Below are 72,089 nucleotides of genomic sequence, written 5' to 3' on the forward strand. Positions count from 1 at the left end.
AAGGGATCTTCCGAAGACCTTCTCGAAAGGTTGGTAATTCTTGAGTCCATTAGAATTGAATGGATTCACTTCCTTTAAATGTTCCAAGTTGTACAACTAACGATGAGGACCATAACATTTTCAGAGGTATGGCGAAACCAAGAGTCGAGATGAGGTTGTATCGGGGCCAATGGAGCAGGTCGGGATGACAAATCAAGCAACAAGGCGGCGACGGTGCAAAAGCAGACGATGTTTGAGGTTGACGCCGAGGTGGAGCTGGTTTTAGAAGACTATCCCTATGCAAAAGATGGAATTGAGATATGGACCGCCATTGAAACATGGGTGACAGAATACTGCAGTGTTTTCTACCATAACAACAATGATGTGAAGGAAGATGAGGAAATCCAAGAATGTTGGAATGAAGTCAAAACGAGAGGACATAAAGATCGAAATGAGGGATGGTACGACATTAATACATTCGAAAGCCTCGTAAAAGCTCTGGCAACTCTCATATGGATCACTTCAGGCTTGCATGCAGCAGTGAACTTCGGACAGTATGGATACGGGGGTTGGCCCCCAAATCGTCCCAAAATTCCTCCCAAAAGAGGAAGAAGTCTATAAAGAAGTGAATATCATGAAGTTCGTGGAGGAGATGTTGCCTGATAAGTTCCAAATGAAGTTGGCACTTGCGGTAATGGATCTTCTGTCACGACACACATCAGATGAGATTTATTTGGGTCAAACATCACCCCAAAAAGAGTGGCCATTGATTGAGGGTCACGATTCTATAATTCAGAAAAAGTTCAAAGAATTCGGGGAAAACCTTGAAGCAATAGAGCGAAATATAAAGGAGAGGAATAAAGAATATCTTCTAATGAATAGGTGGGGATATGCAAAGATACCATACAAGCTCTTGTACCCTGATACATCAAAATCCATGCGTCCAACATCTAAGGAGAAAGGGAAACATCATCCTGAGAAGGCGGATATTAATGAAAGGGGAATCCCTAACAGTATTTCCGTTTAATTTTCTCGGCTATTTTTCCTATATGATAAAAAAATTAATATTTACAAAAATAATTTTAATTCAAAAATATTCATCCAAATGACCTAAATTAATAGTTAATTTGAGTTATTGGAATCCAATAACAGACATTCCCTTGATATTTAATTCAATAATTGCCTGGTAATTATGTCAAGTTTTAAAATATTAATTTTTTTATTTTGAGATTTCAATGGTCGATATCCGAGTATCGACACCGTATCATACTAGTATACGTTTATACCAATATTTGAAAAAATTAGGTTTTGGATATAATATGTTTTATAATCTTAATCCAAAACAAAAATCTTGGGTTTTATAATCTGTTTCAATTAATAAAAAATATATTACAATTTGTTCATTTGTAAATATAATTTAGGCTTAAAGTTGTAAAAAATCTTGGATTTTTTCAAAAAAGTAATTAAGTCTCCTTTTTTTTTTACACTCAATTGATATTTGAACTTTCAAAATGCATAAAAAAATCTCAAATTTTTTCAAAAAAAGCAATTAAGCCCTACTTTTTTTTACACTGAATTGGGTACTTAAACTGTCAAAATTAATAAAAAATGCCCTCAAACTTTTTAAAAAAAAGTCATTAAGCCCCTTTTTTTCACTCAATTAGATACTTAAATTGCTAAAATGCATCAAAAAGGCCAAGGGTGGATCTAGGGGGCTGGTAGGGGTTCAGCCCCCTAAAATGAAAAATTTTTCATTTAAGCTTTTTATAATTTATAAAATTTTAAATTAGTAATGGTAAAATTATACTTTGACCCCCCAAAAATAATAAAAATTTGATTTTATCCTCTAAAAATTATAAAGATATAGCGATTAGAATGGTGAAATTGCATTTTTATTATCATAAAAATATATAATTTAATTCCGACCCCTGAAATTTTTTTTTTGACTTCGATCCTACCCCGTAAGTCATATTTTTGGATCCAACATTAAAAAAGGCCCTTTGACTGTTAAAGTTATAGAAAAATTATAAAATACTTCTTTTGGTACGATAATTTTTGTAATTTTTTAAGAATTTTATATTTTTACATTTTTATAATTTTCTTACAACTTTATATAATTTTCTAAATTTTTTTATATTTCTATATATTTTATAATATTTTATGATATTTGTAAAATTTTACACTTTTTTACGATTTTTATATTTTATATTTTTTTCTAATTTTTAATAAGTTTTAAATACTTTATATATTTTGTTATTAAAATTTAATAAATTTTACAACTTTTATTGATTTTTTATTTTTATTTTTTTGCCACTTGTCAAGTCGTAATTGTGACATGTGGTGATTTTAACTGAAAAAATTAGGGATGGCTAACTTTAACAGCCAAAGGGCATTTTTCAGTGGCAGATCTAGAAATACGACTTAGGGGCAGGGGCAAAGTCAGAATTTTTTTTTTGGGGGGGCGAAATTAAATTATATATTTTTATGATAAAAAAATGCAATTTCGTCATTTTAATAACCTATATCTTTATAATTTTTAGAGGATTAAATTAAATTTTTATCATTTGGAGGCAAAGTGAATTTTTACCATTACTAATTTAAAATTTTATAAATTATAAATGACCTAAACGGAAAAAAGTTTATTTTAGAGGGGTTGGGGCCCCTGCCAGCCCCTAGATCCACCCTTTAGCCTTTCTTTTATGCATTTTGCCTTTTTTTTTAAAGTTTGAAAGTTTTTTTTATGCATTTTAGCAGTTTAAGTAACCAATTGTGTGCAAAAAGAGTTTAAGTTCTTGTTTTGAAAAAGTTTGAGAGCTTTTTACACCATTAAACCTATAATATATAGCTGAAAGCGAAATGTATTGTCTCATTGAGGAAATGCTAGGTAAGTATACTGTCAATAAAGGTTTTAGATTCTTCAAATAAAATTAAGTGATTATAAATGTATATTGTATATTATAATATTAAAATAAATATATATAAAAAATGAGACGCAGAAAGTTTTTGAACTGTGTTTGTGGTGTTAAAGAAATATATTCCTAGTATATTAAATATTAACTCATAAATAAATCATACACCAGTAACTTTCTCTTTTATAAAATATGCTTGAATAACTTAAGGGGTGTTTGGTTTGTCGAATTTTATATTATGGCTCTTAATATTATACTCGAATAAGATTATGGTATTGAGATTCCTAACATTTCGACCATCCCATAATTTTATATTCATTTCAAGATGTTATAATAAAGAGTATAAGCTCGTTGAATTTAAAATTTTAGTCAAAAATACCTCTTATTTTCATACTATTGATGTAAGTATCTTTTTTTTAAAAAATGTTTATTGAATGTTTTAGGAAAATAATTTATTTTTATTAAATTTTGAAATTTGATATTGTGCTAAGTCACGAACTTGAATTTATTTGATTAATTTTTTATGAAAAATATTTGATTAATATTAATTATTATTTTTTATATGGTTTTATTTTTTGAAAAGAAATATTCCATTTTTTATTTTAAATAAAATTATAATAACTTACATTACTTAAAAAAACCAAATCGACACAAACATTAATAATTTATAATAACTTATATTCCTACAAAGGTTAATAGCGAAAAATGTTAAAAATACAATTAGGATTATTTTGACAAAACATGCAAATGTTAGTGATTAAATTTGCCATTAAGCCTTTAAAAAAAGACTCAAACTATTAAAAAAATCCAGTTTTCTTAACGTGAAGTCGTATTAAGTAGAACATAAAACTTGAAGATTTATATTATAAAATTTAGTTTTTCTTTTCTTTTCATATTAAAAGCAAACCAAATTCTCTAAAATAAATAATTATAAATTTTACAAATAAACTATTATAATTAAGTTGTAAATTGAGTTTTTGTTCAATTGGCATGAGTTATTACCAATATAAGAGGACGTGAGTTCGAGTGTGCTTAAACGTATTATCATCTTATTTATGAGTTAGAGATGGACTATGCATAATTCTAAGACTTGTATTACTATAATTTTACTCCAGTTTAATTGAATCTCTCCAAAATAGAATTTTTTAAGTTATTATGATTTTATGAAAAAATAAGACTACAAGATGTTTAAGTCATAGAAGACAAAAAAATTCTATAACAATGTTTATTTAATAAATTTTGCTTTTAGGTAATTGTTAAAAAATAATAGTCTCAAAATCCAAACTAATAAGGAAAGGAGAAAGAGGAAGAATTTGGTTGTGGATTTCGACAATCAATATCGCCTGAAATGATGGCAGTAACGCAACTATCGTTCGGATTTGAGAGAAAATGGTGATGATGATGCTGAAAGGAAGAGACGAGAGAAGAATCAGAAGAAACGAAAAAACAATGGAGAGAATTGTTCAAAATTTAAGAAAAAACGTGTTTAAATTATAGTCACATCAGCATTTAATGGATCATATGTGATTTAATAAATATGTTAATAGGTCGGGTCGGGTCAGATTTAGATCAGATCTAAGTATAATATTAACGTATTTTATATTTGTTTAAGTTCGATAAAACTCAAAATATAAGTTTAAATTTTTATCCAAATTCTCCCGTATTTACTAAAAAAAAAACTAAGCCCACCCATATTATTTTTAATTTTGTTTTAAAAATATTTACATTATTTTAATATTTAATAATTTTATATATTTTTATTAATTAAATTTTTTATATAGTCATCTTAACATTATTTTATTATTTACATTAGAGTAGTATTATATATTTAATATAAAATTTTATTTTTTAATGTGTAATAAATTACATAATATATAAAAATAATATAATATAAAGTATACTAAACTTAAAATGGGTCTTGTCGGGCCCAGACATTAAATGTTTAAGCCTAAGTCCTAATTTTTTATCGAAGCCCAATTTTAGGCCTAATTTTATCTAAACTCTTCCAAATTTCAGATAAATCTTCAAGCCTAGATAAATAACTCGGCCCTTAAACAGGTTTACGTTTCAGTGACCCAAATATTATAAATTGATAATATTAAAAATTAAATTGTAATAAATTAAAGTTTAATAATCAAAATATAAATTTTACCAAACATAAGTGACTATTTTAGAATTAACCCCAAACACATCGAAATGGATAATTCTAAAATATAAGGAAACACGACATAAGAACACGTGGTGCATTGATGTGACGTTAGTTGACATGCATGGACATGCAGAGCCTTGATAGACTCAAACCTTTCAAACAACATTCCAAACTAGAATCCAATCATTTTCTAACACATTTCAACCAAATTCCCATCCTCCACTTATTATGTTCGACAAGTTTCCTAAGGTATCATATAATATGATTATTTATTTCCGTACGCCCTTGAGTTCAAGCATATATTTCTTTTCCCCTTACCTTTTTGTGTTTAATTCATTTAGATCCTTTACTCCAATGATAATTCATACGTTCGTCTTGTGTGCCATGTCAAAAACATTTTATATTTTTATAAAATTTTAATATGGTGATAATTTATATATATGGATCAAATTAAATATATATAAGCTATTAATGGACGTTAAAACCACCAAATATAAATTCTTACGATAAATATAACAATAAATTGAAAATATATAGGAGTAAAGTTCAATCCACATGGACTGGTTATCTAATTTCACCTTTTCTTGTGACTAGATTCGCTGTTGCGATCCTAGTCGTGCCCACGACCTGTACGTAACAATGCTAAAAAAAATAAAATAGGGGGTTTAAATTGATAAAGATAATAAAATAAGAAAATACGAAGTGTAATAAAATAAAATAAAAACAAAATCAAAATTTCAAAAATAAATTTAAGCAAATAAAGTAAATTGGTAAATAAAATATTTTTAAGCTTAGCCTTTATCTCGGTGTACTCTAATATTTATCTAGCCACTTTTTTAGATCTTCAACCCTTTAATTTTTATCTAGCTAACTTTAAATTTTCAATCTTTCCATCAAGCCCTGCTCTTTACTTTTTGTTCCAATTTAGCCCTCCTTTTTTTTGTAAGAGTTTAAATTTAACACACCAACTTCATTCCTGATAAGAAAAACTCAAATTTAATAGCATTTTATCCGATAATTAGCTAAAATAAATATATTAAAAATACGAATTTATCTTGCTACCAGCCATAAATCTTTTTTACGATAAACTATGTTTTATGTTTTATTAATCTTCGCATTTTATTATTTTAAAATATATATATGTATTTTTTTATTAATCTCAAACTTTAAAACTGTGATGGTTAAATAATATTATTGGCATAATGATTTTTTTACCCTCCAACTTTATAAAAAATATTTTAATCATTCATTTATTTTTCATCTTTTTAGTCGTTAAATTTGCACTTTCTTGTCAAATCACTTTACAATGGATGAAAAATAACATTTTTCACTTTGATGACTGATATACACATGGAATACCACATTAATGACATATCAACATTTAATTATTTTTAATTTTAAAAATTTATAAAATCATTTTTTAAAATTCAAAATCATTAAAAAGTATAAAAATATTTTTTAAAAATTAATTAAATGTTGACATATCTTTCGGTGGCAATCCATGTATATGTCACGTTAGCAAAGTTAATAAACTTTAGAAAATTAGTTTTGAAAGGAAGTGAGGTGAAAATTAAAATAATTTAATTAAAGTGAATAAGTTTAATAATGTGTAATTAAAGGAAATTAGAGATGCATAAAGGGTAAGAGTATGCAAATTAATAAAATATCCATTTTTAAAATAATTTCTTAATTATTATACCCAATAAATTTCATTTAAGAAAAAATAATATTGCTTTTTGTCAAACCAGAATGATTATTTATGAGACAAAAGAAAATAAATTGGGAAGATAGTAGAAATGTGTAACGGTTGAAGGACTCCATTGCAAATATCACAAAATGACTTTGACTTCATCGTGACCGTCCAATTTAAACTACACTATCAGCACACTCTAAAGTTCCCAAACTACATGTTAACATACAAAAACCAAATCCATCACCTCCTTTGGTTTCGTTTTCGCCACCCTTCCATTACTCAAACCTCCCCGGCAGGCCACCACCTATCTCCGGCGCCGGCTTTAAATAGTGAAGAAAACATCGATCCACGGCAATGACGTCGATCACTCCCTTTCTTTCTCTCGCAGTCCCCACCGGGAAGCAGCTCTCAATCTGTTCGAAACAAGTAACGCCGTGTTGTTATTCGAGAATTGGTTCGATTCCGTGTGGGAGGAACGGTTGTGTCGACGTCGGCAGCAAAGGTAATGGACGAAGGTTGTTGGTATTCGCCTGTTCGACGACGCCGTACGTACGAGGAATTGGGTCGCAAAGGGTCTCGATTGGGAATAAGACAGATGGTGGGGCAACGAAAGGTGATTTGTCTCAGGCTTTGTCGGCGATGCTTCCTTTCGTCGTCGCTGCTACTGCTGTTGCTTCTCTTGTTCAACCCTCCACTTTCACTTGGTAAGCTTCTTTCCGTTTTTTTTTTCTTTTTTGGCTTTTTAATCAGTTTTTCAATGATTGTTTTCTTTAAACTTTCTGGGTTTTCGATTTTTTTTTTGTCTGTGTAAATTCCATTGTTTTGCTTTACTCTGTACTCTGAATCTGAATCCGTTGTTGGGAAACCTCTCTTATTTTTATATAATTGAGTCCTTTTGAAGAACTACAGTTTCAATACATGAAAGCATATTATTTTGGGATAAAGCAGCATTTAGCACATGAACTTGCCAATGTTTTACACTTTAATCCTTTAGTTTGGTAGATTTTCATAATTTAGTCCCTAAATTTGGATTCTGCAGACACTCTTAGGACTTGAAAAATTTTTAATTTTTTTTTATAATTTCCTTATATTTTTTTGTATTTTGTAGACTTTTAAAATTCTATATAAATTTAGTATCACCCATCACACCTTTAATGCAATTCAAATTTTGGGATTAAAGTGAAAAAGTTGTCAAGTTGTGAAACTGATGTGGATAAAAAATTTGTAAGGATAGAGTTAAAGAATTATCAAGTTTAAAACTAAATGGTACTTTATCTCTATTATTTGGGTCAATTCAACTTAATGTCAAGTAGGAAAGACTCAAAAATCAAAAACCAACTCGAATCGAAATGTTTTAACAGTCAATAGAATGTAAATTTAAAAACAGAATGAAGTCCATTTTTATTTAATATATAATTAATTTTAATTTTATGATATAAAAATAAGCATTTTACAGTGAAATAATTTAAAAACGGTTGAAAATTGATTTTTTAAAAGTATTTATAAAAAGGATTTTGAATTTTTATTAAATAATATTCAAAAACTATAAAATAAAGCAAAGCTCATTTTGTTAAAATAAATCTAAAATTTCAAAATAAAAATAAATACAAAAAGTTGAGAACTAAATTATGAACTGTTCAAAAATTTAAAACCCGATTGAATTAAACCGATATCACTTCTAATCCAAGTTAAATGTGAAATAATTATCAAGTTCAATAATTATAAAGGACTCAAAAAAAAATTTAAAGTCGAGAATAATTGCCTAATTCAAGTGTTCAAGATAGTTTATATATATATACATTGGTTATTCATTACTATTTTTGCCCCACTTTTTGCGTTTTAAATATTAGTTATTTTGACAGGTTTTTTTATATTATATTTTTGTCAAGTTCTCATGTTCTTTTCTTTCAAAGTTGGCTTTCGCTTTGGAACCAGAAATGCTCAATAGTTTATTAGACAATGGACAATGATTCTGGAATTAATAAATAAAACTATTATGCAGGGTATCTAAGGAATTATATGCTCCTGCTCTTGGTGGAATTATGTTGTCAATTGGAATTAAGCTTTCCTTGGATGATTTTGCACTTGCAGTGAAAAGGTATAACTGTATGTATATATATATGTATTATATATAGTTTCTAATTATGCTGCTACCAGTTCATTTTAGACGTTTTTCTCAAGTTTTTTATGTTTTTGTTTCATTACAGACCATTACCACTATCTGTTGGACTTATCGTACAGTATATGCTCAAACCGGGTCTCGGGGTTCTAATTGCAAAGGCGTTCGGCATGTCTCCAATGTTTTATGCCGGTTTTATACTCACATCGTGTGTTGCAGGGGCTCAATTGTCTAGTTATGCTAGCTTTTTAAGCAAAGGAGATGTTGCAGTGAGTATTCTTCTCACTAGCTTTACCACCATTGCATCGGTGCTCCTCACACCCCTTTTAACTTGCCTCCTCATTGGATCCGTTGTTCCAGTTGATGCAGTAATGATGTCAAAGTCAATTTTACAGGTAATGTATAGATTAAACCGATGTGCATTCTCGAGTTAGCATTTTTGTTTTATGGTGCAAAAATGTAAAATGTTAGCTCGGTTGTTCGTGTTAGGTGGTTCTTGTTCCGGTCGCTCTTGGAGTTGTGCTTAATACGTATGCAAAACCAGTAGTTACTATCCTCCAACCTGTGATGCCTTTTGTTGCTATGATCTGTACATCCTTGTGCATCGGTAGCCCTCTTGCACTGAATCAGAGTCAAATTCTATCAAAAGATGGTCTCCAATTGGTTCTTCCGATTTTGGCGTTTCACGCTGTGGCATTCGCTATCGGATATTGGATATTGAAGATTCCTTCTTTCAGGTAATTCAAACCTCCTATATTACATCCTATGTATTTAGAAGCTCCTCGAAAATTGCTTTAACCACGTCCAATGCATAACCGGTTTCCGATATGGGGATACCATATTGTTATGCGCAGGCAAAGAGAAGAAGTTTGCCGAACAGTATCGTTATGCAGTGGAATGCAAAGCTCGACAATGGCAGGGCTTCTGGCAATCCAGTTCCTAGGAGGTAGCAGTCAAGCAGTTCCAGCGGCATGCTCTGTCATAGTAATGGCTATTATGGGTCTTTCACTTGCCTCTTTATGGGGCAGTGGTTACCGTCTTAGAGACTTACCGTCTTTACTTGGCCCACAAACTGGCCCTGCTGTTCAGGAGGCTCAATGAATCGAAGACTCGAAACATGTTCCTGGAACTCAGAGCTGAATCAAGCTAAAGTTCCGACACAAGACGGTCTGAAATAGGAAAAGGAATGTTGTACAATTCATAGAAGGTAAAAGGACAACTGTTCCTAGAACATATAACAGTTAGAAAAGCAGTACTTGTAACTTGAAAGTTGCTAATCTTTGTATGTATGCATGTATAGGTAAGGTATATAAATCACAAAATCTAGGTTCTCACTCTGAATGTGCATTCTTTTGTTCTCTCTCTTCCTTTCTTCTAAATTTTCACCTTGTGCGCTAGGGGTATAAATGAGTTGAGCCAAGTTTGAATGCCACTAAACTCGAGCTCAAATTAAAATTTTGACTAAAATATCTCTATTTTTTAAGTAAGTTATATTATTTTGACGATAATTTTATGTTTTTATTTTTATAAAAATATAAACAATATAATAAAATTTAAACCTACTTTACTATTTCAATTAAAGTCTTATTTAACTTTTATAAATATATTTGCTTAGTAAATATATTTTATAAATATCTATTCCATATTAAACATTTTAAATGGTTGTTATAAATTAACTCAATTAAATAATTATTAAAATATTATTATTTTACAAAAATAAATTATATTATTTTAAATATATTTTTCTAACATTTTCCATCTTTCAAATTAAAAAATATAGTAAACATGATATTTTACATATAAAACTTAAGGTATGGAAGTAGAAGGTAATCTATTTTTTTGTTAAAGTTCGCAACAAGTCCTTGTACTATATCATAAAGTTCATTTTAATCTCTCTATTATTGAAAAGAACATTGTAGTCCTTGTATGTTTGAAAAGCTGACATTTTAATCATTGCATGTTAACTTTGTTGTTAATAGAATAGCATAACTAATATGACATTAAATTAAATTAAAAAGTTAAATAATAATTTTGAAGAATGAGTAAAGGTAAAAAATTGATTTTGCTATTACCTAAAATTGTTTTCGATTTTTTTGTGCACAACCGTTAAATTGTGTCATTCAATTAATGACAAACTTAACATATAAAGATTGAAATGTCAACTTTTCAGGTGGTAACTTTAACCCTAATTTTTTAGAGACATAAATAAACTATTTGTCAAATTTATTTTATTTACAGGTATTGGATTTTATCATAATAATAACATAAACAAAGAAGAAAAGAAGGAACTCGAACCCACGACCACATGGTTAAAAGCCATGCTCTCTACCGGCTGAGCTAAGACGCCATACATTTAAAAGTTGAAAGTTCTATTTTAAAATGGTATCGACCTTAGCACTTATCAATGCGATCCCAAAGTAGAGTAAAATTGCCAAACCAAACTCAACTTTTGCCCTCTCTTTGGAGGGAATTACGACGTTAGGGTCAAATACTCCCCAGTTGAAGCTGTAACTGTGTTTCATCACCTCTGGCTTCTACGGGATACATTATGTTATAGCATTCATACTTTTATATTAAGATATTATTTTTGGATTATCATTCTATACACCCGTCGGTGGAATACAAAAATTCCACAAGTAGGTTTAGATTGATGTAATCTATTTTCAATGTATAATAAGATAATAATTAAATAATTAAAAACAGATATTTAACATCATCTTATATCCGCTTGTGGAGTATAAAATAATTATCTGTGATTTTTATATGAAATTTTATCATTTGTCACCAATACAACAAAAATATATATACTGATTTCTTAAATTTTTGAATATCTTTTTTTCATTTCCGGGTTCTTATTTTACCATCGCCCATTTGTATTTGTTATGTTAGTGTTAAAATAATTTGTTATTTTTATAATATTCAATTTATAATAATAAATAATTAAATAATAGAATAATAACTTTTTTATATGTATACTATAGCGGATTGCGGAGCACATATATAAGAGCTTTAACTGGGTTGTCGAAACTAATCCATTAAATTTAAAATTTGTGATTTTATGAATCATTATTTCTCTGAATTACTATATTTCCTTCCCTTGTTTTCAACCCTATAGAGAAAACGTTTTTTTCGAATTTAGTGGATATACAAATAATATATCAATTTGAAGTGATCTAAAAAAATCCTATGTTTGTATAAGAAAATGTACGAAAATAAATCAAGACATATTTTTAGAATTCGAAATTCAAAATACTTTTTTGAAGTATGCTACAATTATGACAAGAATCGAAACGCTTTTTATATAACATAACATGTACAACTCAATATCTAATTGGTTTAATAAATCCTTAAAACAAATACAAAGCGCTAACAATTAATACAATGCTTGTTACATAATTTTGAGATAGAACTCGCATTGATTTTAAATCTTTAATTGATACATAATTCGAGTTTAAACCTTAAACAAACTACTATCTTATTTTTTTATGTTAAATTCTATTATTAATTCATGTACTTTAGAAAATTGTAAATTTAGTCCATATTTTTAATTTGATCAATGTTATTGTTCTTATACTTTTCAATTTGATCAATTTTAGTCTTGTATTTTTAAATTTTAAAATTTTAGTCCTGGCCCAATAATTAAATACTATTGATTAAATCTAATTATTTGATTAAATCCAATTACTAATCATGTACTATGTGCATAGTTGAAAATTAATCCATATTCTCCAATTGGATAATTACACATAAATATGGAAATAACAAACTGATAAGGCATTACACATGATAATATGCCTACCAATTAGATTAGAAATACAAAAACTTGAACTTAATAAATTTTTAGTAGTACATGGACTAAATCCATAACTTTTGCAAACTATAGGGATTAATAGCAAATTTAAATTTAAAGTGTAACAAGTTCAATTCGAACTATCACAAACAGACTATCCAAGCAATCACTAACTAGAATCAAATTATTACAGTATAAACAGACTAAAAATTGGTATAATCTAAACTAAAGCCAACAAATTGAAACTAAGTGAACTAAAACTCGCATACATAACGAGACTTAATCATCTACATATACCATATTCATACTAAAAAAACAGCTAAAAACTTTATTCATACTAAAAAACAATTGAATACCATTAATTCAACCAAATAAAAATATATAAAAACTATTTCTAGTTTATTGTCACCAAACTTTTAAATGAAAAAACAAAAACACCAAATTAATTCATCTAAGCAGCTCCCGCACCCTTGCCCTTCTTCTTATGCATTTTCTTCATATAGAACTCCAATTCTTTACCTTCCAATATGTACCTAAACATATAAATTATATTAAATTAAATATAATATTTTGTAATAAAATTTCATGTAAAATGGCATGCAAGCATCTTTTTACACATGCATGCTGATCAATATATATATATATATATATATATTAATTTTTGATGTATTTGAAAGTCCTTTGATGGAGGATAGCTTAAGAAAAACTGGAAGAATCCATAATCATCTAAAAGACACTTAAAATATATGTCAAACACAGATATTTCAAACAAATAAAAATGTTGAAATAACATAAAGATTAGTAATAACTTGTGTTGCTCTATCTATTCACTTCCTTTAAATATGACCCTCCAAATACAAAACTTGAACATGTCATATGCATAATTATACACGACTCTCGCATGCAAATCCCAATAAGAAACAGATTAGAAACCAAAACTTACCCATCAGCTCTGCCACATTGACCAGGCCTGGAAGATATGCATGCCAACAATCTACCACCACCAAATTGTTCTTCAACGTGAGGATCAAGTTTGCGATCTTTTTGGCGCTTCTCAAGCTTCCTTGCTACATGCTTACTCCTCTTGGTTTCCTCGGCAGCCCCTTCTGGTTCCTGTCAGTTTTTTTATGCAGAAACAATAAATATCAACTCAAAGCTAAACCCAATCATCAAAACCTACGTTACTTTAACTCGAGTATGAGTATCTTATATATGTATGTATCTAATATGAGCATGTTCAATTTCATTTCTTAAGCTTTTTTATTATGTAGCAACATAGTTTGAAAGTGACCTTCAATTTTCAGTAAGGGAAAGCTAATTTATAAACTTTCTACCTCAGTAGCTTCCTTCTTAGAGGCCATCTTCTTCTTCCTCCCAATGTCAATGCCGTAGTGCTGAAGGTACCATTGCTTAAACGGAGCCGCATCAACTTGAATAATGGCACTCTTTACCAGAGTCTGTGTGCGAACAAGCTCATTGTTCGAGGCGTTATATACGACATCGAGAATACGAGTCTTACGGGTTACGGATTCACTACCCCATGAATAGTTGCCTGTATCCAATCTCAACGCTCTCCACTTCACGTTGCCTCCTCTAACACGGATTCTCCTGACGGTTTTGTTGCTTGATAGCTTTGTATTTCCTGGCTGGCGGCCGAGTTCATACCTGTCGCCGAGAAAAACTGAAATCATCAATAAAGAAAACCGGGAATTCAGTGGATCTATATTCCCAAAAGTACTCATCCATAAAGTACTGACCAAGTACCTCAAATAACAGGCATCTTGGCCCTCGAATCTTATGTTATTTGGACTCGAAATAAGTGTCAGATGCGAGTTTTTCCATGGATTTGGAAGGTCATATCCTTATTTCCGTGTCCAGGTGTAACATTAGACACCGATATCACACAGACATAACTCAAGAAACATAAAGCATCGGAGAAATAAAACTTGAATCATCTAAGCATAAGATTTCAAACATAAAACCATACGTGAAGACCACAGCAACATCCAAAATAAACATATCAATCTTCCATGAATATATATACATGATTGAATTAAGATCCATGCATATACATATATAAGTATGTATATTATACATATATGCGTGTCATGTAGGTATTACATGATTTGAATCTTCCATAATCCATACATATAAACGTATTGACTCAAGAATGGTTAATTTGTCAGATTTAATCATAAATCATAAAATCAAATGTTATGCTTCAAAAAGAGGCACCTTTGCTAAATCCCACTCTATTTCTACCATCAATGATAATTGATAAACAATTTTTTTAACAGATCCATTGTTTAAGGAAAAGGAATCCCAACGCATTATTCATCAGCAGATTTACCAAAACAAAAACAAAAACGTAGAAAAATGGGCACAAAATGGAAAATTACTTTCGTTTCTTCCTCCAAGCCTTCTGCTTGCCACCGGTGGAACGTCTCTTGTGCATAGAATCCCTGGAAATACCTGAGAAAAGAAAAACAGCATAAAGAGTGTTTGGAGGGTGAGAAAATGGAGGTATCAAGAAAATTACCCATGATGACAGAACGGCTTAAGGGACGGGTTCTGCTTCACTCTTTGGTTTCACTCTCCCAGGCGCTACCAAACCTCTACCTTTGTTTTTATATTGAGAGGCTAGCTGCTAATCGCCTACCAATTCGGTATATTTTGAACAATTTTTTTTTTCTAAATTTGATTTAAATTACTATTTAATTATAAAATCTATTTTAATTTAAATTTAATTTTTTAAATATCTATTTATTTTATTTGTTTAAATTTATTATTAATATGGATATTTAAATTATAAAATAAAAATTTAATATTTTAACCTTTTAAATATTTAGTGAATTTTCAAATTAAAAATATAAAAAATAATTGAATTTCAAATTATGTTAAAAAGGTTTTATCTTAACACTTAAATTTAAAATAAAAAGGTTTCATTAAAAAATTATCTTAAAATAAAAAATAATTTAAAAGTAAATTTTTATTTATCTAATTAACATAAAATAAGAACATTTTTATTTATTTATTCATTTAAAATTAATTTTTTAAAAGAAATTACCTTTAACATTTTAAAATTTTACTTTAAAAATTATATCTACTTCATCTTTAAATATTTAGTAAAATTTCAAATTAAAAATAAAAATTCAAATTAAATTTAAAAAGTAAAATATATATATTGAGATAATCTGTAATCATTATCTCTATGATTATATGTATTATATTATATAAATAATTTATATTCATTAGCTTTATTGTAACTCTTCCTTTGTCTTGTTTTTTCGACTAAAATACCAATAAATATCTTTTTTAATTACGAAAATACCAATAAATATTGTTTCTATCGATAGAAAGATTTTTTAAAGATTTTTTTATATTAGTTAAAAGATTTTTTCTCTTTAATTTTATGTTGTTAGTTAAAAAAAAAGTAACTTCACATTATTTAATAACAAGCTAATATATATCACATTGCTTAAGAAAACAAAAGACTTTGAGGTCTATAACCTATTGTAATAAAAGCACTTCTAATTAAAAGCATTTTGCTTAAATCAGTCAACTCCCACAAATATTTAAAAATTCGACCTATTTTCATAATTAAAAAAAACGGCATTTATTAGCATTTTAGTTTGTTTTTTTCAATTAGTTCTTTTCACTATTACTTTTACTACTTTATTTTTTTTTGTTAACATTTGGTGTTTTACTTTTTTTAATTAATATTAAGTTTTTTATAAATTTAAGGTATTCTCAAATCTTATGTATTGGCCTAATGATTAGGATATTTACTGTCCTAGATGTGACTTGGATTCGAGCCGCACTAGTCGCATTGTTGTTAAGGCTCTAACCTCCTCTTGAAATTCACCAAAAAAAAAATTTTAAAGTACTCTTTCCTAGATCTGTCCATGAGTCGAGCCACCTAGTCCAGCCCAAAGGCCCGTTCGAAAAGTGAGAGGGTTTGGGTAAAAATATAGGTCTGAAAAAATGGGCTTGGATAAAAAAATAAGGTCCATTTAAAAAACGAGTCTAGCCTCGAGTAAGGCTTTATTGGCCCAGCCCAAAAATGAAAACAAAAAAAAATTTGCTGCTTTTTTTATTTTTTTGCTATTTTTTATTATTTTCTTGCTGTTTTTTCTCTATTTTGCTACCATTTCACAATTATGTTGTTACTATTTTGTTGTTATTATTTGGATATTGTATAACTCTTGTTTTATTGTTAATTTTGTTACTATTTTTCACATTTTCTTATTAAATTACATTTATCTTAGTGTTATTTAAGTATACATATTTTTAATTTATTTTCAATTTGTTGGGAAATATTTATTTTAATGTTTTTTGTATTTTTGATATATTATATATATATTTTAAATTATATAAAAATAATATAAAAATTAATATGAGCAGGCTGGGTCAGGCTTGGGTTTTTAATATTTTATTCGGGTTAGGCTTGGGCAAAAATTTAGGCCCATTTTTTGAGTTCAAGCCTAGCAAACGCGCCTAAAATTTTTCCCAAACCCGGCCCGACCCATGGACACCTCTACTCTCTCCATTTTCTCTTCAAAAATTCATTGTGATTTTTATGTGTCACTTTATGAAGTAATCGAAATTGAATTGTTGTCATATATATTTACCTTGTAATAATATATATAGTATGGTTTTTACACACATTTTGCATTGGGTTAATTATTTATTTCTTAACTAATTATGGTGTAAAAACTTAAAGGCTACAATTTGCTCAAAGTTTTTTACTTTTCAGATATTTAGAATTTAATCTCCATACTTTTATTTTCAAAATTTTTGTCTCTCTATTTTTGAATTTAAAATTTAGGTTAATTTGTTAACACTATTAGAATTCTTTTGTTTTAGTGTGACATTTTGAAAAATAAAATAAAATAAACTTTATATTCATGTAACAAAAAATAACATTGTAATGAACCTGAAATTAGTAAAGAATTTTAATGGTGCTAATATTTCTTAAAAATTCACATAATCATTTTAATTTGAATAAAGTATTTAGATGACTAATGGTATTACAAAAGTTAAGGTATCGTTTATGTCAAATTCAAAATATATAAATTAAATTTCTAATTTAAGTGAAATATAGGAATCAAATTGAAATTTAATCATTCTTATAATCTAAAAGTTGGAATTGAAATTTACCCATAAAATTCTCCTTGGAAAAAAAGAAGAACGAAAAAGAATTGGACAGGTGTCCATTGTGAATGTAGTTTTATAGATATACATATGTAGGTATATATGATATGATGTCCCTGCAAAATATATATGATATGATGATCTATGAACAAAAGCGAGGATCGATATTAGTGATCTATGAACAAAATATATAAACTATAAATAACTCTGTTTTATGCATTGTTGCAGGCTAACAGAAATATGAACAAAGGCAAAAGAATGACAATATAAAGCTCTGGAAAAGGAAATAAAAAAAATCAAGTTATAACTTACAGTGTTCCAGATGTAGTATTGTTTGGAATGTTCTGCAAAAACACGGACCGAGTTAATGGATCTGTCAAAAATTGACCGAGTATAGCTATGGTGGTCGTGTTACTGCCCAACTTCTCAATCTCTCTAGAGATCATACATGATACATGTATGGTTAGCCTCCATAACCACCATGATATCTCCACCTAAGATTGGTGAAAGTGTGATAATACTCTAGAACAACATATTTTATGTGCTAATTGCATATTTATTTTGAGTATGATCCTACTAATTTGGGTTATTTTATGATCTTTTATCTTTTAAGGACTTAATTGAAGGCAGAAGTAAATTTAAGGGAAAAAAACATGAATTTGGAGATGAAGTTGGCCAACATGCCAAGTAAGAGAAAAGTGGTGCCAAAAAATGCAAGCATGGACGACATAAGGGCTACAATGCAAAAGAAGATATTTTATAGCACAAGACTCTATTTTAATTTCAATTATATTAGGATAATTATTAAGGATTTTTATTTAGATTTAATTTTAGGATTTATTTTCATTTATTTTCATTTATCTTTATTTATCTTTATTTATTTGTATTTATCTTTTAGTATTTAATTAGGAATAGGTTTTCTAGTACTATAAATAGGGGATGGAGTGGCACATATTCAACACTTTTTTTTTCTGAAAACACTCCCTCTCCCAAAAACTCTGTCTTTTGTTCTCTCCATTTTTTCTTCAATAAAAATCTCATTTCTATTATATTTATTTCTTTTCCAAAAATCATGAGCCACTAAACTAATCTAGCCGAAGGTTGTCGAAATTCCCTAAAAAGGTTCATGAGGCTTAGAATTCGCGCTTAGCTTTCTCCACAGGATATTCATCGCTTCTCCGTATTACGAGGCTGACGCTTTCGTCCTTGTCCCTTAATAGGTGATCTTTTCAACTTGTGCAAAGAACGGCCGCTTTGTACGTTTTGGGAAAGTTGCACAGTCGGTTCGTTGGCTTTATGCGTCAGAGTTTGGCAAATCCAAGAGACAAAAAGGCGTGGTATTCGCCGTTGGAAAGTTATGATCTAGCAGAAGATAGTCTCACAGAAGCGATTATTGGCTAGAGTTAGGTTCCTCCAAATCTTAAGTCTAATTCTTGGAGCTGGTGGTCGTAGGCGTCCTCTTCCATTATAACTGGCTTATCCTGCTTTAGAAGGGTTACTTAAAAGCCAATGATTGAACCCAAGTCGGATCAAGACAACCGAAGGCTGGAATCTCGCCACATAAGAAAGTCTCTCTTTTTCCAAAATCTATTTATTTTTATATTCTCCATTTTAATTTTCGCAATTTATTTAATTTTGCAATTTCAATTTGACTCTAAATTTTGTTTTTACTTTATTTCGAAATTCTTAATTCTGTTTTTTATTTTTATTTTTCAAGAACGCTGGTTTTCTTGGCCAAGAAATTGTCTAGGATTTCAAGAAACGAGCATTTGTACAATCCGGTCCCTAAGGATTCGACCCTACTTCCCATTTACTGTTATTTTTACTATTTTACAGGGAGTAGGATATTAAGCTCTCAACGATCGCATCAAATTTTGGCGCCTTTGTGGGACCCAGTAACTAGAGTGATCATGGTTTGGCGGCCACTACCAAGGCCCAGGAAAATGGGAGGTTTGGGTAAAAATATAGGCCGAAAAATGGGCTTGGGCAAAAAATGAGGCCTGTTTAAAAAAGCAGGCAGGGCCTCAGTAAGAGTTTTTGGCCAGCCCGGCCCTACCAATTATATATTAATATATATTTTTATTTTATTTTTAATTATTTTAAATTTTAATATAACTATTTTTATTATATTGTTAATTTGTGTATTGTTTTAAGAATTGTTTTAGTATTATTTTTATTTGTTTTAATATTTATTTTTATGTTTTAAATATATTTGATTTATTATATTTTAAATTTTTTATTTAATGAAATAAGAAAAAAATTTAATATGGGTCGGGTAGGCCAGCCTCAAGCTTAGTAATTTTATTTCGGGCGGGCTTGGGCAAAATTTTAGGCCCATATTTGGGCGGGCAGGCCGGGCTGGGCCTAGTATCTGAGCCTAAAATTTTATTTGGGCGGCCGAACCCGCCCGGCCGCCCATGATCACCTCTACCTAGAACGCATACTAATATTGTTTTTTATTTCTTATGACCAGATCTGCTCCAGGTACTCTTGCGTTTGACTCAGAGATTGAAAAGACTGCGAGAGCTAATTGCAAGAAAACAAAGTTAAGGAAAAAGCAGTCAGCGGTAGTTGGGACTCAAAGTAATCCACCGCAAAAAATCAGAATCGACGACGAAGCAGAGTCTAGGGTTAATGAAAACCTTACTCAAACTTTTGAAGGTAAAAAAGTAGAAGTCGATTCCCTAGAAGAAGTACTTAACGCTAGGTTTGACGAAATGTAATACCCCATACCCGTACTTGAGACCGGGATAGGATACGAGGCATTACCGAAATTTTCAGAATAACTTCAATTAATTTATATTATTTAGTATTCATTTTCATGTTTCATATAACATCCTTTTCATATATTCAATTCAAAATATCATATAAAATATGATACAATACTTAAATTTTCATATTTACATGCTCATTCAGGGTATCCGAACCTACCTGACTAAATTGCAGAAATACCAAGATTTAGGGGCATATTGGTAATTTACAATTTTCCCAAATTTCACCCAATCTTAAATTGATAATTTCATTCAATTTATTAATTTAGATAATAAAACAATTTATTCCCTTCAATTTAGTCATTTTTGACATTTTTACAAAATTGCCCCCTAAAGTTTTACTTTTATTCAATTTAGTCCATGAGCTTAAAACATGCAAATTAGCTATGCTAACTGAATATTCATATATATTTTTCCTCCTCCTTCTCTCCATTCCACATCTTTAATGTATATAACATTCTTTTAAGTATGATTTCACAATTTACTTATTAATGCTCACATCAATCTGTTCACACGAGTCATAGTCACTCAATTATTTATAATTCGATCTACAGAGCTCAAAATTAAGATCCGTAAATTTTCCCTAAAACTAGACTCACATATCATTCCACCATAAAATTTTAAGAATTTTTGGTTTATCCAATTAGTACATTTTATTCATTTAAGTTTCCCCTGTTTCACTATCCAACAGTTCTGACCTCTCTTCACTAAAAATTGATTATATCATAGTACAAAACTCGGATAATGTTCCCATTGATTTATATTGAAAATAGACTCATTAAGGATTCTAAGCATATAAATTTGAGACTCTAATTAATTTTATCCAATTTTTGGTGATTTTCCAAAGTCAAAACAGGGGAACCTGAATTCATTCTAACATTATCTCGCAAAATTTATTATATCTCATAATTTACAAATCCATTGCTTACACCGTTTCTTCTATGAAAAACTAGACTCAATAAGCTTTAATTTCATATTTTATTCATATTCTAATTCGATTTATACAATTTATGGTGATTTTTCAAAGTTAGTCTACTTCTGCTGTCCAATATTGTTTTAGTTCAAGATGTTTATTACCATTTTTCCTCTAAATTTCAAAGGTCATACAATTCAGTCCTTGCTCAATTAGCCCATCTATTAAGCTAATTTTTCTCAATTAACATTTTATTCCATCATTCTAAACTATTACACAATCTTTAAAAATCAGAATTTTAACACTAAACCTTAATTCACAACTTTTTCACAATTAGGTCCTAAAATCAATTTCTATTGAAATTACTTGATAAAATCATCAAAAAACAAAATCAAAACTTCAAATTCATTTTATTTCATCATAAACAGCTAACACTTATCAATGATAGCTTTTAATTTTGTTCATAAAATCAAAAGCTAATGAATTAAACACTTGGACCTAATTGTAAAAGTCACAAAAACATAAAAATCTCAAAGAAAAGGGTAAGAATTGAACTCACATATGTCAAAGTATGAAAAACTAGCAGCTTTCAGACCTCCCATGGCGTTTTTGCTGAAGAAAAATGATGATATCTCTAGATTTTTCAAATTTGTCTTGTTTTATATGTTTAATTTGCAAAATTTCCCATTTTGCCCTTGTTTCTTCTTGTCTTTTTTGCTGATTTTCTTGCCCAACCGTCCAGCCCATACAATTTGGGTCCAATTGCCTTTTAAATTCCTCCTTTTTAATCACTTAAACTATTTATCACAATTTAATAAATTTCGCACTATTTTTAATTTAGTCCTTTTTAATTAATTGACTAACCAAACGTTAAAATTTTCTAAAGAAACTTTAATACTAACTTAATAACACTCCATAAATATTTATAAAAATATTTATGGCTCGGTTTATAAATCCGAGGTCTCAATACCTCGTTTTCAACCAAATTTACCTGATTAAATTTTTTTAAAATCGCAAAATTCACTAATTAAAAATAATTCTTTTAAGTTCGCGCTTGGCCTATAATTATTATTTGTTAAAATTTCTAAACTTACTCGTCGGATTTAGTGATCTCGAGTCACTGTTTCCGACACCACTGAAAAATTTGGCTGTTACAACTAGATATTTTACAATTATTATAACATTCATAGTATAATTGAAGAATTATGTCCCTATAATGGACTTTCGAAGCCCAACACAAGTATTAAAGTGGAATGAAATGGGACTTGTTCGAGTATTCAGGGAAATATATATATATTTTTTTACAAAAATTTCGACAACATTTCTTCTTAATTTTTACATGAAACCCCCTGCAAATTCAAACCAAAAACCACATAATCCAAAACCAATGGCACAATCAAAAACAATTTAAACCTAAATATATCTAAATCATAACCAATTCATTAACATAGTCATTTAATAACTAAACATTCATAATATTAATCCAAATTAACTAATAACTTCATTCATTTTTTTCATTCCAACTTATACCAAATTATATAATATAATATTTACCATTTTATCAAACTAATAACAAAATATGGTATACCATTCTTATAACTAACTTTACAAGTAAATCTATATAACTTATAAATCACCTAGTACATGCCACTTTCAATTAAGAAAGAAAACATCACCCAAAATTTGCTGGAGTCGGGATCGTTCAGATCTTTGGACCGGTACCGACTCTATTAACTGCGCACGGAAACAACCCTTATTTGAGTATTCCGTACTCAGTGGTATTACCATAATTCAAATTATAATAGCAATAAAGAATTTTAATTACCAAACATGTAACTATCTAATTTCACAAATATCAATTCATTCTTAAACTTTCATTAATTAATAATAACGATACAATTTTTATCTATTCTTCAGTTTCCATCACATATTACATGTAACAATTTCAATCACTACATGAACATTAAGTTCATGCCTTTCATTTTCAATCTCAATTTCAATCCACTATTCAACTTTTTCGTTTCTTTCAATATTTCAATAATATAATCAATCAATTTATTTTAAATTTCTCATCTTAGATATTCACCCTATTAACAAATCCGGACTTTGACGGATACAGATTCCAACCCAACACACCATTACGGCACATTGTGCCTAAAGCGGTACATAGTACTGATCGATATCGACACATAAAGTGCCTAAAACGACACACGAGGTGCACGATACGACACACGAGGTGCCTGAAATACGACACATAAAGTGCCCGATCAAGAAAGGCAAATTCCGTACACTTCCAGATCCTATGGCATGCCAATTATATCCGACTTAGCTCGACTAGTTAATAGGTATTTTAATTCTCAATTCACTTTCATTTCCATTCCAAGATTACTTTTCAATTAAAATTTTCACATTCAAATCAATTTACAATTCAATTATACATATACATTCACCATCCAATTCAATTCTCATTCAACTCAAATATCAATACTTACCTTATAAATCACTTATTAAATATAGAATTGATATAAAACATTTAATAAAAAGTAATTTGAATTATAGTAATACAAACCGTGAATTTCTCGTTTTAATCCTCGATAGCTTTCTCCTTTCCTTTGTGCTGCCGATGTCTTGGGTTCTTTGTTAACTACGAAAATAATAATAATTTATAATCATCAATATAACACAATTCAATTTAATCCATGAGCCTAAACATGCAAATTTAACCATTTTAATGTATATATATAATTTCACCATTAAGTTTGTCTACTTGAGTCATTGTTACTAAATTATTTATATCTTAAGCTACGAAACTCCAAATTAATATCCATAAGTTGTCTGATATATCCGGTAATACCTCGTAGCCCTGTTCCGGTGACGGTTTGGGGTTAGGGGGTGTTACACGAAAACCTTGACCTAGCACCTCATTCTATGGCTCAAACAATTCGGCAACTGGCTGAGGCTCCAATAGAACAGCCGCCACTATGCATTGCATATCCTACTATGGATATCGATTTTGAATTAAAATCAGGCTTAATCTAACTACTGCAAACTTTTCGTGGGTTGCAAAACGAAAATCCCCACAAGCACTTGAAAGAATTTCATATGGTTTGCCTTAGTATGAAACCTCAGGGGGTAATTGAGGATCAAATTAAATTGAGCGCTTTCCCTTTTTCACTAACAGATTCAGCTAGGGAATGGCTATTTTAGTTACCTCTTGGATCTATTACAACTTGGGCTGATCTTTCTCGTTTATTTCTCAACAGGTTTTTTCCAACATCACGAGCAGTTGAGTTACGAAGAGAGATCGTTGGAATAAGGCAAAAAGAAGCAGAGTCTCTTTATGATTATTGGAAACGATTTAAGAAGTTGTGTGTAAGTTGCCCACAACATGGTATAATAGAGCAATCTCTCCTCCAATACTTTTACGAAGGCCTGAAACCCATGGAGATGAATATGGTAGACGCCGCTAGTGGAGGAGCGTTGGTCAACATGACTCCACAACAAGCAAGAGACTTAATCTCCACGATGGCTGCAAATTCTCAGCAATTTCGAGCCAATCCTAAACCCCCTAAAAGTGTTCCCCAGCTAAGTAATTCAACCTTAGAGGATAAAGTTGATTGACTTACTAATATGATGAATTCTCTTATTGCAGAAAAAGCAAAAACAGCCCGGTTATGCGGAATATATGCTATCTCTAAACATACAACAGATGCATGCCCTAGTCTATATGATGATACTATGGCTCATTTGGATGCTGTGGGAAACTTCCCTGGACCACCACAAAGGCGATATGACCCCTACGCTAATACCTACAATCCAGGATGGAGGGACCATCCTAACTTGAGTTTGGGACCATCCTAACTTGAGTTTAGGGCCAACCCATGGTATAATCAACCATACCAAAATCAGTTTTCACAACAGCCACGAGATTCAGGTACTTCTCTAGAAACTATTGTCAATAAATTAGCAGCTAATGTCCTTGATTTCTAACAGCAAACTCTTAATTTCCAAAAAGAAACAAAGACATCTATAAGAGAGTTGACCATATCAATTGAGAAATTGAACTCTCAAGGGAAGTTGCCGTCACAAACAGAACCTAATCCAAGACAACACGCAAATGCAGTGACGTTGCAAAGTGGAAAGGTACTGGAATCAATTACTGACAAAAATCTTGGCCAAGATTCTGCCCAAGAAAAGCCCGAGAATGATGAACAGGTCCAAGCGAAACCCCCATTACCGAAAATTCAACCTCCATTCCCAGGACGATTAAATCAGTACCAAAAGGGTAAAAAAGACAAGGAGATCCTCGAAACATTCAGAAATGTCGAGATCAATTTACCACTGTTGGATGCCATCAGACAAGTTCTGCGGTATGCCAAGTTCCTTAAAGAACTCTGTACTAACAAACGAAAATTAATAGGTAATGAAAAGGTAAGTGTTGGTGAGAATGTATCTGCAGTTTTACAGCGGAAAATGCCAGCGAAATGTAAAGATAAGGGCATGTTTGCAATACCATGCAAAATAGGCCATTTAGGAATTAAGAAGGCTATGTGTGATTTAGAGGCCTTCATAAATGTCATGTCTTTTTCTATTTATGAATCACTTAGCGCGGGTTTTTTGACAAAAATAGTTGTTATCATTCAGTTGGCAGACAGGTCCATTGTGCATCCCGAAGGAGTCTTCGAAGACGTATTAGTGAAAATCAATGGACTTATCTTCTATGCAGATTTTTATGTGATAAAAATGGAGGAGGATAACGCTCCTGGGTCTTTAGATATCTTGTTGGGGAGACCTTTCCTTAGTACTGCAAATACTAAGATTGACGTAGGAAACGGAACCCTCACGATGGAGTTTAACGAGGAAATCGTGAAGTTTAACGTTTATGGCACTATTAGTCACCCAAGTGAAGTCTTGGACGTAAAACGCGTCGATATAATTGACTCATCAATAGAAAAAACTTTTGAGTCATCTTATGGAAATAAATCCAAAATGATGTTTGATGATTTTTTTATTAATAAATTATTGGCTCCTATGGATACTAAACTTCTACCTTCTGTTGTACAGGCACCAGATCTGGAATTAAAACCACTTTTTGAGCATCTCAAATACACATTTCTGGAAAATGATGGGACCATACACGACTTAAAAGGGATTAACCCCTTGATGGGCACACATAAGATTTTTTTAGAGAAAAAAACAAAACCAAAGAAAGAGGCACAAGGACGATTGAACCCAAATATGGTGGATGTAGCAGAAAAGGAGAATTCCCAAGCTCGTACAAATGAAAAAATTCAGTTGGAACAGCTCCAATATTAGTTACGGCGTCAAGCTAGCGACGTTAAACAAGCACTTGTTGGGAGGCAACCCAACCTTTATTTTTTTTACTTTTCTTAATTTTATTGTTTATTATTTTATTTCATTTTATTTTATTAGTATTTTTTATTTTATTTTACTTTATTTTATTATTTATTATTTTATTTTTGGATATTAATAAATTTCTCTTCTTTTATCTAGGTACATCAGCGTGAAAATAGGGAGAAAAAGTAGAAAACTAAAAAAATTGGCATGAAACAACCCTTATCCTATCCCTATTCTAACTAGGAATAGCGCATTCTTGCCCCTAACTACCCACAACCTGCAACCAAACATCAACCCTTCAGCCAAACACTTCACCTATACACCCCAAAACCCTAAAAACTTATCTCATTTTTCACCCAAACCCCCACCAGCCGCCACACCTTCCTTCTACCCCCTCCACCGCCGATTTCCCCAACACCATGGTGAGAACCCGAAGTCGAGCTGCCGCCGAACCATCATTCACCATGAATAGCCGCCGGCGTCAATTTCTGGCGACCCAACACGTCAATTTAGCCGACGAACGCGTTCCTCTCATTCCTCTCCTCCACGCGACACCAAACCTTCTCCTACTTGGATCTTTGCATAAACGATAGTGATGACATTGGGGAGTGTTCTAAACTCTTTCTTTTCATCATATTTATTAATATTATTTTTCACATCGAGGATAATGTGTTTTAAGTAGGGGGAGGCGTTCCTCATTATTTCTGTCATTTTATCTGCTATGTACTATTGCTGCTGCCTTATGCTCGTTTTTGTCCATATTTATTTTTTTAAGAATATTTTACCTCTTTTCATGCCCAAGAATTTGACTATGACTTGACCACTGTTTGACCTCCATGCATGATTCTTATCTACTGAGTTAATTATGATTTTGCTTGACAGATTTCATCTCCACTGTTTTATTTCTTTTAGTTAAAATAATTATGATTAATAGAGTTAATCCTAATTTGCTTTCAGTAAGTTTGATTAAGTCTAAATGAAAAAAGGGCACTTAATACAATTGCATGCTTAAAATATGTTCATGACTATTAAGGTGGTTGCTGAAACTTATTTTTAACACTTGATTGTTGATTCTAAGTCCTCCAAAAATTAAAATTTCGTTTAATAATAATAATGTTTCTGTGGTTATGAGTGCAGCTTAAGATGTGAGTAGCTGAGTAACCGGGGTAGGGTGCTTGGGTTGTCATCCTATTTCGCGTCAAAAGGTTGTGTGACGTGTTAGGTAAAACTGTAACAGCCTAATTTTCAGTGGTGTCGGAACAGTGATTCGAGATCACTAAATCCGACAAATGAGTAGGAAATATTATTAATTTAGAGAGTATAAATTAAATTTGAAGTTAGGAAAAATTTTGAAATAGTGAATAGTGTACTAAAAATAAATATTAAAATAATTAAAATCGAAAACGAGGTATCGAGACCTCAGGTTTATGGAGTGTTAATATGTTAGTATTAAAGTTTCGTCAAGAAATTTTAAAGTTCTGATAGTTAATTGAACAAAAAGGACTAAATTGTATCAAATGCAAAATTGTGGGAAATGATTAAATAGCTTAATTGATAAAAGAAAGAGGGTTTAAAAGGAAAATAGACCCAAAATATATTTGGGCTGGACGGCAAGGGCATGAAATCAGCAAGAAAATAAGGAGAATTAAGGAAAAAATTGGAAAATTGCAAAATTTACTTAATAAAGCTAGGACTAAAGTGGAATTATCTAGATTTCTCTTTATTTTTCTGCATTCTAATCAGAAAAATGCCATGGAGGAGTTCAATTAAGCTGTTTTTTCATATTTTTACTCCAATTAAGTTCAATTCTTTATTATTTCTTGAAATTTTTGTATTTTTGTGACTTTTACAACTAGGTCCACTTGTTGAATTCCTTAGTTTTTGATTCTATGAAAGAAATTGAAAGTTTCTATACATATGTGCTGGAAGTATATGATTATTTGGCATGGAATTAGAGCTTTAAATTGTTTATATGTTGATTTTATTGTAAGAATTGAATAGAAAGTGAATGTTTGGGACCTAATTGTAAAAGAGTTTGAAGTTAGAGTTTTATGTGGAAATTCTGAATTTCAATAGTTATGAAATAACTTATAATGTTTAGGAAAAGTATTAATTGAGAAAATTATCTTAATTGAGGGGTTAATTGAGCAAGGACTGAATTGTATGAATTGTGAAATTTAGGGCAAAATTGAAATCAACATTTTGCACTAAAACTATTTTGGACAGCAGCAGTAGTCTAACTTTGAAAAAACACCAAAAAATTTATAAATGGAATTAGAGGATGAATAAAATATGAAGTTAAAGCTTATTGAGTCTAGTTTCTTATAGAAGAAATAATGTAAGCAATGGAATTGTAAATCATGAGATATGATAAATTTTGTGAGACAAGATCAGAATGATTTCGGGTTCCCCTGTTCTGACTTTGTAAAATCATAAAAAATTGGATAAAAATAATTAGGGTCTTAAATTTATATGTTTAGAATCCTGAATGAGTCTATTTTCAATAGAAACAAACGAGAACATCATTTAAATCCTGTACGAGGAGATAATTAATTTTTAGTGAAGAAGGGTCGGAACTGTCAGACAGCAGAACAGGGGAGAATTCAATGAATAAACTGTATTAATTGGCCCAACCAAAAATTATAAAAATTTTATGGTAAGAAGATATGTGAATCTAGTTTCAGACAAAATTAGCGAATCTTAATTTGGAGTTTCTTAGCTTCAGACAAAATAATTTAGTGACTATGACACGGGTGAATAGCTTGAATATTCACATAAGTAATTAGTGAAAATTATGGATAATGTTACTTACAAGTGTGTTATTTATACCAAGGATGTGGATGAAGAGGAGGAGGAAGAAAAATATACGAATGACTCGTGTATAAATTGATCACATGCCCGATTATAATCGATAAATGTTGAATTAGAAACGATATAATGTTTTATTTGGAATATTTATTATGAAATTATGATTATCGCTATAATACAAAAATCGAACTTGTGAGTTTATATAACTAAATTTAGTGACCATTTGTTAATATTATTAAATTTCAATATTATTTTATGAATGGTGATTAATATTTATGTATGTTAATTGTTGAAAATAAGTAAATTATGTACAAAAGATATGAAATTGAACGAGAATTTCGGAGGAACTAACGCAGAAATAAGTACAATCTTTCAGTGAAAAAGATGAATTGATGGTAAATTACCCAAGTAAACCGAGATTCAGCACTTGTTTGTAATTCTTGTGTTTGCTTTCTCTTTAGCTCTTACGAGCTTCCGTTAACTTATATGAGTTTGATTAACCCTTTTGGGGTTTCATTCACTCTAGTGAGCTTGATTAGCCTTCTAAGCTTCCGTTTAGCACTTATGTGCTTCAGTTAGCCTTCGGGCTTCCGTTTAGCACTTATGTGCTTCAGTTAGACTTCGGGTTTCAGATCACGATGTACTCAAATTCGTAAGCTGTTCCTTGAATGGACAAGTTGGTAAGTCGTAAATGTAACATGTGGAAAACGAAATGTAAGTAATGTTATCATTATTATTATTGAGCTCAATCATGTAATTTTGTCATTCAGAGATTGTGTTTGACAGAATATGTTAGTAAATTATGAGCATGTGAATCAAAGTGACAGAATTTAAACACCTAATAAGGTTGAGCTCATTCACACGAATTTGTCATTTGAAATTGTGATTGACAAGAAGAAACAGTGAATTGCATGCTTATCAATGGTTACACATAATTATCTAAAAAACAAGAAAAATGACGGTTATTGATATATGGAAATGTGAGACATTGATATATGAATGTGGGATATTTTTGATAAATGTGTTCATTCTTAATTATGGAATTATGTACCTCATGTGTGCTATTTGTATAAAGATGATATTTCAAATACTTTGGTGAGTAAAGCTTAAATATGAAATAGTATGAAATCGAGACAAGTTGTTATGAAAATATATTTAAATTATCTGTAAGTGTTTTTGTACTCCTCGGTAATGCCTCGTACTCTATTCTGGCGACGGATATGGGTAGGGGGTATTACAAAAACTCCTGCTAACCGGAATTAATTTTTAAGAATATGTTGGGCTGAGTAACCGGGTGAGGTGTTTGGCTGTCATCTCTCTTCGCGTCAAAAGGTTCGATATGTTCTTAAGAAAAATAAAAATTAAGAGTGTGTTAGGCTGAGTAACCTGGGTGAGGTGTTTGGCTGTCATCTCTCTTCGCGTCAAAAGGTTCAATATATTCCTAAGTAAAAATAAATAAATTTAAAAAAGAAAAAAAAAATAGAAAGAAAAAAAGGGAAGATATATTAATAAAATGTGAGGACTAAAGGTAGAAACAAATAAGGTGTCTTGATGGATTTGGTAAATTACCTAATTTTCATGAAATAATCCAAGTCGATCTTAATTTTTATGTGTGTTAATTAGAATACTTTTTCAATTTTACTTAAAGCAAGCTAAGGGTTCTCCTTATTTTTCATATGCATTTTCACTAATTTTTATAAAATTTTGGAATAGTATTTTTTTTATGGCAGGACTTAATTTCCACAGTGGACACGAACCATACTTGAGGGCAAGCATGGGCTAAGTAGGGGGAACTTGATAATACTCTAGAACGACATATTTTATGTGCTAATTGCATATTTATTTTGAGTATGATCCTACTAATTTGGTTTATTTTATGATCTTTTACCTTTTAGGGACTTAATTGAAGGCAAAAGTAAATTTAATGGCAAAAAAATGAATTTGGAGATAAAGTGGGCCAACATGCGAAGTACGAGAAAAGTAGTGCCAAAAATGCAAGCATGGACGACATAAGGGCTACAATGCAAAAGAAGAGATTTCATAGTACAAGACTCTATTTTAATTTCAATTATATTAGGATAATTATTAAGGATTTTTATTTAGATTTAATTTTAAGATTTATTTTCATTTATCTTTATTTATCTTTATTTATCTTTATTTATATTTTACTATTTAATTAGGAATAGGTTTTCTAGTACTATAAATATGGGATGGTCACTTTTTTTCTGAAAACACTCACTTTCCCAAAAATTTTGTCTTTTGTTCTCTCCATATTTTCTTTAATAAAAATCTCATTTCTATTATATTTATTTCTTTCCCAAAAATCATGAGCCACTAAATTAATCTAGCCGAAGGTTGTCGAAATTCCCTAAAAAGGTTCATGAGGCTTAGAATCCGCGTTTAGCTTTCTCAACAGGGTATTCATCGCTTCTCAGTATTAGGGGGCTGACGCTTCCGTCCATGTCTCTTAATAGGTGATATTTTCAACTTGTGCAAGGAACGACCGCTTTGTACGTTTTGGGAAGGTTGCACAGTCAGTTCGTTGGCTTTCTGCGTCAAAGGTTGGAAAATCCAAGAGACAAAACGGCGTGGTATTCGCTGTTGGGAAGTGATGATATAGCAGAAGATAGTTCCACAAAAGCGATTATTGGCTAGAGTTAGGTTCCGCCAAATCTTAAGTCTAATTCTTGGAGTTGGTGGTCGTAGGCATCCTCTTCCACTAGAACTGAATTATCCTGCTTGAAAAGGGTTACTTAAAAGCCAAGGATTGAACCCAAGTCGGATCGAGACAACTGGAGGCTGTAATCTTGCCACATAAGAAACTCTCTCTTTTTTCAAACTCTGTTTATTTTTGTATTCTCCATTTTAATTTTTGCAATTTATTTAATTTCACAATTTCAATTTGACTCTAAATTTTGTTTTTACTTTATTTCGAAATTCTTAATTCTATTTTTTTTTTCAGGAACGCAGGTTTTCTTGGCCAAGAAATTGTCCAGGATTTTAAGAAACGAGCATTTGTACAATCCGGTCCCTAAGGATTCGGCCCTACTTCTCCTTTACTGTTATTTTTACTATTTTACAGGGAATAGGATATTTTTGGTGCTCTCAACGACCGCATCAAAGTGCTTCTGCTATTTTCCTGGTGAGTCTTTCTTGCACTTGAAGCTTGAATCCAAAAAAATGTACGATCAATTGCAAAAGGGATGTTCCAACAGGATTGAATTCGTATACAGGACGGATTTATCCGATATAGACGATACCATGAAAAGGAAGTAGATGATGCTCGTATTGGGACCAGAATAGTAGGTTCAACTCCGAATGGATATGTTCGGTATTGTCAGAGCTGACACTTGGTTTAAAAATATCTATCTGGTTGTGAGTAAAGTCGTTCAGTTTCATCTCCAATTTCGTGTTCTGAAAGTTCATTAACTACCTCAGGAAATGGTTAGGAATTTTTATAAGTTCTTCTCTTAATGGATCTTCACCCAAGATCTAAGTATAGAAGCTACTACAACAACCATACCAGGGTTCGGTCTTACATGCTTATGGGAGATTTTAACAATAGAAGACGAATAGGAAGGGCACCAACGTTGTTTTGTAGAGCCTCAAGTTGGAATTTTCTCCACAGTTACACCTCTGAAACTTAAAAGACCTAGAAAAGCACTCCAACATTAGTTTTTCCATTTTTGAAAACTCTCAAACTCGAAGAAACCAACACCTTTATCCATCATTGATGCTTTGAGTCAAGAACGACTGTTAACATATTTATTTTGCATATTTTACGTGCTCAAATCAAATTGTTCTTGAATTAATTCATGCTAATTGGTGAATTTTATGTTTAAATCTTCTCAAGAATGAAATTTGAATACTTTAATGCAAAAAAAAAGTAGAAAAGTATTCAATTGGAGTATGAACAATAGAATAGGGGCCAAATAAAAAATTTAGAAATATTAAAGGGCTGATCAGATTTTTTTTGACCTTGTAAAAGCCAAATTTAGAAAAATAAAATTTGATATTTTTCGTGTAATTAGTCAGTAGGTGGGATTAACCTAATTTTAGCATATGGTTTATGTATAAATAGGTGGCATGATGGACTTGAAAAAAACACCTTAATTAGATGGAATTGAATTGAAATTGTTTTTTATTCTTTCCATTTTCTGCGTCAATAGGCATGCCACTTTCATTTCATTTTTTTCTTCTTAGCTAATTTGTTTAATTATTTCCCAAGTCTTTTCCCCTTTCCATCTTTCTCCATTACCATTAAATTCACTTCCATCACAAAAAACACATGATAAATTTAATGCTTCACTAAATCCAAATTAGCTTTATGTCTGTATTCTTTCCGGTCAAGAATTGTGAGAAATTGTATCTGTATTAAAAATCCTTCAAATCGATATTCACCATCTCTTTGGAATATTGGAATTGAAAAATTCATCCCTTAAAGTTAACTCGATTTCAATTCAAAAAATGTGTTGGGTTGGAGTCGTTTTGGCGTACATTTTGGAAGTCGAGTCAGTCATGCTGTATTCGGATTTTAGCGAACAGTTAAGGAGGTTGTGATCGGATTTAAACATCCCGCAAGGTTAAGGCAATTAATCCAAGTTGGGTTCTTCATAATGCAAGGCTACCGTGTAATACCCCTAACCCGTATCTGTTGCCAAAATAGGGTTACGGAGTATTATCGAAGTTTACACAATAATTACACATAATTCTTGTCATTTATTATTTATAATTGAGACTAATCATGTTGTCCCTTAAATGGACCCTCGAAGCCCAATTTAAATATTATAAGCAAGTTAGGACTAAATCGAGAACTCAGAAAATTTTTCGTAAATTTCAAAATTTTTCCTAGGTACAGTAGTCACACGCTCGTGTGGTCAAGGGACACGCCCATGTGGCCCCATGACATGCCTGTGCTTCAAGCCGTGTCTTACCCCGTGTAACTCCCTGACTTGAGTCACACGGACAACTATGACCAATTTATTTTCCTAGAATTAGGTGCAGTTTTCACACGGCAAAACCACACACCCATGTGCTCAATTTTAAGCATTCTGTTTCTAAATTTTAAGATGCAGGGGACACACAGCCAGACTACACGCCCATGTACATGACACACGGTTGAGACATACGCCTGTGTCTCTGCCCATATGGAGAAAAATAGGTTATTTAAAGGCCATTTTTCTCACCTTTTTTACAATCAACCTGCATACAACATTTTCATATACCAATACAACCCAATCAAGCAACCAATACAAGCCATAAATAAAGTTTTAGACCTAATATGTCATCATACAAATCATTTGCATAAACTTAGTACATTAACTCCATTCATTAATTACTATAAGTTTTTACTAAGTACATGCATACAAACATACATATATGTATATGTGCCACTATCAACTATATTACAAGTTTACTTCTTTTCAATTTAACCCTATACATGCCATATAAACCTTAAGATGCATAACAAAATCTACCGGAGTTATCTGGATAGTGTGAACCAATGTGTTGATATGATCTTCCGAACTTATTGAAAATCTACAAAGAATATTAAACAACTAAAGTAAGCTTAATGAAGCTTAGTAAGTTCGTTGGCTTTAAACATAAATTTTACTAAAAATGCTAAAATAATTCATTTAAGTAAATCATTCAATATACTATTCCTGCCAAACACAACTTCAATCGATGAATTCACTTATTTCAGATCGATATCAAAATAACTTTAAATCTTCAAACATTAATTCCATATATCACTTACCAACCTTGTCAAATTAGAGAACGTCATACGGATATGAGTACATCGTATACAGAAGCCCAAAGGCTGCACAAAAGTACATAAGTGCTAAACGGAAACCCGTAAAGGTTAAACAAAAGCTCATAAGAGCTGGACGGAAACCTAATAGGGTTAAACTGAAACTCATATGAGTTAACTAAAGCTTATGTGAGCTAAACGGAAAGCAAACATAGAAGTTCGCAACAAATGCTGAACCTCGGTTTACTTAGGTAATTTGTTGTCAATTCTTTTCTTACACTAAACGAATGTACTCAATCCTGCGATCCTATCGCTTCGTACTTTCACTTTAATATACATAGTTTAGCAAAAATTTTATTTTCATAATAAACATAAATACCAATCATCAATTAAATAAATAACATTAAAATTTAACCATACGAACTTACCTGGACTAGTTTGTAAAATTTGTTGTAGCTCAGGAACTATTCGGATAATTTTTCTTTTCTTCGATTTTCTTTAGACTTTTAATATAGTGCAGAAATATGAAAAACCAGCTTAAAGGAACTCTTAAGACTTGAAAATTTTATAATTTTTTATAATTTCTCAATATTTTTTTTTTGTATTTTGTAGACTTTTAAAATTCTATATAAATTTTGTATCACCCATCACACTTTTAATGAAATTCAAATTTAGGGATTAAATTGGAAAAGTTGTCAAGTTGTGAAACCGATATGGATAAAAATTTGTAAGGATTTTGAATTTTGTCAAATAATATTCAAAAACTATAAAATAAAGCAAAGCTCATTTTGTTAAAATAAGTCTAAAATTTCAAAATAAAAAATTAATATGAAAGTCGAGAGCCAAATTATGAACGGTTCAAAAAATTAAAACTCGATTGAATCAAACCGATATCACTCCTAATCCAAGTTAAATGTGAAACAATTATCAAGTTCAATAATTGAAAATGACCCTAAAAAAATTTTCAGAGTCCCAATACAAGAATAATTGCCTAATTCAAGTATTCAATATAGTTTATATATATATCTTGGTTATTCATTACTATTTTTGCCCCACTTTTTACTATTTAAATATTCGCTCTTTTGACAGTTTTTTTATTATTTTATTTTTGTCAAGTTCTCATTATTCTTTTCTTTCAAAGTTGGCTTTCGCTTTGGAACCAGAAATGCTCAATAGTTTATTAGACAATGGACAAAGATTCTGGAATTAATAAATAAAACTATTATGCAGGGTATCTAAGGAATTATATGCTCCTGCTCTTGGTGGGGTTATGTTGTCAATTGGAATTAAGCTTTCCTTGGATGATTTTGCACTTGCAGTCAAAAGGTATAACTGTATGTATATATATATGTATTATATATAGTTTCTAATTATGCTGCTATCAGTTCATTTGAGACGTTTTTCTTAAGCTTTTTATGTTTTTGTTTCATTACAGTCCATTACCACTATCTATTGGGCTTATCGTACAGTATATGCTCAAATCGGGTTTCGGGGTTCTAATTGCAAAGGCGTTCGGCATGTCTCTGATGTTTTATGCCGGTTTTATACTCACATCGTATGTTGCAGGGGCTAAGTTGTCTAGTTATGCTACCTTTTTAAGCAAAGGAGATGTTGTAGTGAGTATTCTTCTCACTAGCTTTACCACCATTGCATCGGTGTTCCTCACATCCCTTTTAACTGGCCTCCTAATTGGATCCGTTGTTCCAGTTGATGCAGTAATGATGTCATAGTCAATTTAACAAGTAATGTGTAGATTAAACCAATGTGCATTCTCGAGTTAGCATTCTTGTTTTATGGTGCAAAAATGTAAAATATTAGCTCGGTTGTTCCTGTTAAGTGATTATTGTTCCGTCGCTCTTGGACTTGTGCTTAGTTGTAACGGCCTAATTTTCAATGGTGTCGGAAATGGTGATTTGAGATCACTAAATCTGACAAGTAATATTGAACAAGATAGTAATTTAATATTTATGAGTCAAGCAAGAATTTAGAAGAATTTGTGAATTGGTGAATTTGATGAATTAAAAGAATTTATTAGGTCAAACAGGTAAAAAAACGAGGTATCGAGACCTCAAATTTGAAAACCGTGCCATAAATATTTTTAGAAATATTTATGGAGTGTCATTTAATTAGTATTAAAGTTTGGTTGAGAAATTCTAACGTTTGGGTAGTCAATTAAATAAAAAAGACTAAATTGTAACAAAAGTAAAATTTGCTAGAAGGATTAAATAGCTCAAGTGTTAAAATAAAGAGGATTTAAATGGAAATTAAGCCTAAAAATGAATAGGTTGGACGACAAGGGTAAGAAAATCAGCAGAAAAATAAGGGAAATAAGGGCAAAATTGGAAATTTCACAACTTTAACATATAAAATATGGACAAAATTGAAAGATCTAGAGATCTCTTCATATTTTCTCAGCCAAAACGCCCTAGGAGGTCTGGACAAATCTAGTTTTTCATATTTTTACATCATGTGAGTTTGATTCTTGCTTTTTCTTAATAATTTTTATGTTTTTATGACGTTTACAATTAGGTCCACTTATAGAATTCATTAGTATTTGATTTGGTGGGTGAAATTGGAAGTTACCATAGCTGAGTAAGGGAATTTTATGATGAATTATTATGAAATTGTAGTTTTAATTTCATATTAAATTGGTTTTATTAAGTAATTTTGATAGAAAATGGTATTTAGGACTAATTGTGAAAAAGTTGTGAATTAGAGGTTGGTGTTGAAATTCAGGATATCAAAGGTTGTGAAATAGTTTATAATGATAAAATAAAGTGTTAATCTAGAAAAAAATAGTTCAATTGATGGGTGAATTGAGCAGGGACTAAATTGTAAAAATTATAAATTTTGGGGTAAAAGTGCAATTTCAAAAGTTAAAGAGCATAAATTGTGAAGTGAAATAGAATTGAAATAAATGCTAATGAGTGAAAATATTTTATATTATATATCAAGAATCCAAAGACGAACAAAGAAAAGAAAAAGTTACAAAATAGTTCATAAATTTTGAAATCTTCTACAAATGAGCCGGGTAAGTTCATATGGTTGAATTTACATGTTTATTTGTGAATGATTGAATGATATAATGTGTTATCAAATATGAATTTGTTGTGGGATTGTGAAAATTATGTTTAAATGAAATAATAAAGGTGGAAATTCAAATTAGGAAAAATGCAGGATTGAGTACGTTCGTATCGTGACATGTGATGAATTGACGAATAAAACCATGGTTGATCCATGGCAAAGTTGTGAAACATAGGTATGGTATCATCCATACTGAGTTGTGAAACGTAGGTATGGTATTAACCATACTGAGTTGTGAAATACGGTATTATCCATACTGAGTTAAGAAACGTAGGTATGGCATTTTCCATACCGAGTTGTAAAATGTAGTTATGATATTTCAATGAGGAAAACCATACTAAGTTGTGAATTGTGACACTGAGTAACGACATACTTAATTTCGTAAGCCGTTTCCTAATTTGATAACAAGTAATACAAGAGGAGTGAACCAAATGAAAGAGATTGAGTAGTTGTTAATGTTGAGCTCAGCTATATGAAGTATTATAACAGTGGTTATGAATAGCAGGGAACTTTGATAAATGTTTTGTTAAGCATTACTTTTAAATCTATGAACTTACTAAGCTTCAAAAATCTTACTTGTGTGTGTTTGATATTTTTATGTAGACTGAATTGAAGTGAAGTTGGTAGATCGGATCAACACAACAAGGCACACTATCCAGATCAACTCCGGTAGCTTTTGTTTTATGTTTAAAGATTTATATGGCATGTATAGAGTTTAAATGAGATGAAGTAAAGATGTTATAAACTAGTTAACAATATTTTGTACTAAAATAATTTTTGGTTGGTAGCAGTAGTTCGAATTTGAAAATTCACCATAAATTATGAAAATCTAATTAGAGGTTGAATAAGATATGAAATTAAAGCCTATTGAATCTAGTTTCACATAGAAGAAACGTTGTAGGCAAAAGACTTTCATATTAAGAGATACTTGAATTTTTGTGAGACAAGGTCAGAGTGATTTCGAGCTCCCTATTCTGAATTTATAAAATCATTAAAAATTATAAAAGAATAATTATGGGTTATAATTTATATTCTTAAAATCCTTAATGAGTCTATTTTTAAAAGAAACAAATAGAAACATCATCCGAATCCCGTATGAGAAGATAATTAATTTTTAGTGAAGAGGGGTCAGAACTGTCAGACAGCAAAACAGGAGAGACTTTAAAGAATAAACTATAATTATTGGCTTGACCGAAAATTCTAAAAATTTTATGGTAGGAAGATATGTGAGTCTAGTTTCAGGAAAAATTAGTGGATCTTAATTTTGAGTTCCGTAGCTCAAGATATTAATAATTTAGTGAGTATGACTTGAGTGGACAGTTTTGATGTGAATATAAGTAATTAATGGAATTTTTGTGTAATTATTCCCTAAACTTCGGTAACATCTTGTAACCCTGTTCCGGTGACGGATGTGGGTTAGAGGTGTTACATAATACGTATGCAAAACCGATTGTTACTATCCTCTGACCTGTGATGCCTTTTGTTGCTATGATATGTACATCCTTGTGCATCAGTAGCTCAAGATATTAATAATTTAGTGACTATGACTCGAGTGGACAACTTTGATGTGAATATAAGTAATTAATGGAATTTTGTGTAATTATTCCGTAAACATCGGTAACATCTTGTAACCCTGTTCCGGTGACGGATGTGGGTTAGAGGTGTTACATAATACGTATGCAAAACTGGTTGTTACTATCCTCTGACCTGTGATGCCTTTTGTTGCTATGATATGTACATCCTTGTGCATCAGTAGCTCAAGATATTAATAATTTAGTGACTATGACTCGAGTGGACAGCTTTGATGTGAATATAAGTAAATAATGGAATTTTGTGTAACTATTCCGTAAACATCGGTAACATCTTGTAACCCTGTTCCGGTGACGAATTACATAATACGTATGCAAAACCGGTTGTTACTATCCTCCGACCTGTGATGCCTTTTGTTGCTATGATATGTACATCCTTGTGCATCGGTAGCTCTCTTGCACTGAATCGGAGTCAAATTATATCAAAAGATGGTCTCCAATTGGTTCTTCCGGTTTTGGCATTTCACGCTGTGGCATTCGCTATCAGATATTGGATATTGAAGATTCCTTCTTTCAGGTAATTCAAACCTCCTATATTACATCCTATGTATTTAGAAGTTCCCCGAAAATTGCTTTAACCACGTCCAACGCATAACCGGTTACCTATATAGAGATACCATACTGTTATGCGCAGGCAAGAGAAGAAGTTTGTCGAACAGTATCGTTATGCAGTGGAATGCAAAGCTCGACAATGGCAGGGCTTCTGGCTATCCAGTTCCTAGGAGGTAACAGTCAAGCAGTTCCAGTGGCATGCTCTGTCATAGCAATGTCTATTATGGGTCTTTCATTTACCTCTTTCTGGGGCAGTGGTTACCGTCTTTACTTGCCCCACAAACTGGGCCTGTTGTTCAGGAGGCTCAATGAATCAAAGACCCAAAACATGTTCCTGGAACTCAGAATTGAATCAAAGCTAAAGTTCCGGCACAAAACAGTCTAAAATAGGAAAAGAATGTTGCACAGTTCATAGAAGGTGAAAGAACAACTGTTCCTAGAACATATAACAGCTAGAAAAGCAGTACATATAACTTGAAAGTTTCTAATCTCACTCTGAATGTGAGTTCTTTTGTTCTTTCTCTCTTCCTTTCTCCCAAATTTTCACTTTGTGCGCTTTGGGTATAATCAAATTTAGCCAAGTTTGAATGTCACTAAACTCAAGCTCAAATTAAAATTTTGACTAAAATATCACTATTTTTATAAAAAAAATAAAAAGAATAAACAACATAATAAAATTTAAATCTACTTTACTATTTCAATTAAAATCTTATTTAACTTTTATAAATATATTTGCTTAGTAAATATATTTTATAAATATCTATTCCATATTAAACATTTTTAAATTATTGTTATAAATGAACTCAATTAAATAATTATTAAAATATTATTATTTTACAAAATTATATTATTTTAAATATATTTTTCTAACACTTTTCATCTTTTAAATTAAAAAATATAGTAAACACGATATTTTACATATGAAACTTAAAGTATAAAAGTAGAAGATAATCTATTTTTTTTGTTAAAGTTAGCAACAAGTCCTTGCACTATATCATAAGGTTCATTTTAATTCCTCTATTATTGAAAAGAACATTTTAGTCCTTGTATGTTTGAAAAGCTGGCATTTTAATCACTTCACGTTAACTTTGTTAATAGAATGGCATGGCTGACATGGCATTAAATTAAATTAAAAAGTTAAATAACAATTTTGAAGAATGAACAGAGGTAAGAAATTGATTTTGCTATTACCTCAAATTGTTTTCTGTTTTTTTTTTTGTTCTTTTTGTATATTTTTGTTGTGTTTTGTCCATGTTAGCCATCGTTAAGCCACGTGATTCCATTTGTTTTCAAGACTAATAAATTTTTTTATTTAATGTCACATCAACAACAATTAAATCGTTTCATTTCATTAATGACGAACTTAATTTATTTTATTTGATGGTATTGGGTTTTATCATCACATACTTAATTTAGTTCCAAAACCGTCAACTTAAGCCTTAAGGGAAGATTTTATTTGGAAGGATACAGTGGTAACGAAAGCTTGGAAGGACCAGTAAAAAAGCTCATTTAAATTTGAAAATGTAAAATACATATTTATTTTATTGTTAGTGAAGAACAAAACAAACAGAATGAGACGATCAGTAAAACGAAACAAAGATTTTAAACAGTGAGGAAAGCAAGCAGAAAAAACGAGGGTGGGGGAATCTAATTTAAAGTAAAAAAGTGGCGAACAAGAAAACTCAATGGCTAGGTAATGTATTAGATTCAAAGCTTAACCTCCCAACTAAAGCCAAGAACATTCCACATACTTATGGGGCTAGCTGGCTAGCTCCTTCGACTCCATCGCGTCACCATGAAAAATGATCTCCTACTGCAAGCATTATATATTTGCGCTCTCTGGCACCTCGGATTAAGTTCCATAGCTTTGCTAAAATATCTTGTATGCTATTCATCAGACAGATGGCGATTTTTTTTACAGGATTAAAAGAAAAAAAATACGAAATAAAAAGCATTAGGAACTAAAAAAGGAAGCAACAAATTATGGTAGAAACCGCGGGTTGTTGTGGATTACTACAAGCATGTTGCCATCGCCATGACCCTCAAAAATACATTATCCAAGGAGAATTTGAGATCGATCGCAGTCCTTGGTTCTCCCTTTGTGCCTCTGGATTATCTGTTGCTGTTCGTCTTTACAGCCAAGACAACAAGGATCCAAGTAAGTATATACAATGCATTGTCATACTGTATCCAAACATGGCTATATTATTATTTTTTAAAAATAAAATATTTTGATTTAATTTTTATTTTTTCTTTTATTAAATCACATAATTTATTTTGATTTAGGTCTAAATATATTTTGATTATCAATCTGTTTTTTTTATTTGCATAATGTAATAATTTGATTCTAGTTTATAGTTATACGAATATATATATATATATTGCAGCCACGGGAAAAGGAATTGAAAGTGAGAATGCATATATAATGAAGGGGAAAGAGCTAGAAAAGAAAAAACATGAGGTCTTACATTTGAAGGTGCCAACAAAAGTGATCAAATTCAAATTGAAGTTTGAGGTGACGCGAGATTTCGGGATTCCAGGGGCTTTTGTTGTTGAAAACAGAGATAAGAAGCATGAGTTTTTCCTCAAATCCGTCACTTTACATTACATTAAGCATCCGAATATTCTCGAGGAACGAAAGTTTTATTTCTATTGTGATTCTTGGGTTTACCCCATCACCAAGACCGGATTTAAACGAATTTTCTTCTCAGATCAAGTATGCTAGCATACTTACATATGTATAATTGAGATAACTTAGTTATTAAATTATATGTAGTTCAATAGATGTAATATTTTATTATGATTGAAACTGTTGTATTTTTTACAGTTATATCTTCCGAAGGAAACGCCACAGGGTTTAGTAGAATTGAGAAAAAAAGAACTTCAGAAACTGCAAGCCTCAAGACCCAAGGGTGAATGGCACCTATGGGATCGAATTTATGATTATGATGTCTATAACAATCTTGGAGATCCTGAAAATGGTCGACTATATAACAGACCTGTGTTGGGTGGTTCCACTAAATTTCCATACCCACGTCGGTTGAAAATGGGCCATCCTAATTGCCAACACGGTACATATAAATAGAATATATAAATTTAAATTTGTCTAATTATTTATTTTTCATTGAATTGCTTTCATTTGATATATTTGGTTGTATGTGAAATAGACCATTCAAGGGAGTCAGGACCAGCAAGCTGCTTCCAATTTTATGTTCCACCCGATGAGCGAATGAGCGACGAAAAACTACAAGAACTGAAAAACAACTTCGTCGAGGCTCTTATTCGGTTTCTTGCGCCGGAATCAACGCTCCCACACTTGTCGGATCGAGAATGTCCCGACTTCGTCACCAAAGTTGCACATTTCTTTGTACCCAAGGCAGCGATATCGAAGAAAGATGTTAGATTCATTCGATCCATAATAGATTTCTGTAGAAAGCTAAAATTACCATCTTCTCATGGAGGTCCCAGCAGGTCAGTGTCAGATCCAAGTGAGGAACAAGACATTTTTGAAGACATTATAGGCTTTTATGCAGACAAAGAAGTGGAAGAACTGGATGATTCGGACAAGCAGCGGCTAGAAAAATTGGTACCCAACGAAATTCTTAACCAAGTTGTTGCCACTCTTGCTCTCAAAAGACAACATGTCAGTGCTCAATTGCCTTCAATTGTAGCAGGTGGGAAACATGAACTTATAGCTGCTATAGATGTTTTTTCTATTTATCACGAGGTTTGCAATCACAATAAACACAATATATGATTAAAGATACGCTGATTGAAACAATTTATGTTTATGATTAATGTTCTTTACTTTGTTTGTTGTTGTAAGAGGACAAATTCGCTTGGGCTGTGGACAAGGAGTTTGGTCGCCAAATGCTTGCAGGAACAAATCCTGTTCGAATCCGCCACTTGAAGGTATCTCTTTCCTAGGTTTATAATATATAATATTTGAGCCTTAAGAATTAATAGATTGGAAACTAACATTATTATAAACGTTGCAGCGAGAGGAGTTATTACCTCTATACGAAGTTTTTTATAAAATGTGGGATTATGAGTCACCTGAAGATAAGCCAGAGGTATGAAAAAGAAAACTAGTTTGGTCAAGATCATTTTGCAGAGATATGTATCTCTTTTCCTTTCAAATTAACTACTTTATGAATACATACATAACACTATATGGCAGGCAATGGAAGCCAATAGGGCATTCATCTTGGATCTCCATTACCTTGAGCAATCTCTTTCCTAGGTTTATAACATATAATGTTTGAGCTTAGGATCCAATATTTTAAACGTTGCAGGTTCAGCTGGACAATAAGATTAACCAGTCGCAATTGCAAAATTTGAAAAAGGTAAAAAAGAAAACAAGTTTATGTATTTCTTTTCCTTTCAAATTAACTACTTTATGAATACATACATAACACTATATGGCAGGCAATTGAAGCCAATACTGCATTCATCTTGGATCACACCTTGAGCAATCTCTTTCCTAGGTTTATAACATATAATGTTTGAGCTTACAATCCAGTATTTTAAACGTTGCAGGTTCTACAGGGAAAGAAGCATAAACAGCCGCAATTGCTAGATGTGTATTTGGTAAAAAAGAAAAACAAATTTATGTATTTCTTTTCCTTTCAAATTAACTACTTTATGAATACATACACAACACTATATGGCAGGCAGTGGTAAACGAAAGGGCATTCATCTTGGATCATCATTACCTTGAGCAATTTCTGACAATGATAAATGGGAAAGGTGTTTGTGCTTACGCAACTCGAACAATACTAATAGCAACGGGCTCATCGTCCGCAACGCTTCAACCAGTAGGAATAGAACTAAGCTTGCCTGGTGACTCTCCTAGATTGGTGCTTCCACAAGATACTCTCCTATGGGAGTTTGCAAAATTTCACGTTGCATCCAACGATGCAGCTTACCACCAGTTAGTTAGCCATTGGTAAGTAGTAATCATTAAATTAACCCAATTAATTTCGTATCTGTTAAATTTATATGTTTGTTTTGATGTGCCAATGCATCCAAATCAAGGTTGCATACACATGCAGTAGTTGAGCCATTCATAATTGCAACGAGAAGACGGTTGAGCGTAATGCATCCAATCCATAGGCTATTGGATCCTCATTTCAAAGACACACTGCATATAAATGCATTGGCTCGAGCCATCTTCCTTAATGCTGGAGGGATTCTGGAGACTCTTCTTTTTACTGGTGAATACTCCATGGAATTGTCTTCTCACTTGTATAAAGAATGGAGATTTGATAAGCAGGCCCTTCCTGAAGACCTTCTCGAAAGGTTAGTAATTCTTGAATCCATTAGAATTGAATGGATTCACTTCCTCTAAATGTTCCAAGTTGTACAACTAACGATGAGGACCATTACATTTTCAGAGGTATGGCGAAACTCAGAGTCAGAGATGAGGTTGTATCGGGGCCAATGGAGCAGGTCGAGAGAGACAAATCAAGCAACAAGGCGGCGACAGGTGCAGAACAGAAGATGTTTGAGGTTGACGCTGAGGTGGAGCTGGTTTTAGAAGACTATCCCTATGCAAAAGATGGAATTGAGATATGGACCGCCATTGAAACATGGGTGACAGAATACTGCAATGTTTTCTACCTTAACGACAATGATGTGAAGGAAGATGAGGAAATCCAAGAATGGTGGAATGAAATCAAAACGAGAGGACATGAAGATCGAAAGGAGGGATGGTACGACATTAATACATTCGAAAGCCTCGTAAAAGCTCTGACAACTCTCATATGGATCACTTCAGGATTGCATGCAGCAGTGAACTTCGGACAGTATGGATACGGGGGTTGGCCACCAAATCGTCCCATGTTATTGAGAAAATTCCTCCCAAATGAGGAAGATATCAATGAAGAGAATATCCTGAAGTTCGTGGAGGAGATGTTGCCTGATAAGTTCCAAATGAAGTTGGCAATTGCGGTAATGGATCTTCTGTCACGACATACATCAAATGAGGTTTATTTGGGTCAAACATCACCCCAAAAAGAGCGGCAATTGATTGAGGATCACGAGTCTATAATTCAAAAAAAGTTCAAAGAATTCAGGGAAAACCTTGAAGCAATAGAGCGAAATATAAAGGAGAGGAATAAAGAATATATTTTAATGCATAGGTGGGGATTTGCAAAGATTCCGTACAAGCTCTTGTACCCCGATACATCAAAACCCATGCCTCCAATATCTAAGGAGAAAAGGAAACATCAACCTGAGAAGAAGGATATTAACGAAAGGGGAATCCCTAACAGTATTTCCATTTAATTTTCTCTCTGGAAGTTCCAATTTTTCAATATGTTTCTAATATTGCTTTAAATTATTAATCAATTAATTATTTTTATATTTTAAGAGTTACATTTTGTACACACCTAATTTTCTCTAAACTTAAATTATTAATCAATTAATTTAATTAATTTTTTATATTTTAAGCATAATTTTCTCTTATTCTTTGTAACTCTTATTCTTTAATTTTTTCAATAAAAATAATTAAGTCTCTAATGTTTTTACACTCAATTAGATTTTTGAACTATTTTAAAAAAAAATTTAGTTCTTGCTCTTTTTTTTCACTCAATTTGACACTTAAACTCCCAAAATGTATCAAAAGGTCAAGGGCGGATCTAAGGGGCTGATAGGGGCCCTGACCCCTAAAATGGAGAATTTTTCATTTAAGCTCTTTATAATTTATAAATTTTAAATTGGTGATGGTAAAATTACACTTTGACCCTCAAAAATAATAAAAATTTGATTTAATCCTCTAAAAAGTTATAAAGATATAGGCTATTAGATTGGTGAAATTACATTTTTACTATTATAAAAATATATAATTTAATTCTAACCCCCCAAAAAAAAATTTTGACTTCGCCCCTGCCCCCTGAGTCGTATTTTTGATCCACCACTAAAAAATGCCATTTGATCGTTAAAGTTATGGAAAAATTATAAAATGCTTCTTTTGGTACGATAATTTTGTAATTTTCTTTACTAATTTTATATTTCTTTACATATTTTTATAATTTTCTTATGACTTTATAAAATTTTATATTTTTCTATATTTCTATATATTTTATAATATTTTATGATTTTTATAAAATTTTACAATTTTTATGATTTTTATATTTTTCTAATTTTTAGTAAGTTTTAAATATTTTATATATTTTATTATTAAAATTTAATAATTTTTATAACCTTTATTGATTTTTAATTTTATCATTTTTTTGTCAAATGTCACGTTGTGATTGTGACACATGGTAACTTTAACTAAAAAATTAGAGGTAGCTAACTTTAACGGTCAAAGACCATTTTTAGTGGCGGATCCGAAATACGACTTAGAGGGTAAGGGCAAAGTCAAAAAAAAAAAATTTGGGGGGAGAAATTAAATTATATATTTTTATAATAGAAAAAATGCAATTTCACCATTTTAATAACCTATATCTTTATCATTTTTAGAGGATTAAATAAAATTTTATCATTTTAGGGGGGCAAAATGAAATTTTACCATTACTAATTTACAATTTTATAAATTATAAAGTGTTTAAATGGAAAAAAAATTATTTTAGGGGGTCGGGGCCCCTTGCCAAGCTCCTTAGATCCGCCCCTAGCCTTTTTTATGTATTTTGGCAATTCAAGTACCTGAATTGAATGCAAAAAAAAAAAAACCAGGGGCTTAATTGCTTCTTTTTTTAAAGTTTGAGAGCCTTTTTTTATACATTTTGGCCGTCCAAGTACCCAATTGAGTGAAAAAAAATAACAATAAGGGCTTAATTACTTCTTTTTTTTTTTAGAGCTTTTTACACCATTAAACCTATAATATATTGTAATGGCCTAAATTCAAAGTTATCGGAACAGTGGTTTCGTAACCACAAATCCAATTTAAAGAGAAATTTATTTCAATATTTTTGCATAAAAATTGATATGATAGGAAAATCGTATGAAAATATTGATAGAAAAATTTTACCGATTTAGTGGTTAGTTAGAAAAAGAAATTATTGAAGAAATTGGGTAAAATAAGGTATCGGGACCTATATCTCGTAAAACCGAGTCGAAAATAATTTTATAAATATTTATGAAATGTTAATAATGTGGTATTAAAATTTCGTTAGGAAATTTTAATGTTTGGGTAGTCAATTAAATGAAAAGGACTAAATTGTAATAGGTGTAAAAGTTGCTAGAATGATTAAATAGCTTAAGAGTCTAATGAGAAAGGATTTAAAGGCAATTAGACCCAAAATTTATTTGGGCTGGACGGCAAGGGCGTGAAATCAGCAGGAAAATTGATAAATTGAGGGAAAAATTGGAATATTGCAAAATTAACTAAATAAAACTAGGACTAAATAGGAAATATCTAGATTTCTCTTCATTTCTCTTCAATTCCAGCAGCTAAAAACGCCATAGGAGGGTTCTCTAAGCTGGTATGTCATAATTTTTTCACCAAGTGAGTTAATCCTTACCTTTTTCTTGTAATTTTTGTGTATCTAAGACTTTTACAACTAGGTCCTACTATTAAATTCATTAGTTTTTTATTTCATGGATGAAATTGAAAGTCACCATGGTTGAGTTCTGTAAGTTTATGATGAAATAAAATTAAATTAAAGCTTTAATTTGTTTATGAGATGATTTTATTAGGTAATTTCAATAGAAATTAATTTTTAGGACCTAATTGTGAAAATGCTTGGAATTAAAGTCTATTGCTGAAATTATGATTCCTAAAGGTTGTAAACTAGTTTAAGGTGATATAATAAAATGTTAATTGAGAAAAATCAGCTCAATTGAGAGGCTAATTGAGTAGGGACGAAATTATCATTTATTGAAAGCTTAGGGGAAAAATGGTAATAAACAGCTTGCACAAAAACAGTTTGGATAGCAGCAGTAGACTAACTTTGAAAAATCACCATAAATTGTAGAAATCGAATTAGAAGATGAAAAAAATATGGAATTAAATTTTATTGAATCTAGTTTCTCATAGAAGAAATAGTGTAAGCAATGGATTTGTAAATTTTGAGATATAATGAATTTTGTAAGACAAGGTTAGAATGAATTTGGGTTCCCCTGTTCTGACTTTGAAAAATCATAAAAAATTGAATAAAAATAATTATGAGCTTAAATTTATATTTCTAGAATCCTGAATGAGTCTATTTTCAAGAGAAGCAAACGGGAACATCATCTGAATTCTGTATGAAGAGATAATTGATTTTTAGTGAAGAAGGGTCAGAACTATTGGACAACAGAACAGGGGTGACTTTAAAGAATAAACTGTACTTATTGGCTAAGCCAAAAATTCTAAAAATTTTATGGTAAGAATATATACGAGTCTAGTTTCAGGAAAAATTAATGTATCTTAATTTGGAGTTCCGTAGTTCAAGTTATAAATAATTTAGTGACTATGACTCAAATAGACAGCTTTGAATAAACTATAAATAATAATAGTTGAATTATAAAGAATGTTGCATATGAACATGAAATGTATTAAATTGATAATTAAATTTATTTATTTAGATCCAGAAGATTAAAATATGAAGCTAGATTGAGGAAAGGAAAAGTTCAGGATTAGTAGATTTTTGTACACGAACAAGTATCAAGGTAAGTTCGTGTAACTTAATTTATATTCTTAAATGCTTGAAATGTATGTTATTGATTTGAATATCATTTGAATGTTCATTGTATGAAAATTAATGAAACATTGATATATTTGATAAAATGGGAAGAAATCCGGTTGAATGAAAGGAAAATTGATGGATCTCTGAAAAGGAATTGACGGTAAAAGGATCTAGCCGGACGGGTGATCCTATCTTGATATAGCCCTCCGAAGAATATGTGTAAAATGGATTTAGCCGGACGGGTAATCCGAATTAGGTTCAATTTAGCCTGGACTGGTAATTCGATCCAAGCTCATTAGAGTAATTGTTATTGCGGGATTTAGCCTGGACTGGTAATCCTGACAATACTCTATGAGTTTATATTACAGGGGATTTAGCCTAGACTGGTAATCCAGCTGCAAGGTTGAGGTTCGCGGAGTGTGCTCTCTGAAATGGAAATGTGCACACATGAATATGAATTGACGGACCCGAAAATGTACACTAAAAGTGTACCTCTGAAAATCCATCGAAAATTCCAAGAAATTCAACGGGATAAATATGAAAAAAAAATAAGAAAGTGGAAATCATGTATTGATGAGTTCATCAATCATAGTATATATTATTGGTACATGGAAATTATTGTACTAACTTGAATGTTGAGTTTGTGCATGTTAGGGTAATAATACATTGAATGGATATAAGAATGTTTATTGTATTGTATTGAAAATATTAGGTAAGTATAACTCTTGTTACATGAGCTTACTAAGCACAAAGTGCTTACTCTATTTCATTTTCTCCTTTTTTGTAGTGTTAAGAGCTCGGAGGTCGGATTTGGTCGGAGACACATCACACTATCAACCTCAGGATTTCGGTATGTAAAGAAACTTTATTTTGGAAATCAATGGCATGTATAAACTAATAAAGTAAATGTTAACGTGAAATGAATGTAAAGTTAGCCATTAGTATGGTTAACAAACCTGGTTTTGGGTAAGTGATGACGTTATTTTATAAATATGCATGAATTTATCTTGAAAATATGTTGAATTGGATTGGTTGATGTGGATTGTTTTTGGTTTAAAATTTCAGGGAAGGTTAGATATCTATAAAGGGGTTATATTGAGTTAAAAAAAAATTTAATTCGTAAACTCCGGTAATACTTCGTACCCTATTCCGACAATGAATACGGGTAGGGGTATTACATATCTAGCTGAAAGCGAAGTGTATTATCCCATTGAGGAAATGCTAGGTTAGTATACTATCAATGAAGGTTTTAGATTCTTCAAGCAAAGTTGGGTGATTATAAATGTATAGGGTATATTATAATATTAAAATAAATAAATATATAAAAAATGAGACGCAGAAAGTTCTTGTTGATGCAATAATGAAGTCGAAGTCAATTTTACAGGTAATGTGTACATTAAGCCGATGTGCATTCTCGAGTTAGCATTCTTGTTTTATGGTGAAAAAATGTAAAATGTCAGCTCGGTTGTTCGTGTTAGGTGGTTGTTGTTCCAGTCGCTCTTGGACTTGTGCTTAATACGTATGCAAAATCGGTAGTCACTATCCTCCGACCTGTGATGCCTTTTGCTGCTATGATTTGTACATCCTTGTGCATCGATAGCCCTCTTGCACTGAATCGGAGTCAAATTCTATCAAAAGATAGTCTCCAATTGGTTCTTCCGATTTTGGCGTTTCACACAGTGGCATTCCCTATCAGATATTGGATCTTGAAGATTCCTTCTTTCAGGTAATTCAAACCTCCTATATTACATCCTATGTATTTAGAAGTTCCCCGAAAATTGCTTTAACCACGTCCAACACATAACCGGTTACCGATATGGCGATACCATATTGTTATGCGCAGGCAAAGAGAAGAAGTTTGCCGAACAGTATCGTTATACAGTGGAATGCAAAGCTCGACAATGGCAGGGCTTCTGGCAATCCAGTTCCTAGGAGGTAGTAGTCAAGCAGTTCTAGCGGCATGCTCTGTCATAGCAATGGCTATTATGGGTCTTTCACTTACCTCTTTCTAGGGTAGTGGTTATCGTCTTAGAGACTTACTGTCTTTACTTGCCCTGCAAACCAGCCCTGCTGTTGAAGAGGCTCAATGAATTGAAGACCCAAAACATGTTCCTGGAACTCAGAACTGAACCAAAGCTAAAGTTCCGACACAAGATGGTCTAAAATAGGAAAAGGAATGTTGCACAGTTCATAGAAGGCAAAAGAACAACTGTTCCTAAAACATTTAACAGCTAGAAAGGCAGTACCTATAACTTGAAAGTTGCTAATCTTTGTATGTATGCATGTATAGGCAAGGTATATAGATCACAAAATATAGTTTCTTGCTCTGACTTTGCATTCTTTTGTTCTTTCTCTATTCCTTTCTCTCAAATTTTTGCCATGTGCGTTACAGGTATAATTGAGTTGAACCAAGTTTGAACGCTAGTAAACTCGAGCTCAAATTAAAATTTTGACTAAAATATCACTACTTTTTAAGTAAATTTTATTATTTTGACAATATTTTTACTTTTTTATTTTTATAAAAATTAAAAAGAATAAACAACATAATTAAATCTAAACCTACTTTACTATTTCAATTAAAGTCTTTTTATTTTTTATAAATATATTTGCTTAGAAAATATATTTTATAAATATCTATTCCATATTAAACATTTTTAAATTGTTGTTATAAACCAACTCAATTAAATTATTATTATTTTACAAAATAAATTATATTATTTTAAATACATCTTTTAATATTTTCCATTTTAGTAAACACGATATTTTACATATGAAACTTAAGGTATAAAAACAGAAGATAAATTTTTTTTAAAGTTCGCAACAAATCCTTGTACTATATCATAAAATTCGTTTTAATCCTCTATTATTGAAAATAACATTTTAGTTCTTGTATGTTTGAAAAGTTAACGTTTTAATCACTGTACCTTAATTTTGTTGTTAATGAAATGGTATCGCTGACATAATATTAAATTAAATTAAAAAATTAAACAACAATTAAAAAATTAAACAACAATTTTGAAGAATGAGCAAAATAAGAAACTGGTTTCGCTATTCCCTCAAATTGTTATCGATTTTTTTTTTTTTTTTTTTTGTTCTTTTTGTACATTCTTCTTGTGTTTGGTCCACGTTAGGGATCATTGAGCCATTAGTGACAGACTTAACGTATAAAGAAATAATAAATCAACCATTTGTCAAATTTGTTTTATTTGATGGTATTGGGTTTTATTATAACACAAACTAAGCAGAAAAGAAGGAACACTAGCCCTATAAAAACAACAACCGCACGCCGTCTGTGGGAATCGAACCCACGACCACATGGTTAAAAGCCATGCGCTCTACCGGCTGAGCTAAGACGGCACACATCTTATGGTTGAAAGTGTTATTTTAAATTCGACATCAACCTCGGCACTTGTGTATGCGATCCCAAAGGAAAGTGAAATTTCCGAAGCAAACAAAACTTTTGCCATCTCTTTGGAGGGAATTACGACGTTAGGGTCAAATACTCCCTTATTGAAGATGTAACTGTGTTTCATCACCTCTGGCTTCTACGGGATACATTATATAGTAGCATTCATACATTTATATTAAGATATTATTTTTAGATCATCATTCTATACATTGACTGTGGAATACAAAAATTCCACAAGTAGGTTTAGATTGATGTTATTTATTTTCAAGGTATAATAAAATAATAATTAAATAATTAAAAAATATATATTTAACATCATTTTAGATCTATTTGTAGAGTATAATATAATTATCCGTTATTTTTATATAGTAATATTTTTATAGGGAATTTTGTAATTTGTCATCAATACAAATAAAAATCCCCTTGGTTACATGATTTCTTCTTCATATACATAGATATAGGATTTAAGGGGCAATTAGTTAGAAGTACATTTTGTACGACAGTCCTTCCTATCTGATATGAAACGATCTCATGATCTTGAACTGATCTTACTTGGGATCGCAAATCTCAAGCTTGTCTATGAAGAGCAAATCTAATTGTATTAGTGTCTGTAATTAATTTTTTTCTATGTAATACTAATCGATAGGGCCTCATTTGTAAGTGTTACAAGATCTCATACATTAGAACCTACGACCATGGACTCGAATCCATTAGTATGAAACATTTTCTTTTCCAACTGAAATCCCCTAATATATGAAAGAGTGAAAAAATGCGAAAAAAAATTATGTTGATTTTAAATCTTAAATTTTGAATTTATATATTTTTCATTTTGGGTTCTTATTTTCCCCATTGCACATATGCATTTGTTATTTTAGTGTTATAATAATTTTTATTTTTATAATATTCAATTTATAGTAATAAATAACTAAATAATAGAATAATATTTTTTAATAATTATACTATAGCGAAGCAGAAGCATATATATATATATATATATATATATATATATAAGAGCTTTAACTGAGTTGTCGAAATTAATCTTTTTGTGATTTTATGAATCATTATTTCTCTGAAATGCTATATCTCCTTCCCCTATTTTCAACCCAATAGAGGAAATCCATTTTCTAATTTAGTGGATATACAAATAATGTAGCAATTTGAAGTGATCTAAAGAAATCCTATGTTTATATAAGAAAATGTAAGAAAATAAATCAAGAAATTTTTAGAATTCAAAATTCGAAATACTTTTTTGAATTTGGTACAATTATGACAGAAATCGACGCACTTTTTATATAACATAACGTGTACAACCCACCATTTGGTTTGATAAATCCTTAGAACAGACAAAGTGCTAACGATTAATACAAAGCTTATTACACAATTTTGAGATAAAACTCGCATTGATTTTAAATCTTTAATTGATACATAATCCTGAATTTAAACCTTAAACAAACTGCTACATTATTTTTCATGTTAAGTTCTATTATTAATTCGTGTACTTTAGAAAAATTGTAAATTTAGTCCATATATTTTAATTTGATCAATCTTAATTCTTACTTTTCGATTTCATCAATTTTAGTCGTGTTTTTTAAAATTTAAAATTTTAGTCTTGGACCAAGCAATAGTATTTAATTATTTGGTTAAATTCAATTACTAATCATGTACCATGTGTGTAGTTGCAAATTAGTCCATATTCTCCAATTGAATCATTACACATAAATACGAAAATAACAAATTGACTAGACATTACACATGATAATATGCCTACCAATCAGATTGGAAATAGATAAACTTGAACTTAATAAATTAGGTAGTTACAGTTTAATGAGGACTGAAGCTTTAGAATTTGAAAAGTATAAAGCTTACAAATGACCAAATTAAAGTACATGGACTAAATCCACAACTTTTGCAAACTATAGGGTTTAATAGCAAATTTTAATCTTAATTTTTTAAAGTGTAACCGGTCCAATTCAATTACAAGTTCAAGTAGCCACAAGTATCAAACTATCCTATCCATGCAATCACCAAGTAGAATCAAATTATTAAAGTACAAACAGATTAAAAACTGGTACAATCCAAACTAAAGCCAACAAATTAAAACTAACTAAACTAAAACTTGTACACATGATCAGACTCAATCATCTACACATATACTGTATTCATACTAAAAAAACAACTAAAAACTTTTTCCATACTAAAAAAACAATTGAATACCATTAATTCAACCAAATAAAATTATATAAAAACTATTTCTATTTTATTCTCACCAAACTTTTAATTGAAAAAACAAAAACGCCAAATTAATTCATCTAAGCAGCTCCCGCACCCTTGCCCTTCTTCTTATACATTTTCTTCATATAGAACTCCAATTCTTTACCTTCCAATATGTACCTAAACATATAAATTATATTAAATTAAATATAATATTTTGTAATAAAATTGCATGTCAAATGGCATGCAAGCATCTTTTTACACATGCATGTTCAATATATATATTTTTAATTTTTTATGTATTTGAAAGCTCTTTGATGGAGGATAGCTTAAGAAAAACTGGAAGAATCCATAATCATCTAAAAGACACTTTAAATATATGTCAAACACAGATATTTCAAACAAATAAAAATGTTGAGAAAACATAAAGATTAGTAAAAACTTGTGTTGCTCTATCTATTCACTTCCTTTAAATATGACCCTCCAGATACATCGAAAAAACATGTCATATGCATAATCATACACGACTCTCGCATGCAAATCCCAGTAAGAAACAGATTAGAAACCAAAACTTACCCATCAGCTCTGCCACATTGACCAGGCCTGGAAGATATGCATGCCAACAATCTACCACCACCAAATTGTTCTTCAACGTGAGGATCAAGTTATTTGCGATCTTTTTGGCGTTTCTCAAGCTTCCTTGCCACATGCTTACTCCTCTTGGTTTCCTCGGCAGCCCCTTCTGGTTCCTGTCAGTTTTTATAAGCAGAAACAATAAATATCAACTCAAAGCTAAACCCAATCATCAAAACCTACGTTACTTTAACTCGAGTTTGAGTATCTTATATATGTATGTATCTAATATGAGCATGTTCAATTTCATTTCCTAAGCTTTTTTATTATGTAGCAACATAGTTTAAGCTTTTTTATTATGTAGCAACATAGTTTGAAAGTGACCTTCAATTTTCAGTAAGGGAAAGCTAATTTATAAACTTTCTACCTCAGTAGCTTCCTTCTTAGAGGCCATCTTCTTCTTCCTCCCAATGTCAATGCCGTAGTGCTGAAGGTACCATTGCTTAAACGGAGCCGCATCAACTTGAATAATGGCACTCTTTACCAGAGTCTGTGTGCGAACAAGCTCATTGTTCGAGGCGTTATATACGACATCGAGAATACGAGTCTTACGGGTTACGGATAAACTACCCCATGAATAGTTGCCTGTATCCAATCTCAACGCTCTCCACTTCACGTTGCCTCCTCTAACACGGATTCTCCTGACAGTTTTGTTGCTTGATAGCTTTGTATTTCCTGGCTGGCGGCCGAGTTCATGCCTGTCGCCAAGAAAAACCGAAATCATCAATAAAGAAAACCGGGAATTCAGTGGATCTATATTCCCAAAAGTATTCATCCATAAAGTACTGCCCAAGAACCTCAAATAACAGACATCTTGGCCCTCAAATCTTATGTTATTTGGACTCGAAATAAGTGTCAGATGCGAGTTTTTCCATGGATTTGGAAGGTCATATCCTTATTTCCATGTCCAGGTGTAACATTAGACACCGATATCACACAGGCATAACTCAAGAAACATAAAGCATCGGAGCAATAAAACTTGAATCATCTAAGCATATGATTTCAAACATAAAACCATACGTGAAGACGACAGCAACATCCAAAACAAACATATCAATCTTTCATGAATATATATATACATGATTGAATTAAGATCCATGCATATACATATATAAGTATGTATATTATCCATATATGCATGTCATGTAGGAATTACATGATTTGAATCTTCCATAATCCATACATATATACTAATTGACTCAAGAATGGTTAGTTTGTCAGATTTAATCATAAATCATAAAATCAAATGTTATGCTTCAAAAAGAGGCACCTTTGCACTCCATTTCTACCTAGGGGCGAAGCCAGAACAATTTGTTAAGGATGAAATTTTAAATTTTTATAGTTTATATTTTTATAATTTATAAAGAATTAAATTAAATTTTTATAATTTTAAGGAGGTAAAAGTATAATTTTATTTTTATTAATTTAAAATTTTTTAAAAATTTTAAGGTCTAAATAATAATTTTACATTTTAGACATTTTAGGGGCCGGAGCCCGGCCCCACTCGCCCCTGTTTCTACCATCAATGATCATTGATCAACAATCTTTTTAACAGATCGATTGTTTAAGGAAAAGGAATCCCAACGCATTATTCATCTGCAGATTTACCAAAAACAAAAAAAAAACAAAACAAAACAAAAACAAAAAACGTAGAAAAATGGGCAGGAAATGGAAAATTACTTTCGTTTCTTCCTCCAAGCCTTCTGCTAGCCACCTGTGGAACGTCTCTTGTGCATAGAATCCCTGGAAATACCTGAGAAAAGAAAAACAGCATAAAGAGTTTGCAGGGTGAGAAAATGGAGAGAAAATTACCCATGATGACAGAACGGCGCAAGGGACGGGTTCTGCTTCACTCTTTGGTTTCACTCTCCCAGGCGCTATCAAACCTCTACCTTTGTTTTTATATTAGAGGCTAGCTGCTAATCGCCTACCAATTCGGTACGTATTTTGAACAATTTTTTTTCTAAATTTGATTTAAATTACTATTTAATTATAAAATCTATTTTAATTTTAATTTAATTTTTTAAATATATATTTTTTATTTGTTTAAATTTACTATTAATATGGATATTTAAATTATAAAATAAAATTTTAATATTTTAACATTTTTAACTATTTAGTGAATTTTCAAATTAAAATATAAAAATAATTGAATTTCAAATTATGTTAAAAGGTTTTATCTTAACACTTAAATTTAAAATAAAAAGGTTTCATTAAAAAATTATCTTAAAATAAAAAATAATTTAAAAGTAAATTTTATTTATCTAATTAACATAAAATAAGAACATTTTATTTATTTATTCATTTAAAATTAATTTTTTTCAAAAATAACATTTAACATTTTAAAATTTAAAATTTAAAACTATATCTACTTCATCTTTAAATATTTAGTAAAATTTAAAATTAAAAATGCAAATTCTAATAAAAATTCAAATTAAATTTAAAAAGTAAAATATATATATTGAGATAATCTGTAATCATTATCTCTATGATTATATGTATTATATTATATAAATAATTTATATTCATTAGCTTTATTGTAACTCTTCCGTTGTTTTGTTTTTTCGACTAAAATACCAATAAATGTCTCTATTTTTTAATTACGAAAATACCAATAAATATAGTTTCTATCGACAGAAAGATTTTTCTTAAGATTTTTTATATTAGTTAAAAGATTTTTTCTTCCTTTATACATAGTCTTTAATTTATATTGTTAGTTAAAAATAATAATTTTACATTATTTAGAAACAAGCTACAAATTTATTTATAAGTCTATATATATACATATCTCATATCTTACGTTGCTTAAAAAAATAAAAAAACTTTGAAATCTATATAAAACCTATTACAACAAAAATCACTTCAAATTAAAAACGTTTTACTTAAATCCATCAATTCCTATAAATATTTCAAAATTCGACTTATTTTCATAATTAAAAAACACCATTTATTAGCATTTTAGTTTGTTTTTTTCAATTAGTTCTTGCTATTACTTTTACTACTTTACTTTTTTTTGTTAACATTTGGTGGTTTACTTTTTTTAATTAATATTTAGTTTTTTTTATACTTTTACTTTCATTTTGGAACAAATTTAGGGTATTTTTTGTTCACTGTAATTGAATAGGGATGTAATTGAATAGAACTATAATTGAATAGAGCTGTAATGGAATAGAGCTGTAATCAGTAATTTAACTGTTTGGTTGAATTGAATGGAATAAAACTGTAATTGTATTCTTGTATTTGGTTGAATGGAATGATGTTGTAATAGCATAAGGAAAAAAACTAAAATGACTAGAATACCCTTAGCAAAAAAATTTTTAGGTAGATGATTATTGTTATTGTTATTAAATTTTAATAAGATTATTATTGAAAATAATTTAAGAAAAATAATAAATAATTTAACCATATTTTAACATAATTATTATTAAATATAATTTAATAAAAATATAATTTAATAACATTCTTAATATAATTATTACTATATGAATTAAAAAAACAAAATATATAATACTTAAAATATATATAATCTATTTTATTATTTTTAAACTGCAATACATATTTAATGTGCTAAAATATCATTAGTAAAAAAATAATTTAATTATTCTACAATAAAAACAAAATATTAAAAGTACTAAATAACTTGAGAATTATATTTCATATCCTAACATAATATTCATATATTAACAAAAAGTTACAAGCCAAAAGTTTTAAGAACCAAGTCGATAGTCAAATTGATTTTACCTCTAATTTATCAATGAATTAATTAAATAAATTATTAAAATTATAAAAATAATATTTATAAAAATTAAAAATCGATTAACTAGTTTTTAACCTAATTCAACAATTTATACGAATCAATAAGGCAACCAATTTGATGCCTTTTCCAACTTGATACCCAACCTAAGGCAACCAATTTGATGTCTTTTCCAACTTTATACCCAACCAATTCCTGATTAAACCAACCAATTTGATCAAATCCAAACATCCATGATGGACCAATTTGATCAAGTTCAAACATCCATGATGGAAACAAGAGTTTTGCAAGAATCAAACAAGTTTTGAGTTTTTTATAAATAAATTCCACATGAGCATTAACTTGTAAAAGTAACATCACAAGTTACAATTTTTGTTTAGGGACTACCTATGATATGCCCACAAATTTTTAATAAAAATATCACCATACTATTTTCATTAAACATTCCTACTTATAACATGAGATTCATATAAAACATTACCAAAAACATGAAAAATGTGATTGATAGATTCATAGTTCATTATGTTCTACAACTCCAATATAAAATATACCAATATAAAACCATGAAAAAGGGCTCATAAAGAACAATTATTACCAAATAACCAAATGCCAATGCCACCAAAAAAACACTTAAAAGGATAGATTTTCTAGAACATAATGTGCTAGTTTATAGCTTCTCCCTCTTTTACCACCCTTTCGTCTAGTGCTATCAGTCAGTATGGGCGTAACATCCTCTGAAATAACATAAAGAATAACATCATAAGGGTTCGACGGTAATATGTAAGGGACAACAACTTTCCGTTTCAACCAAAAATTTGGAAAAAAAAAACTTCACTTTTGACCTTGATTTAATTGGTTAATTCAGTCAGTTTTTAATTCCAAAACCAAACTGACTGAAAAAACAGATTATATCTTCTTAAAATTATATAAAATATATTTATATTTATAATATATAATAGATATATAACCATATAAGCCGAACAACACAAGGTCAATTAACCAAAAAAAACAACCAAACCCACCAATTAAACCAATTACTCTCCCCTAGTAATTTGCAAAACAAAAGATTGTTCCTTTGCATTTTAAAATAGTTTCAATTAGTTGTGGCTTACCGATACGGCCAATTTTCATCCCGGAGCGAGCAAGAGCCTTGAGAGCTGACTGAGCACCCGGACCAGGGGTCTTGGTTTTGTTACCTCCTGTAGCACGTAATTTGATATGGAGTGCCGTGATTCTGAGTTCCTACTCAGCATAAAGATTTGCAACTCGTCAACAATAATATAAATCTAGCAGTAATGTCGGATATTGTATGTCTTCTAGTAACGAGTTAATGTAATGTAATGTAAAGTGACAACTTCTGGTTTTTCTTAAATGATAAAAATGAATGGAATGGTATATGACCTTACATCTCTAGGAAACATCTTGTGCTGCAAGCATAGCAGCATAAAGTGAAGATTCATCCCTGTCAGCTTTCACCTTCATACCACCTGGATTTATTCAAGAATTTCAAACTCAATCTAAAGAACAAATGTTCAATAATACAAATGTCAGGCTATTTTAAGTACCTACAAACTTGTATCTAACACATTTATATATGGATATACTTGTGTCAAACACATGCTCTATTCACATTCACACTCAAGTTAGAGTAACATAAGTCCAACGTTCAATTTTTGTTATTATTTATAGACATTTCAAACAATCCCTTTCCACTAGAATATAAAAATTGGCAGCTAAATAATATGTTAATGGAATCCCGATATCTTACCTGTAATACGAACCATAGTCTCTCTTCTAGACAAATCAGTCACATGCTATCATTGTCAAAATACCAAAGGAAAAAAATAAAACCGATTAAAATTCACAGCTTAAAAAAATCATATAGAAATAGCAAGAAATATGTGTTACCAAGTAAAAGAATTCAAAGACCATGTAACTTACAATGAAAGTGTGATTAAAAGATGCAAAAGTGTGGGCAACACCGAAAACATGCTCTTCGTCTTGTACAACAGGTCCAAGGGTCGTAGTCTCTTCTTTTGGCTCCCTAACCTTTCTCCTTGACTACAACATCAACATAATGAGTTTTATGTAAAGTTAAATAGAAGTAAATCCCCAAAGTTCATATAAAGATTCAAACTAAGGAAAAAGAATACCATTGTTAATGCTAACCATAGTAAACATTTAGCTAGACGTGATACATGAATGTTTTAAAATCTAAATTAAATTTGATTATAATATGGCAAATACACAAGCACAAAGCGCATACACGAATTGACAAGTAAACATTCAGGCATTAGACCCCAAAATCTATAAAATTATAGTATGCCCCCAAGTATGATAAAATACTGATTTAGTCCTAAAAACTATAAAGATATAAGATAATACAATGGTAGAATTGCATTTTAATTCTCATAAAAATATATACCCTAATCTCAACCCCCAAAAAATTCCTGGCTTTGCCCTTGTTACTATACAAAATAAGACTAAGATTTACACACAATCTTAATTTTCTTCCGTGTTTAAGCTATTGATCTCAAAATCAAGTGTTTTGTTCGATTAAACTGATTATAATAAGCTTACAAACTGACATAAAAAACACCTACTTTCTCCCCGATCTCATCCTCATTTTCTCAGCAACCAAACAGAACTTTTCCAAGTAAATTCAAATGCATCAAAATGAAAGTCTAAAGCTTCTTCAAATAGTTTCATATATATATCAAGGAAAATTTAAAAATAATAATAATGTATTTTGGCTCTCATAAAAATGATAAAATTGTAATTTAGCCCAGGTTACTAAACTAAATAAGACTAAGATTTACACATAATCTTAGATGTGACATGAAAAATGCATTGCTCTAAGCATCTATTAATACTTTATTAGTTTACATTCCATTTTAATTTTCTTTAGTGTTTAAGCTATTGATCTCGAAATCAAGTGTTTTGTTCGATTAAACTGATCATAATAAGCAAAAACAAACATAAAAAAAAAAAATTTAACGCCATCCTTCTCCCCGATCTCACACTCATTTTCTCGGCAGCCAAACAGAAATTGCCCAAGTAAATTAAAATGAATCGAGATGAATGTCTAAAGTATCCTCAAATAGTTTTGTATATATAAAAGAAAATCTAAAGATGTAGAAAAAATATTATTTTAAATAATCTAAGGGTGTTGCTTACCATGGCTAATGATGCGATAAGCAGAGGCGTCGACGGGGAACGAGATTTTAAATGACGGAGAAGATGAACAAAACTTATAGGGTTTGTCAAAGGGTTGGTCAGGATAGAAGCATGAAAAAGAGGGAGAATGTTAGAAGGAAATAGGTAGAAGAATGAAAAAAAAAGAAGATGCTTCAGACGTGAAAATGAAAAAGAGAGAGAAGGTTGGAAGGAAATGGGAAGAAGAATGAAAATAAGAAGATGCTTCAGACATGAGAATGAAAAAGAGCGAGAAGGGTATAGATGAAACTCACACACGCTGAATGGGTATTCCGTGGGTAGAGTGCCGAATGGTAAACGACAGTTTTGCCTTGAATAAGGTTGTATGGAATGGGGCTATAATAGCCCATTACAGCCAACCAAATAATGGAATAGGGATGGGCCACTAAATTCAGCTATAATGGTTTAGCATTATAGCTAACCAAACATGCTGTTAAGGTATTCTCAAACCTCATGTATTGGCCTAATGATTAGGGTATTTATCGTCCTAGGTGTGACTTGGATTCGAGCCGCATTAGTCCTATTGCTGTTAAGGCTCTACCCTCCTCTTGTAATTCACCAAAAAAAAATCTAAGGTACTCTTTCCTAGACCTAGCTCAAAGGCTCGGTAGAAAAGTGGGAGGGTTTAGGTAAAAATATAGGCCCGAAAAATGGGTTGGCCAAAAAAAATTAGACCCATTTAGAAAATGAACCGAGCTTCGAGTAAGGCTTTATTGGCCCAACCCAAAAGCGAAAACAAAAAAATTGTTGATTTTTTATTATTTTCTTGTAGTTTTTTCATTATTTTGCTACCATTTCACAATTATGTTACTACTATTTTGTTGTTATTATTGGGATTATATATAACTCTTGTTTTATTATTAATTTTGTTACTCTTTTCACATTTGCTTGTTAAGTTACATTTATCTTAGTGTTATTTAAGTATATATATTTTTAAATTTATTTTCAATTTGTTGGGAAACATTTATTTTAATGTTTTTAGTATTTTGATGTATTATATATTTTTTTAAAAATTATATAAAAATAATATAAAAAATTAATATGGGCGGGCAGGGTCGGGATTGGGTTTTAATATTTTATCCAGGTCAGGCTTGGGCAAAATTTTAGGCCCATTTTTTGAGTTCGGGCCTAGCAAACGGGCCTAAAATTTTTCCCAAACCCGGCCCGACCCATGGACACCTCTACTCTCTCCATTTTCTCTTCAAAAATTCATTGTGATTTTTATATGTGTCACTTTATGAAGTGATCTACATTGAATTGTTGCCATATATGTGTACCTTGTAATAATATATATAGTATGGTTTTTACACACGTTTCGCATTGGGTTAATTATTTATTTCTTAACTAAATTATGGTGTAAAACTTAAATGTTACAATTTGCTCAAAGTTTTTACGCTTTACGTATATTAAGAATTTAATCTCTATACTTTTATTTTTAAAATTTTGTCTCTCTACTTTTCAAATTTAAAATTTAGGTTAATTTGTTAACACTATTAGAATTCTTTTGTGTTAGTGTGACATTTTGAAAAATAAAATAAAATAAACTTTATATTCATGTAACTAAAAAATAACATTGTAACGAACCTGAAATTAGTTAAGAATTTTAATGGTGCTAACATTTCTTAAAAGATTCACATAATCATTTTAATTAGAATAAAGTATTTAGACTAACTAATGGTATTGTAAAAGTTAAGGTATCAAATTATGTCAAATTTAAAACATATAAATTAAATTTCTAATTTAAGTGAAATATAGGAATCAAATTGAAATTTAATCATTCTTATAATCTAAAAATTAGAATTAAAATTTACCCATAAAGTTCTCTTGAAAAAAAGAAGAACGAAAAAGAATTCGACAGGTATCCATTGTGAATGTAGTTATATAGATATACATATATAGGTATATATGATATGATGTCCCTGCAAAATATATATGATATGATGATCTACGAACAAAAGTGAGGGTCGATATTGGTGATTTATGAACAAAATATATACACTATAAATAACTCTGTTTTTTGCATTGTTATAGGCTAACAGAAAGATGAACAAAGGCAAAAGAATGACAATATAAAGCTCTGGAAAAGGAAATAAAAAAAAATCAAGTTATAACTTACAATGTTCCAGATGTAGTATTGTTTGGAATGTTCTGCAAAAACATGGACCGAGTTGCCGGATCAGTAAAAAATTGCTTGAGTATAGCTATGGTGGTCGTGTTACTGCCCAACTTCTCAATCTCTCTAGAGATCATACATGATACATGTATGGTTAGCCTCCACAACCACCATGATATTTCCACCTAAGATTGGTGAAAGTGCTTTTGCTATTTGCCTGGTGAGTCTTTCTTGCACTTGAAGCTTGAATCCAAAAAAATGTACGATCAATTGCAAAAAGGATGTTCCAATGAGATTGAATCTGTCTGTAGGGCGGATGTATAAGATATGGACGATACCATAAAAAGGAAGTAGATGATGCTCGCATTGGGACCAGAATAGTAGGTTCAACTCCGAATGGATATGTTCGGTATTGTCAGAGCCGACACTTGGTTTAAAAATATTTATCCGGTTGTGAGTAAAGTCGTTCAATTTCATCTCCAATTTCGTGTTCCGAAAGTTCATCAACTACCGCAGAGAATGGCTAGGAATTTTATAAGTGCTTCTCTTAATGGATCTTATCCCAATGATCTAAGTATAGAAGCTACTGCAACAATCATACCAGGGTTCGGTCTTACACGCTCATGGGAGATTTTAGCAACAGAAAATGAATAGGAAGGGCACCAACGTTGTTTTGTAGAGTCTCGAGTTGGAATTTTCTCCACAGTTACACCTCTGAAACTCAAAAGACCTAGAAAATCATTCCAAACATCAGTTTTTTCATTTTCGAAAACTCTCGAACCCAAAGAAACCAACACCTTTATCCATCATTGATACTTTGAGTCAAAAACGACTGATGACATACTTATTTTGCATATTTTACATGCTCAAATCAACTTGTTATTGAATTAATTCATGCTAATTGGTGAATTTTATGTTTAAATCTTGTCAAGAATGAAATTCGAATACTTTAATGCAAAAAACAAACAGAAAAGGATTCAATTGGAGCATGAACAATAGAAGAGTGGCCAAATAAAAAATTTAAAGATATTAAAGGGCTGATCAGATTTTTTTGACCTAGTAAAACTCAAATTTAGAAAAATAAAATCTGATATTTTTCATGTAATTAGTGGGTAGGTGGGATTAAACTAATTTTAGCATATAGTTTATGTATAAATAGGTGGCATGATGGACTTGAAAAAATACACCTTAATTAGCTGGAATTGAATTGAAATTGTTTTTTTATTCTTTCCATTTTCTGCGTCAATAGGCATACCACTTTCATTTCATTTTTTTCTTCTTAACTAATTTGTTTAATTATTTCCCAAGTCTTTTCCCCTTTCCATCTTTCTCCATTACCATTCCACTTTCATGACTAGCAATGCATGATAAACTTCATGCTTCACTAAATCTAAATTAGCTTTAGGTCAGTATTCTTTCCGGTCAAGAATTGTGAGAAATTGTATCTGCACTAAAAACCCTTCAAATCGATATTCACCATCTCTTTGGAATATTGGGATTAAAAAATTCATCCCTTAAAGTTAACTCGATTTCAATTCAAAAAGCGCATTGGGTTGGAGTCGTTTTGGCTTACAGTTGGGAAGTCGAGTCGATCGTGCTGTATTCGAATTTTCGCAAACAAGTTAAGGTAGATTGTGATCAGATTTAAACGTCTCGAGAGGTTGAGGTCGTTAATCCAAGTTGGGTTTTTCATAATGTAAGGCTGCCAAGGTCTTGAATTGCGAACGCATATATCGCGGTTAGACAATCGATAAGGGTTGGTTTGCAAGGCATATTGGGATCAACTATAAGAGGAAGAATTGACGACTAGGACGTTCTTAGCCGTTATAACTAGCTTATTTTTTGGAGGAGAAAACTAATTTTCGAGGATCGATTCAAAAATCGGAATCCATCAAGTCTAAGATTAAGGCTTTATAACTCTGTTTACAAAATTCAAATTTATTTCCCAAATTTATTTTTTTCAATATATTTAATTGTTTATTTATGCTATTTCATTTATTTAATTTCCAGTAATTTCGAAAATCCTATAATTTATTTATTTTTTGGCAAGTCGTTTAGAGTATTGGGCACGTCTATTGCCATGATTATCGACACAAAAAAATTTATGTTCACGAGAAAAATACGAAAGTTGATCATAATCACCAATCCATGTGGAATCAATCCTACTACTATTTACTACTGTTTAGAATTGTTTTATTATAGGAATTATTTTTATTTGGTAGTTTCGACGCCCATCAAAATTTGGCGCCGTTGCCGGGGATTGAAAATATTTTTCTAACTTTTGTTTATTTTCCTTATAACCAGATCAGAACCAAGGTATCTAGAGTTTGAACCAGAAATAGAGAAGTTGGCTTGAAAACTGTGAAGAGAAGCCATTTGATGCGGTAAATGACCACATCCCGAGTTTGAAACTGTATCTTACACCGAGGATATTTTCTCATTCGACGAACCATACGAGATGGTAGAGCAAACTATATGCCAACTCGTAGTAGCCCCAGATGAACAACAACCCCTATGTATAACTTATCCAGCGAGAGGAATGTCGTTTGTGTTAAAATCAGACTTGATTCATCTATTGCCCACCTTCTGCGAATTACAAAATGAAAATATGCATACCCATATCAAAGAATTTCACATAGTTTGCTCAAGCATGAAACCTTAGTGAGTAATCGAAGACCAAATTAAACTTCGTGTTTTTCCTTTATTATTAGCCAACTCTGCTAAAGAATGACTATTTTATTTACCTTCAGGATCTGTTAATACATAGTCTGGCACGTCTTGTTTATTTCTTGACAGGTTCTTTCGAGCAGCTCGAACAACTGAATTTAGGAAGGACATTGTAGGAATTCGGCAAAAGATGACTGAATTGCTTTACGAATATTGAGAGGGGTACAAAAAGTTGTGTGCAAGTTGCCTATAACATGGCTTGACTGAACAGTCACTCTTACAATATTTCTATTAAGGGTTACTCCCAATGGAAATGAAAATGAAAATTATAAATGCTGTTAGTGGAGGGGCATTTGTTAATATGACGCCTCAGAGAGCAATGAAGTTAATTTTGACTATGGTTGCAAACTCTCAACAATTCTGACCGGCTATAGAACCCACGAGACGGGTTCATAGGTTAAGTTCTCTAACGAGACGGGTTCATGGGTTAAGTTCTCTATCTCTAGAATATAAAATTGATAAGCTTACTAATGTTGTTCAAAATTTTCTTACAGATAAAATAAGCTCAGTCTGGTTGTACAGAATTTGTGTTATGCCAGATCACCCAACGACTCATGTCCTATCTTGCACGAGGGTTCAACAGAACAAGAAAATGTTGTTAGAAACTTTCAAAGGCCACCCCAAAGGCGATATGATCCCTATTAAAAAAACTATAATGTGGGGTGGAAAGATCATCTAAATTTGAGTTATGGGTCAAATCCTTGATTTAATCAGCCATACCAACGAAGGTCGCTTTCGAATTAACAGTTACCGCCTCCAAAATCATCTCTGGAAGCCATAGTGGAAATGTTAGCCAATAATACCTAAAAATTCCAACAGAATACGGAATTACATCTTCAAGAGTTGGATAAACAAATAAGTAAGCTTGCGTTTGCAATCAGTCGACTGGAGTCATAAGGAAAATTGTCATATCAAACTAAATCTAATCCTCGACATAATGTAAGTGTTATGACATTGATAAGTGAAACAATTTTGGAGTCAGCTTCTGACACAAATCGTACCCATAACCCAAACAGAAAAAATAAAAACTCGATCCAGCGTCAACTACAGATTTGACTCCTCAAAGGTCGTTTGCAGTACCGCCTCCATTTCTTAGAAGACTCGTCCAATGCAAAAAGGAGTGAGAAGAAAAGGAAATCCTTGACACCTTTCAAAACGTAGAAATAAACACTTCGTCTTCTTGATGCGATTAAGCATGTTCCATGATATGCAAAGTTCTTAAAAGAATTATGCACGAGTTAGAAGAATCTCGTAGGCAATGAAAAGGTGAGTGTTGGAGAAAATGTCTCCACCATTTTACAAAAGAAAATACCACCTAAATGTAAGGACCAATGTATATTTTCTATATCTTGCAAGATTGGTAATGTTGGGATTAAAAAAGCTATGTGTGACTTAGGTGCATCTATTAATGTTATGCCTTTGCCTATTTATAAACTACTAAATACGGGTCCTTTTAAAAAACTAGGTGTAATCGTTTAGCTTGCAGATAGGTCAGTAGTGCATTCGAAAGGAGTGTTGAAAGATGTTCTTGTCAAGGTAAACGAACTTATTTTTCCTACAAATATCTACATTATCGGCATAGAGGATGATAACTCCACCAATTTTTCCAATATTCTACTCGGCAGACCATTTTTAAGCACCGCACAAATGAAAATTGATGTTTGAAGTGGAACACTCACTATAAAATTTGACGGTGAAGTGGTTAGGTTTAATGTTTATAAGGATATGAGACATCTCAGTGCAATAACAAATGTCTCTAATGTCAATGGAATGGAATCATTGAAAAACTTATATTTTGAAAAGGATAAGTTACAAATTGTGCCTTGTAGGAGTGTAGATCTCGATGTTAAACAAGAGGAATTATTGATGATAAAAAAAATCAATACGGGAAGCTGTCATTCGCATGAAGGCCTCGAAATTAGAGCTCAAACCGTTTCTAGAACATATAAGGATTCTGATAGAGGAAAAGGCAAACTTGAACAAAAAAGCTTAAAAACACCTCAATCCACCGATGATGGAGGAATTCGGGAAGTGCTTTAAGGACAATGGGCAAAGGTTGAAACCTTTCTACAAGAACATCCAAGTGCACGAGATGGAAAAATTAATTCTTAATGAGCTAAACAAATAACATTTAAGGTCGTCAAGCTAACAACGTTAAACAAAAGCGAATTTTGGGAGACAACCCAAATTTATTTTAATTTATTTAATTTTGAATTTCAGTAAAATTTAGGTTGAAAATAAAATTAATAATAACAAGATTATTATTTAATCCATTTAATGTGTTGTTTTTCAAGAATGTGATGGAGGCTGTCGATTTTTTCGGAAATCAGATACTGATCGTGGCGTAGGCAAGCCTTGCTCAATACAGCCATTTATTTTCTTCACAACCCAACACCCCAAGCCCAAATAAAAACACACACACACACACACACACCTAACCCAATTTATTTTTCTTCAAATAAACCCAATCTCCACAATTCTCGCCATCTTGCAAAGTAGCCACTCCTAACACCGACTGTAACAGTGTAATTTTCAGTGGTGTCGAAAACAGTGATACGAGATTACTAAATCCGATAAGTGAGTTTGAAAATTAAATAAATTAATATTTATGAGTCAAGTGTGATTTTAGAAATATTTTTGAATTAGTGAATTTTGTGATTTAAAAGAAATTATTAGGTAAATTGGGTCGAAAACGAGGTACTGAGATCTTGATTTCACAAACCAAGCCATAAATATTTTTATAAATATTTACGGAGTGTTGGTGAATTATTATTAAAGTTTCGTTAGAAAATTTTAACGTTTTGATAGTCAATTAATTAAAAAGGACTAAAATGAAAAAGGTGCAAAACTTGCTAATTAAGGAAACACAGATTAAATAGCTTAAGAAGTAATTAAGGGAGGACCAAATGAGAAATTAGACACATGGGCAATAGGTTGGGCGGCAAGTGTGTAGAAGAAAACAACAAAACTAGTGTGAACAACGGGCAAAATTGGAAAATAAATAAAATTTAATAGTTAAAATTGGATTAAATTGAATTTCTAGACAATTCCTCATTTTTATTCAGCAAAAAACACATTGAAGAGTCTCACTAAGATGGTTTTTCATATTCTTGCCACAAGTGAGTTCAATTTTTGTTTATTTCTTATAGTTTTTGCGATTTTGATACTTTTACAACTAGGTCCAACTATTGAATTCATTAGTTTTTGATTTTATGAGTGATTTTGAAAGTTACCATGGATGAGTGCTGAAATTTTATCATGAATAAACATGGATTTAAAGCTCTAATTTAGTTATGTGATAATTTTATTAAGTGACTTCAATAGATATTGATTTTTAGGACCTAATTATAAAAAAGTTAAGAATTAGGGTTTGATGCTAAAATTGTGAACATCAAAGACTGTATAGTAGCCTAAAATGATTATATAAAGTGTTAATTGAGAAAAATAAGCTCAATTGATGGGTTAATTAATCAAGGACTAAATTGTAAAAATTATAAAATTTAGGGTAGAAGTGTAATTTTGAAAATTGAAGGGTATAAATTGTGATGTGAATTAGAATTGAATTAGATGCTGATGGATGAATAATTTTATATTATAGATCAAGAAACTGAAGATAAACGTAGGAAAGAAAAATTAACGGATTAGTCACTGAATTTCTACAACTTCTACAATTTACCCCAGGTATGTTTATATGGTTGAACTTTCATGATTATTTTTTAATTTAGAAATGATATAAGTTGTTATTTCATATGATTTTTATTGAATTATTATTATTGTAAAATATGAAAATTA

At 30.8% G+C, this 72,089-nt stretch overlaps 5 protein-coding genes and 1 non-coding gene across 6 annotated transcripts in view; 2 read left to right on the top strand and 4 right to left on the bottom strand.

The window, feature by feature from the left end:
- Positions 1-6,939: 6,939 nt before the first annotated feature.
- LOC108468893 (probable sodium/metabolite cotransporter BASS3, chloroplastic) lies at positions 6,940-10,190 on the top strand. The gene is made up of 5 exons (XM_017769761.2): positions 6,940-7,434; positions 8,733-8,828; positions 8,938-9,244; positions 9,339-9,586; positions 9,704-10,190. Exons 1-5 carry the CDS (start codon positions 7,085-7,087, stop codon positions 9,948-9,950), a joined length of 1,248 nt encoding a protein of 415 aa, XP_017625250.1. The 5' UTR covers positions 6,940-7,084; the 3' UTR covers positions 9,951-10,190.
- Positions 10,191-12,966: 2,776 nt separating this feature from the next.
- On the bottom strand, positions 12,967-15,304 carry LOC108467587 (40S ribosomal protein S8-like). The gene is made up of 5 exons (XM_017768274.2): positions 15,179-15,304; positions 15,039-15,111; positions 13,974-14,304; positions 13,583-13,752; positions 12,967-13,172 (listed from the first exon to the last, which is right to left on the bottom strand). The coding sequence occupies exons 1-5, from the start codon at positions 15,180-15,182 to the stop codon at positions 13,091-13,093; spliced, it is 660 nt and encodes a 219-aa protein (XP_017623763.1). The 5' UTR covers positions 15,183-15,304; the 3' UTR covers positions 12,967-13,090.
- Positions 15,305-42,360: 27,056 nt separating this feature from the next.
- Positions 42,361-47,053, top strand: LOC108467586 (probable lipoxygenase 6). Its single transcript, XM_017768273.2, has 11 exons — positions 42,361-42,778; positions 43,008-43,336; positions 43,448-43,691; positions 43,788-44,294; positions 44,447-44,532; positions 44,619-44,693; positions 44,916-44,966; positions 45,160-45,210; positions 45,294-45,568; positions 45,658-45,921; positions 46,017-47,053. The coding sequence occupies exons 1-11, from the start codon at positions 42,604-42,606 to the stop codon at positions 46,906-46,908; spliced, it is 2,949 nt and encodes a 982-aa protein (XP_017623762.2). The 5' UTR covers positions 42,361-42,603; the 3' UTR covers positions 46,909-47,053.
- A 6,465-nt stretch (positions 47,054-53,518) lies between these two features.
- On the bottom strand, positions 53,519-53,591 carry TRNAK-UUU (transfer RNA lysine (anticodon UUU)). Its single transcript has one exon. It is a non-coding gene; the product is annotated as a tRNA-Lys (tRNA).
- Positions 53,592-55,682: 2,091 nt separating this feature from the next.
- LOC108467588 (uncharacterized) lies at positions 55,683-58,428 on the bottom strand. The gene is made up of 4 exons (XM_053031990.1): positions 58,168-58,428; positions 56,855-57,185; positions 56,431-56,603; positions 55,683-56,034 (listed from the first exon to the last, which is right to left on the bottom strand). Exons 2-4 carry the CDS (start codon positions 56,944-56,946, stop codon positions 55,997-55,999), a joined length of 303 nt encoding a protein of 100 aa, XP_052887950.1. The 5' UTR covers positions 56,947-57,185; positions 58,168-58,428; the 3' UTR covers positions 55,683-55,996.
- A 2,218-nt stretch (positions 58,429-60,646) lies between these two features.
- LOC108468401 (uncharacterized) overlaps positions 60,647-72,089 on the bottom strand; it is a 12,964-nt gene continuing 1,521 nt past the window's right edge. Inside the window, exons 2-7 of the mRNA XM_053032111.1 lie at positions 63,419-63,793; positions 62,183-62,302; positions 62,010-62,055; positions 61,648-61,728; positions 61,354-61,483; positions 60,647-60,975 (exon numbers count right to left, since the gene is read on the bottom strand). Of these exons, the coding sequence (XP_052888071.1) occupies positions 61,652-61,728; positions 62,010-62,055; positions 62,183-62,302; positions 63,419-63,793 (618 nt within the window). The 3' untranslated portion in view covers positions 60,647-60,975; positions 61,354-61,483; positions 61,648-61,651. The remainder of the gene's footprint in view (positions 60,976-61,353; positions 61,484-61,647; positions 61,729-62,009; positions 62,056-62,182; positions 62,303-63,418; positions 63,794-72,089) is intronic.

Source organism: Gossypium arboreum, chromosome 8 (assembly GCF_025698485.1).
Source record: "Gossypium arboreum isolate Shixiya-1 chromosome 8, ASM2569848v2, whole genome shotgun sequence".
Taxonomy (NCBI): Eukaryota; Viridiplantae; Streptophyta; class Magnoliopsida; order Malvales; family Malvaceae; genus Gossypium; species Gossypium arboreum.

Bases quoted from the DNA above. Each gene is read 5' to 3' on its own strand.
- LOC108467588 (XM_053031990.1), bottom strand. From the start codon at position 56,946: ATGCGGCTCCGTTTAAGCAATGGTACCTTCAGCACTACGGCATTGACA. The intron at 56,604-56,854 runs GTAGAAAGTTTA...AAAAACTGACAG, and splicing joins CTAAGAAGGAAGCTACTGAG to GAACCAGAAGGGGCTGCCGA. The intron at 56,035-56,430 runs GTAAGTTTTGGT...TTATATGTTTAG, and splicing joins CAATGTGGCAGAGCTGATGG to GTACATATTGGAAGGTAAAG.
- LOC108467587 (XM_017768274.2), bottom strand. The intron at 14,305-15,038 runs GTAATTTTCCAT...TCTCGGCGACAG, and splicing joins GCTTGGAGGAAGAAACGAAA to GTATGAACTCGGCCGCCAGC. The intron at 13,173-13,582 runs GTAAGTTTTGGT...TTATATGTTTAG, and splicing joins CAATGTGGCAGAGCTGATGG to GTACATATTGGAAGGTAAAG.
- LOC108467586 (XM_017768273.2), top strand. From the start codon at position 42,604: ATGGTAGAAACCGCGGGTTGTTGTGGATTACTACAAGCATGTTGCCAT. The intron at 42,779-43,007 runs GTAAGTATATAC...TATATATTGCAG, and splicing joins CCAAGACAACAAGGATCCAA to CCACGGGAAAAGGAATTGAA. The intron at 44,295-44,446 runs GTGGGAAACATG...TGTTGTTGTAAG, and splicing joins ATTGCCTTCAATTGTAGCAG to AGGACAAATTCGCTTGGGCT.
- LOC108468893 (XM_017769761.2), top strand. From the start codon at position 7,085: ATGACGTCGATCACTCCCTTTCTTTCTCTCGCAGTCCCCACCGGGAAG. The intron at 9,245-9,338 runs GTAATGTATAGA...TGTTCGTGTTAG, and splicing joins TGTCAAAGTCAATTTTACAG to GTGGTTCTTGTTCCGGTCGC. The intron at 9,587-9,703 runs GTAATTCAAACC...TGTTATGCGCAG, and splicing joins TTGAAGATTCCTTCTTTCAG to GCAAAGAGAAGAAGTTTGCC.